The 72,089-nt window shown below is 42.8% G+C and overlaps 3 protein-coding genes and 1 long non-coding RNA gene across 4 annotated transcripts; 2 read left to right on the top strand and 2 right to left on the bottom strand.

The window, feature by feature from the left end:
• Nucleotides 1–8,228: 8,228 nt before the first annotated feature.
• On the top strand, nucleotides 8,229–18,522 carry LOC133911970 (kinesin-like protein KIN-13A). The gene is made up of 12 exons (XM_062354487.1): nucleotides 8,229–8,779; nucleotides 11,129–11,362; nucleotides 11,556–11,741; nucleotides 11,868–11,972; nucleotides 12,547–12,624; nucleotides 12,760–12,841; nucleotides 13,411–13,573; nucleotides 14,195–14,530; nucleotides 14,625–14,843; nucleotides 14,953–15,562; nucleotides 15,655–15,720; nucleotides 17,650–18,522. Exons 1-12 carry the CDS (start codon nucleotides 8,651–8,653, stop codon nucleotides 17,830–17,832), a joined length of 2,391 nt encoding a protein of 796 aa, XP_062210471.1. The 5' UTR covers nucleotides 8,229–8,650; the 3' UTR covers nucleotides 17,833–18,522.
• Nucleotides 18,523–21,286: 2,764 nt separating this feature from the next.
• On the bottom strand, nucleotides 21,287–26,908 carry LOC133911979 (ubiquitin-like-specific protease ESD4). Its single transcript, XM_062354499.1, has 9 exons — nucleotides 26,065–26,908; nucleotides 23,947–24,023; nucleotides 23,775–23,868; nucleotides 23,564–23,662; nucleotides 22,861–22,947; nucleotides 22,660–22,779; nucleotides 22,253–22,356; nucleotides 22,052–22,124; nucleotides 21,287–21,939 (listed from the first exon to the last, which is right to left on the bottom strand). The coding sequence occupies exons 1-9, from the start codon at nucleotides 26,815–26,817 to the stop codon at nucleotides 21,877–21,879; spliced, it is 1,470 nt and encodes a 489-aa protein (XP_062210483.1). The 5' UTR covers nucleotides 26,818–26,908; the 3' UTR covers nucleotides 21,287–21,876.
• A 2,949-nt stretch (nucleotides 26,909–29,857) lies between these two features.
• Nucleotides 29,858–30,740, top strand: LOC133911998 (uncharacterized). The gene is made up of 3 exons (XR_009908747.1): nucleotides 29,858–29,994; nucleotides 30,127–30,203; nucleotides 30,308–30,740. It is a non-coding gene; the product is annotated as an uncharacterized LOC133911998 (long non-coding RNA).
• Nucleotides 30,741–42,443, bottom strand: LOC133911989 (ABC transporter C family member 14-like). The gene is made up of 13 exons (XM_062354507.1): nucleotides 40,679–42,443; nucleotides 37,468–37,964; nucleotides 37,117–37,366; nucleotides 34,871–35,191; nucleotides 34,620–34,706; nucleotides 33,714–34,349; nucleotides 33,410–33,574; nucleotides 32,937–33,231; nucleotides 32,493–32,707; nucleotides 32,042–32,347; nucleotides 31,893–31,956; nucleotides 31,338–31,577; nucleotides 30,741–31,233 (listed from the first exon to the last, which is right to left on the bottom strand). The coding sequence occupies exons 1-13, from the start codon at nucleotides 42,041–42,043 to the stop codon at nucleotides 31,133–31,135; spliced, it is 4,542 nt and encodes a 1,513-aa protein (XP_062210491.1). The 5' UTR covers nucleotides 42,044–42,443; the 3' UTR covers nucleotides 30,741–31,132.
• Nucleotides 42,444–72,089: the final 29,646 nt, after the last annotated feature.

A 72,089-nucleotide genomic window follows, 5' to 3' on the forward strand; every position in this document is an offset into this window, starting at 1 on the left:
GGCATGCACATGCTCCAAACGCCGGACCATCTAGCGTGTATCGTCCACCCATACTTGTCGTTATTGCATTAAATACTCCGATGAAGCCTCTGATGTATAATCCGGACCATCAAGCGTGTATAAGTCCAATTTCTAGTGAATAGAAATCCTCTGAACTTTACTCCGACGAAGCATCCTATGTATACACCAGACCATGTGGCGTGTACAAACTTGAAGTCCATCTTCTGAAGAAAAAAAAATACTTTGGCATAGCCAACTTCACTACGTCAGATTAGCTGGCATGTACAAATGCGTTGAGATAAAAGCTTTGACGTGTACAATGCTTTAGCGCCGAACCATCCGGTATAGAGAGAATTTTCAGAACTTGTCCAATTCAAACTTCTTTAAGTCATATCTTCACTTCAACTCATTCATGGGCTTCTCTGAGCTACCTAGTGCTAGAATTTCATGAGTGTGCATCCAACCAAGTCTAGACTTAACTAGATTAAGCTACTACTCTTAGCCCCTCTTTATAGTATGGTCAAAAAATAAAAATAGAGCCTATGCTACTCTAAGAATCCTTTATCTCCTTGTGACACTTAGAACTAGAAGGTCATTAATCTTGACGTTCACAACCTTTGATCGCTCATCCAATAAAATAAGGGACCAAGATCGCCCAACATATTGTGAACTAATTCTTTAATTTCCCTTCAAAGCAAACTTGTTAGACACAATAATATGGTTATCATTAATCATCGGAACACTTATAACTTACCTAGAGGCCTAGATGCTACAACGGTATCGTCATTAAGACCTAAACAAATTAGGAGATGTGAGGAGTCGCACACCTATAAAAAGAGGTGTTGATGGATAATGTTGGCCTGATCTTCTGATAGGTAGTGATAAGTCGGTGGGTGGAGAACTCGATGTTGATGATCCAAAGGCTTTGACCCGAACAGATCGTCTCCCTTGCAATCACTACACCACAGCTCCGTTGGTTATCAACCGTGTCGCGCGGTTGACCTCGCCAAGAAGGCTCAATCCCTGCAAGCGTACCGAGAACACAAGCAAGAACGTAGAAGATGCAATCTGAAATATTGCGAATTGAATTCAAGCACTCGAAGTCGGGGTTCCACAAACACTTGCGGCGGCCTAGTCGGTCCGGAACAAGAGCGAAAATCTCACAACTGTGTGTAGATCAATATCTAAGCAAAACCCAACCCTAATTAGGGCGGCGGCTACTGTATATAAAAGACTAGGGTCGGCCAAGGACCCCTGGACGCGTCCCTAATGGACTCCAACACGTTACACGGCCCAACGGCCCAAAATATGGTGGTGCAGCACCCTGACAGATTCTGGACGTCTAATTATTTCAACAATTTCTATTGACTCAGAAAGAATTTGGATATGGGACCAGTACCGTTGGAAAGCTTATCTCCTTAGCTTTCCAACCATGTGTAGAACGTCGAAAACGGAGTCCGTGTGCGTCCTGGGCGACGATTTTAGTGCAGACTAGTCCTGGACTCCGAAACGGACTCGAATTTGATTGGACCTCCACCTTGGCTTGGGCGCCCTTGCTGTTCTTCTCCCATGTTCCTAAGTAACAATACATCACAATTATTCAGTAGCATCCCATCCTTATCAAAATATAAAGGAACACTAAGGAACGAGCTCACCTCATAATTTAGTTGACGTGCACGAGCTCGTGTCAATGGACCTATTGTTGGAGGAATACTCGGTGTGTGTGTATCCGAAAGAGTGATGTCCTCATCAGGTGTCACCAAGGAAATAACAATGGTGTTATCTATGGAGCTCTCCTAGGTGACGTCGTCTGGCCTAGAGTACTGAAGCGCCGGGTGTGCTCACCTTTGCAGGGGACACAACTGGCGCTTGATTAAGTCATGGACGACGTCTGACCCCGTCAGCCCGACCTCTCGGAGCTAGCCAACCCGCTTGGCTAAGGTCAGTAGCTCTAGGGTATCCGTGGGCGAACTCCCACAGATGTTCGTGACCTACGCCGGCACGCTTTGCACTTAGAGATTGTCTAAGGAGTTGTCCATCGCAATGTAGAACCACTGCTCCCTCCAGTCCAATCATGACGACTTGAGGCCCACCTCAATGTAGGAGCCCACTTCCAGTGGCTGGTTCGGTCATCAACCGGCAAGTGTAGAAGAACTGGAAGAGGTCATGGCACGGCTCAACCCCGATGAAGTTCTCACACAAATGTGCAAATATGCTCAACATAAGAATGGAGTTGGGGTTGAGATGAAGGTGGCAGATGTCATAGAAGGAGATGACGATGGTGAAGAATTCAGAGAATTGCAGCACGAGGCTAGCCAAGAAAAGAGACACGAACATCGCGATCTCCCCCTGGTGGGGAGTGGGCATGCTCTCCCCGGCACGATACTCGGAGGACAAGCGACGAGTGAGTTGGTCGGGGTCGTGCATCTGTCGTAACTTTGCCGCGTCACACTTGGACTTGAGGAAGGCGGGCTCACTACCAGTGCGCGCCATCGGACGACGGAGTAAGATGTTGCGGGGACAAGAACAAAGACAGAGACGAAGGGCTCTAAGCGTGAAAGATTGGAGGCTAAGGGAGGCGACGAAAGGATTTGTGGGGAATCATCGGTGCTCCAATTTTAAGGGCCGCTGCGGTATCTTAACCACCACAGGGTCTGGTCCGCTCGAAGTTCGAAAGGTCGCGCGTGGGAACCGAATTTCCATCGAGTCCGATGGCAGTTAATTTTTTCTCTCCCACGTTCTCTCTCTCTCTCTCTCTCTCTCTCTCTCTCTCTCTCTCTCTCTCTCTCTCTCTCCGGACGTTTAACCTCCCCTCATGATGTGGTTTCCTGAGTCGACCACTAAAGTGGGCTACGTCGACGACCACTCCCTAGGCGAACTCATGCCCACCTGGGGTCCAAGTGGTGTGACCAGACCCAACCACAACCACACAGCATGCAGCGACCACTGACCCCTATGGTGAACCACTCAGTCCACCACATTCATGATGGAGCTTGGGAGCTACTGTCGGTGTAATAGGTAAGGGGGTGCCCTGTCAGAGGGCCCACACCACCAAATGTCAGTTGACAGTAGATATTTTCAAGACCATGACCTCATCGTGCGGCCGGGACGATGCTCGTGTGATCAGCCCCTTGGTCGCAGAAGGAGACCCTGCGTGCTGGTCGCAGGGCAGGTTCTCACTAACCAGTCAAATCGCATTAAATGTCGTCTATGCAAATTTTTCTTTCTGCATACACCCACTTTTGATGAGCATAGTCGTGGACAGGCGAGGAGACGGGGTGACCCATCCCGTAGCATTTTAATGCTACGAAACGATCTCACAGGCGGACGTGACAGGGCATGTAGGGCGATCAAGGCAGGATGGGCACGCCCACTGTCATGATGGGCTAAGAATAGCTAGGCTTCGTCAGGGGTAGGTCTACGACATGTTGTAGTACGGTTTGTTTGTATATGCTCATTTTCCTTGGTATATAAAGGGGGAGGGAGGACACTTGAAGAGGAGTTTATGCATTCATAAGAAAATACATATGACGTAGGACTATTATCCCATAGGAAGTCTAAACTAGATAAATTTTTATGTTCTTGAGTTCATTCGATACACATCCACAAAAAACACAGATCAACGTACCTATCGTTCGATGTATTCCGAATACATTGTCAGGGATCATCCCCTGGCACATACTTATTTATTGTACCGTTTCCTTTTTGTATTTACCTTTCTTAGAATTATCATGTGTAGTTTGTAAGCTTGAAACATAGAGTGCAAAACTTTATTGTGTTACAGTATCTCGCTAGATAAACTAGGGATGGAGTCATGATTGGACGACAGGAGGGGCGGAGAAGAGACAAATTTGACTCGGTTCTAGAAGCTATTGAATTTATCCTCACAAAAATACATATTTTTCTCTTCTCTTTTATATTCTTTAGAACAAATACAGGTCTTGGCGTCTTACGATGGATCCTTGTTCAATGATTATATTAAATCATCCTTTTTATTCATACAAAAATAACACTTCGTTGCATACATTCACTGTTATTATGTATAGTAAATTAATTATATTTGACAATATCTAATGCCTAAAATATGTTAAAAAAATATATAATACTTAAAATATAGACCGTAGCTAATAATTCCTCTCTTTTTGAGCTTCACTGGTCCTTCCACCTTGCCCAGGCAACACCACCAGGGATCATTTGGCTCCGGCGGCGCAAGCTGATGAAATTAATGGTGTGTTAATTACCCTTGTGCGGTCCCACAAAGACAAAGTGCTGAAACAAAACGACAGTGCTTAGCCTTGTTAGAAACCTTGTTTTGTATTTCTTTCTGCCCCTCCTCTTTAATTAAATACATAGGGAGAGTTATTAGTAGAAATGTTTATTTTTAAATAATCTTATTTGCTAGAAAAAGCAATCTAAACTATTTTTAAATAATCTTATTTCCAGGCTACTCGGCTGCCTTTTGCTAGGCGCCACCCACGGCTCCAACCGAACAGCCCTGTAGAGAACCGAACATGGTTCAGTTGGCTTGGTACAACCGTGTTCGTCTAGTCTGTATGGGTTCGATCTCTGGGATCGCAAACTGTACGTTTCACTTAGAGTTTTTCTTTAGTAACATATGGATGAGCTTAGGTTAGATTAGAATACACAAGCATGTATGTTTAGTGTTACTACACGTTCCTATATTCTAGAAACCTCGGACCTCTTAATTCCTTCTTAGCGTGTGTATAGACGCTCAGCGTGTAGAGTGTATGGGTTGTATATGTCATCCTTATACCTCTAAAAACATGCCTATATGGTGCCATTATAGTTTACTGTGACTATCCTACTGTTGCGAACAGAGAAATTATAAAATATGAAAAAAAATCAATTTTACACCCCTACATTATTCCCAAATTCTGATTTTCAACCGCGAACTTCGAAACCTGGACATACAGCAACCCTCAACTTTTCAAACCGGACTGAGGTCAAATAAATCCTGTACTAGCGCTTGCACGGAGCAGTTTTAACTTTGACACATCAATTCAACAAATGAACGGATAGAAAAAATGTGCCCACACGTCAGTGTTCCTTTCATCTTATTTCTTTCTCCTTTCCCAAAGCACACCTCAACCGCCACCCGTGCATCTCGGCCGGCAAAGCCCACACTAATGCCCATGACATCAAGCTGGATCTATGCTGTAAAGTCATTTATTATCTCTATGTATCCGGCCCTCGAACTTCTTTTCAATCTCTTAATACAAATCGGCAGATCTCTTGTCCGGTTAAAAAAAATCATTTCTAGTATCACCGAAATTTCAAGTAAGAATGCATTTCCGTTTATAAAATCCCTATATACTCTCTCCATCCATATACGTTGTGGCGCCCTAGAGAATGTGCTATCAAACCTTTGTAACTTATGGTAAAATTTCACAATTTTTTATTATGGTTTTCACATAATAAGTAGCGGTAAGTTGTATTTCAGAAAGCATGTAAAGTCCGAAACGCTTAGAAACATAACATATTTATTTAGAAAAAAATAATGTTCCTACGAATGAAATGTCATACGTACTTTAAACACGTGTATTTTTTTTTTTAGGAAACATGTTCATTTGTGTCGACAAAATTCCCCTCGTTCCAAGAAGATCAAGGCAGCAGACCGTTGATATTGAGGTGCATATGAAGCGCCCACTGATGACCCACAATAGATGCCTCCTTTTGAGCTGCTACGGCTACCATTGGGTGCAACGCAGAGTCGTTGGGCACGGAAGATACGTGAGCCCCTCGCTTTGCTCACCTCGGCTCGGGAGACACAACGGATGGTGCACTGACGAAGTGCACTCCACGGGATCTTTTATGGCAGAGTTTAAGCAGGCCAGGTTGGTGCGGAGCAGCCATCATTGGGTAGTGTTAGCGGCAGCCCCGGAAGCTGCCGGTCTCCAACTTATCAAACCCACACGTTCGGGGAGGTCCATGTCAACCGAAGAATTGATTTGACGCAATGGGCGGGACACGGAGTTAATTTATATTAGTTTATACTTTATTGCTTTATAGGATGAGAGGTACTAGTTGTTTGTGTAAACTATTGCATTTGCGGGTTACCTAAACCCTTTTGATATCAGGTGAGAAAATGACTAATTTCTTTACCGATAATCCTATAAATTTCTCCAAGTTCACAACACTAAGTTAGGTGTTTATTTTAAGGTTCTAGTCAGTGACAAATAAATTTTTCTTCCTCTTTTAATTCACACGAGGCGTCTTATATAACTTTACGTGATGAATTTGCAATCAACAAAATACAAACAAGCAGGGAGCTTAAAGACCCAAAACTCGATCCGACCCCTCCCCCACCTGCCCGTTGTTTTGCTTTGCCATCGGGTCCCTCACCATACAAGCTGCATGTACATTAACAATAAAACCTTTTCTTCTCCTTTTTATCATTGTTGCTTTCTTTGCATTCCATCTTGCCGTGACTTCCTCGTGAGTCCCTCCACCTGTATAGCGTGTTATGGATATCAGGCTTAGCGTGGGTTTGATTCAATGGATGAATTCATTCTAGAAATGGCCATCCACTTTTTTGGTTATTTGGTTGAATGGATAGAGTGACTAAAAAAATATAATATTCACTGAGGATCCTGGAGGATCCGGATCTCTTGACTTTAGGGATACGAAGTCACGAGAGAACAGTAAATTGTGAGTAGATAGATAGTTCCCTGACGTCAATTAATGTAGCAAAAGTACTGTAGCAACAGATCCGTATCTATTTTTCTGTAGCAGTGTGTTGGTCCATCCATCCACAATCCAATGGTCTACGAAGGTTTGAAGTCACCTGATTTCACCGAGAATCCGATTCCGCTGGATGAAACGATCTGGGTAAAATGGCCGAACTAAGCCATCCAGTTAGGCTCATGTGCTCATCTATACTTGTGCTATCATGATTTTCATTAAACTCTCAATTTTATCTAAGAGTAGAAGAGTGATTAAAAAATTCTAAATATTTTTATAAGTAAACTAGAGCTCATTAGCAACTCATTTTAATTGATTTAATGCAAATATGAGCCAATATTTAATTAAATTTCTCTAAAGAAACCTACTTTTATATCTTCTAATAATTTTAAATGCCTCAAATAAATTTTCAAAAAATTGAAAAAATTCACTAATATTCTTCTCATATGATGTACTAATTTATAAAAATATTAACCCTAGATTATTTGGTAAAAAGGTAAGTTCCTTTGTAATACTCTATTTATATAATTTTATTTTTCATATAATATTCTCTTTTTAATTTAAATAAATTCAAACATGCACAAATTTATCTAAATACTTATGAAATACATATAACTATGAATAAATCATCCTATTCACTCTAATTCTACCAACCAAATAGAAAACTAATTCATCCTATCTACCATAATCTCACCATCCAAACAAAAAACTGGTTCATTCTATCCATCCCAACCAAAAAAGATTATATCATTTCATCTTAAAAACATAGATGACACTATCTCATCCAACGTCACCCTCCAAACAACACAACTTTAATCTTTGCATGGTTCCCAATATTTCCCTAGAGTGTTGCAATATGATTATCCTATTTTGTATCTAATATTTCTTGCAGCTTTCAATGGGTTGGTGTTTCATCCGATTGAGAAGCAGTTCTTGTCTTCATCCACCATGTTCTTCATCGTTAAGTTTTGATACAATTGTCAACATGATATCTAATCACGTTATCTCTTCTCTCTACTATCCTTTTGTCTAATAAAAATTTCTAAAATTTGAATAATCTATCCACTTTTTTTATCCACCATTATCCTTCGATCTCCCCCATCTCATTACCGATTATGCATATATGACTTTTAATGAAAATAAATAAGGATAATATTTTTCTCATTTTTCATATTTCATCTGAAATCAAACTATGATATTATTTCTGATGTATTTATTTGGCAGTGCTTTCATGGCGTATCCATATCTTAAATTTATACTTAATATTACCATATTCAATATTTATATTTTCGTTGCAACGTACATACACATATCTATTAATATAAACCAACTCATTGCTGAAAAAAAATCCATATGACAAAAGTATAAAACCTGCCGGCACCCCAAGCGCACGTACGCTCCTTCCCTTTTTGAAAACATTTGAATCAAGCTGCTATTTTTTTTAAATTATTCCTACCAATCACTTTTTACTTTCTACATTAAGAAATAAGAAAAGCATATCACATCTCTCTCTATATCGGAGTATTTTTCAAACTTGTGTCAGCAGCATCGACGTCACCAACAGCAGAACATCTCTCCCTCTCTGAAAGCCATTTCAGAACCACCTCCATCCGAACTCCTCCCACAACCCAATCCAATCCCTAATTCCTCTGAGCCCCGGATCCCGCACCCCCGATTCGATCCAACGCGACCGCGATCCCCCTCGAACCGATTCGCACCCCAATCCTATCGGCATTTTCCGCCGGCCGGCCGGCCGGCCTCCTCAGATCTGGGCGCCAGATCCCGCCGCCTCCCCTCCTCCTAGCACCTCGCCAGGATTCGCGCGGCGGCGCCGGACGCCAAGTTGGCGCCGCAGAAGCGGTCGCAGCGCGGCGGCGGTGGCGGTGGCGGTGGCGCCGCCGCCGCCGCTGCGCCGTCGTCCGCCGCAGGGGACTCCGGGGACGCGGTGATGGCGCGGTGGCTGCAGTCCGCGGGGCTCCAGCACCTCGCGGCGTCCTCGGCCGCGGGCGGGGTGGGGGCCGGGGACCTCCGCGGCGCCGGTGGCGGCGCCGGCATCCTCCCGAGCCTTCTTATGCAGGTGCGTCAAAGATTCCGTCTTTTGTCCATTTCCCATTGGCGTGGTCCTTTTCCGCGCCTGAAACCCTTGGTGTTTCCGCGCGTGTCGCAGTCTGCATTGTGCGATCATCAGCTTAGGCATGATATTTTTTTTTGTCTGTAATGGAATCCGTGGAGACGTGTGTCTGTAGCGATATCTTTTGGGTTCATTGTGCGTTTTGCTCGTTGTAGAAATGGCCGGAACCCAGCGACTTCTGCCGCCCCGTCCGATATATAGCTCTGTTGGAGATTAGAGTTACCAGCTGCATTGCGTGATTGATAGCACAAGCACAAAATTGTATCAGTTGCGACCCACATTGTGGGATGAAGGGTGTAAGTGTAGGAAACTTTAGTATTTTAGGGTTTCTGAGGCTGGCAAGTTGGGGTTATCCTTGTAAAATGTGAATGCTGGGTTCATGATGATCAACAGTCATGTGAGATGACATGGCCGCATGCAAGTCCTTGTCTGCTTATGAGTTGTGAAGACTGGCATTGTGAGGCATATATTTGTTGGTTAATGTATCTGCATGATTAGTTAGAAGGTACTCCATCCATTGTTTGCTTGCTTTTTATATCTTTATATTATTATGAAAGCATTTTTTAATGATAGACTAGTATATATTTCGTATCTAGCCAATCTACGTGGTTTTAAGCATATTGACGGTCCAAGTTTAGAAAGTTTGGCGACAAGGATTCTAGGACGTCAAATAGAAAACAATGGAAAGAGTAGCATCCTCTTATGTCTTGGACCGTAATTGGTGCCTTGCACAGCCTTTCCACTTTCTGTGTAGTTGCATTGAGTTTGTAACTTAACAAGAGGTGCACTGTGGAACCGTGTGCTATTGGACTAGAAAGTGAGCTTACGACTTTTCCAGCTTGCATGCTAAGTTAACTAGAGTGATAAAATATTACTGCAGATGTGGCTGCTCTTGGGGGCTATTTAATGCATCTGTGCTGGATTTCAAATGTGCTCTTCTTATAATATTAAATTGGTATCCAAATCAGTATTAAAAAAATCATATCCTTGATCCTAATTGTTGGCCACATTTCGTATGAAATAAGTTTCCATCTGTATAGTTTGTTTTACATCCAATTCATACATGAAATGCAACTCCTAACATCTTTGGCATTGTTTAACACTCCAGGAGAGAAATGAAACTTTAACAGTTTGGCCTAATGTTTTGCGAAATTGGGTCTATTTGAGTTAGTGGAATTTTTTTGTGTTTGCTATTTCTAGCACTACATGCTATAAGCCTATAATGATAGTGGAAAAGGCACTGTTCTTTTTCTTGAACTATCATAGAAAAATGAATATTGATGGTATTATTGGTTCTATGCCACTGAGAAACATGATACTCCCTCCTTCTCTTATTTGATGCTTTTGAATTTTTTGCAGCCTCCGAGATGTAAGTTTGACCACTAATTTTTTTATAGCTTTATATCAACATATAATACTACTACTACCTTTTATGAAAGCATTTCTAAAGAAAACTCTAGTAATATAATTTTCATGTAGCATATTAATTGTCAAACTTTAGAAATTTTGATAGCATGAATTCTAGGATGCCAATAAAAAAACGGAGGAAGTATTTGATGTTGCCTCTAATATTGGTGTTATTGGTTCTATGCCACTGTTTTCTAAACTTATTTGAATATGCCATTTCCAATGTTCTTTTTTTTTTTTGAAAATAACTTATATGCCCTTCCCTTCTCTTTTTTACCTTCTCTCTGCTCATCTTCTCTTTTTGTGTATATCGCAAGCTTCACTCACCATCTTAGTTTCGTGGCTTCTACTACTGCATTGACTCAATGAGCATGCCTTGGAGTTTCTCCAGGATATGCACTTCACCATGGAATTTAGCTGTAAACACTTTGTTAACTTAAAAGGGCTAGGTGCTCATTTTACCATGGTCAAAACTAATTTTACCTTTTCATAATTAAAAATATAAAGCAATTAGGAAAAAACAGTGGCAAAACCCAAAATTTACAACCAAAACCCTATTGATATCGATATCCCATAGAATTGCATAGATGATTATTTCACTTTCGATTATGGCATCCAGTTCAAAGTTAAGGACCTACGCTAGGGTGACTCAATTGACAATTATTTGAAATCTGCACTTCGTACTAGATCTATGTGTGAGGTTCCCATGTTGAGCTCATGTTTCTCATGTGGTTTGATATGTTCAAACGACATTTTGTGCTTTTATTATTGCGTATCATGAAGTTGAAGTATATGTAATTTGTTTGTTGGTAGGAGCTTTATTAATATACATTTGCTGTCACCAATTGTGTTGTAGTTTGACAATTTGCTTCCATTGTTATTTGGTAGGGATATGGGCCGCAATCAATTGAAGAAAAACAGAAGCTTTACACATTATTGAGGAGCCTGAATTTTAATGGGGAATTAGCATCCGCATCTATTTCCGAGCCCTATACTCCAACGGCACATAGCTTTGGTGGTGGGGCTCCTGTAGATGGATTTTATTCACCTGAACTTAGAGGTGAATTTGGGGCTGGCCTTTTGGATCTTCATGCAATGGATGACAGCGAGCTTCTTTCTGAGGTATTTCTTTAGATTGTACCTGCAAATTGACCTTGTATTTCCACAAAATTGTTCTTCTACTTGTCCCTTCTAGAAACTGTAGAGATGATTCAGGTGTTAAAGGTATTTAAAAACATTTTGTCCCAATCTGTTTTATAGTTGGGAATATTATCTTCATGCATGCTAATCCAGATGTGCCTTATTCTTTTGTCAGAATGTTGCGTCAGAACCATTTGAGCCTTCACCTTTTATGCCAAAGGAAATGGATGACGATGAGGATGATGTAATACCAGAAAACCAGCAAGGTCTAGCAGATAACCATAGCAGTGCATTTGCCAGTGAAAAAGAGAACACTGCGGTCAGTGCTAGAGAAAGTAATGTAGCAAAGATTAAAGTCGTGGTATGTTGATCTGTTCGAAATGCTGCCATCATCTGGTCCACTACTCTCATACACTTAAATCAGAATCCATTTACTTTATATCTTATTTCCAGTGAAAAATCTTTCTTTGTCTCATCACACTTTCAGGTAAGGAAGAGACCTCTGAACAAAAAGGAGATATCTCGAAAAGAGGATGACATCATAGACGTACACAATTCTCAGTTCTTGACTGTTCATGAACCTAAGCTGAAGGTACTGCCTGTTCATCGGTATACTTAATTATTTCCGTGTTGGTAGTTCACTGAATAGTTAATTGTTTGGTCAATACGGATTAATTGTCTTATTGGGCTTGTGGGAATAGTTCGATCAGTTTTGGATGCTAGTGATGATATTGATGTCGAACATCGGAAGAGAGAGAAAGATGCAATACATGTACTCCTTCAATGTCTTACATGATAACAACTGTACCTGTGTATGTAGGACAACTTATATGTTTGACAATATCTATATTCACCTTGGCTTTGCTTAAGAAATAACGCAATACTAAGTTATTATGATGCCAGCACACTTTAGATAATTATGAATTACGAATTGAATGAACAAGCATGTTTTGAAGTGATACAATTGGCTGTTCTGATTGCATGAAAAACGTGAAGCATTTCATGCCAAAAAACCCTCCTTTTTGTATGCTTGCTCTGCTAGTAAGGACAAAAAAAATTGTTTATAAGATGCATGAGTCAACACATGTTAGGAACATAGATGTCATTCCAAACTTTTTTAATGTTTGTTCATGTCAAATAGATTAACATGTTGTCTTCACTGAAAGGTGGATTTGACAGCTTATGTGGAAAAGCATGAATTCTGCTTTGATGCTGTCTTGGACGAGCATGTAACTAATGATGAGGTACTATTATTTTTAATTATCTTAAGTAATTATTCTCTAAAATCAATTACCTGCTGCTGCCCCCAACGGATGTTGTAGAATGTCTCCTTATTCATTTGCATTCTTTAACATTGGACTTGCTGTTTTGTTTGACAGGTGTACCGCGAGACTGTGGAGCCTATTATACCAATAATTTTCCAAAGGACGAAAGCCACATGCTTTGCATATGGCCAGACAGGTTAGATAAGCTGAACACTAGAATTTTATTTTCTTTGGAAGTAATAGTGAATTATGTCTTGGACCCCACTAATGATTATTCATGTTGGTATCTCTTTGGCGAACTCTTCAGAAATAACCTTGAGCTTACTATTCTGTTTACCATGCTTCAACTTCTCTACCGCAATTTGATTATTGGTAAACTCTGTGTTTGTCAAGCATTTTACTCTACAGGGAATACCTGCATAGGTTGAATGACTATTGAATGTGATAAAATCAAGCATTTGAGATTTGACACTAAGTATTGGAAACACTGGCAGTTTAATAGTTTAATCTGTGACTTTGATCCCTCTTCTGGGGAGCATTTTTTGGGAAAGGTGCTTAAAACCGATGCTACTTGAACTGTATCTTGCAATTATCATATGCCAAATTTTTAGGCCTTCTGTTTACTTGTCTCAGCTGGATGTTACATTGTACATGGTATTACCCTGGTGAATTACGATAAGGACCATTCTTGTATTCATAGTTTGCTACTCCTGATTTTCTTATTGGCTTTCCTTGGCAGCATGGCTAATGAATCTCCATGTGCAGGCAGTGGCAAGACCTATACAATGCAACCCCTACCTCTAAGAGCTGCACATGATATGGTTTGTCTTTTGCATCAACCTATGTACCGGAATCAACATTTCAAGTTGTGGCTCAGCTACTTTGAGATTTATGGTGGGAAGCTCTTTGATCTTCTCAGCGAAAGGAGGTTGGTTACTTCTTGAATCCTTATGTTTTATACTTTGGCATAGTAAAATTTATTGGTCAATTCCTTTTTTTTTTTTGGTCATTGGTCAGATGTTGACACTGGTTGTGCGCATATTTTTATGCATAGTTTCCAGTATAATACAAATGGGCACATTGATACTTTTTTTTCTTGTTCACTTATCTCTATGTACTTTCTTTCATGCTTTTGCCTGTTCTTTATTGTGGCACATTGATGAAATGGTGGGGTGGGGGTGGACGCCTTTTAGAATAGTGGCTCCTGGTTCGGAGTCAGTGGAATCAGGTTATATCCGGATGTGTGAAATACTTGCCTCCCTGTGTTAGGTCTAGTGGAAATGTGTAATCAACGGGTTAAGCATTTAAGTCAAGTGATGACTCATGTTAATATGTATCTTTGTTTGTAGAAATGTACATCTAGCCAGTTAAACTCAATATTCTAATACATTTGCTTTGGAAAAGTATTTGAGTGATTTGTTTTTGCGACTTTATGTTTTTACACTTTAATGGAACTGCTTTTTTCTTTTCTTTCTTTTGACTTCGTTTTGTGGGTTTTGTTTCTATATATTTAAATCAGGTTAAATTTTTGTTCTCTTATTTTTTGTAGGCAACTCTTAATGAGGGAAGATGGAAGGAAACAGGTCTGCATTGTTGGCTTACAGGAGTTCGAGGTTTCTGATGTCCAGATAGTCAAAGAATACATCGAGAAAGGAAATGCTGCAAGAAGCACAGGCACAACTGGGGCCAATGAAGAGTCATCACGATCTCATGCTATTCTGCAATTGGCTGTGAAAAAGCATATCCCAGTTACTGATACCCGGAGACAGAGAGACCGAGATGCTATTGAAGCAAAGAATACAAAGCTTGTGGGGAAAATGTCATTTATTGATCTTGCTGGAAGTGAGCGTGGTGCTGATACAACAGATAATGACAAGCAAACAAGGTATTAGTCTTTTATTATAGATCTGGACTTCTGTCTTATCGTGCTCATGCTGTATGATATTCATTTATTCCTTATGTTTTTTGTCTTGTGTCAGAATTGAGGGTGCGGAAATCAATAAGAGCCTTTTGGCTCTCAAGGAATGTATTCGGGCACTGGATAATGATCAAATACACATTCCTTTCAGAGGAAGCAAGCTAACAGAGGTGCTTCGTGACTCTTTTGTTGGTAACTCTCGAACAGTAATGATTTCTTGCATCTCACCAAGTTCAGGTTCATGTGAACACACGCTAAATACCTTAAGATACGCCGATAGGTAATGTTTCTTTAAATATCTTGAATTTGCATATGTGTTTGCTGCTTTGAATATACTATATACATCATCCAGTTGTTAATTCTTACTGATATCGCTGATCACCAAACAGGGTTAAAAGTCTTTCAAAAGGTGGCAACACAAAAAAGGAGCAGGTCGCTGCGCAGTCTGTATCATCTGGCAAGGAATCTACCTACACTTCATATCCTTTATCAGGTGAAGCTGAAGAAACTATGGAGCAGACTCTAGAAATTAAACCTGTTGATGTTTCTAGGAAGGGTGTTGGCAATTTAACTTCCAATTCTTCCATAGAACCTGATAGGAACTCCTCTAGTATGATTCCGAGTTATCCACATAGAGGAAAAGAAGAAACTAGTTCAAGATCTGGTTTGAATGATAGGGATAGGGGAGATTTGAAATCCAACCAGACTGGTTTTACCAGTAAAGCACAGTCACTTCAAGATTCAGTAAATTCACAAGAAGAGGTGAAAGTCACAAAAGTCTCACCGCCTCGGCGAAAAGCTAACAGGGATGAGAAATCTGAAAGGCAGAGCAATTACATGAAAAAAGAAAGTGGACCTGAAATAAGTCGGATTGTTCTTAAGCAGCAACAGCAACTTAAGCAGCAGCAGCAAAGACCATCTACCTGGGCATCACAGGTTTTATCCAAGCAATCCGAAAAGGAAAGTTCTGATGATAAGGAAATAAATGCAATACTTGAGGTGATTTTTTTTTTTTTTTTGTTAATTGGAATCACATGTTATTTGATCCTGAAAAGAGATGCGATATCAACTCTTTTTTTGGTGTGTCTTAGGAAGAAGAGGCGTTGATAGCAGCTCACAGAAAGGAAATCGAAAATACTATGGAGATAGTACGGGAAGTGAGTTCTGTTACCCGGTTATATTTGAATTTACATAATCTATGTCTTGTGTCTGCTAATATTCTCATCACGTGATCATGTATGTGGGCTGTACCATCTTGTTCCCTACTATTGAGTTTCTTATGATGTAAATATAGCCATCTGATTTAGTATGTTGATCATAATTTGATAACTTGGTCTTTTTTGGGTTTAGCTCTTGAGCTTTCAAATTGTGCTTGCCAGAACTATGAGTCAAAGTCGTAGTAATGCCAATTGACTAGATTCTGTCACCACTGCGCAGTCTCCTTTATGCATCGAACCAAGCTTAATATTTATCAAGAACTGTATGCCGAGTGATTGCTGTCAAGTCTGAGCAGCTCCAGCCATCTCAAACTTTGCCAGTTCTATATCTTCTGCAGAATCTAATAATAATCCATATTCTCATTCTTTCATGACATGAGAAAAGTTTTGCCGGTTCTACAATACTTTCTACTTGAATTAAATAAGTTGTAATGATAATGTTATGTTTGCATCTTTTGATTTCCATGGATGTTACATGCATATGTTTTGTGTAAATTAATTCCTTAAAGATGTAGCACATCATTTCTTGCAGTCTCTCTTGTTGTTGCACAAAAATAGTAAGACTATAAAACAACAACAAAGCCTTTGTCCTAAGCAAGTTGGGGTAGGTTAGAGATGAAACCCACATAATCCAACTAAAAAGATGATAAGAAAACAATAATGATAATAAAGATATAGTAATAAGAAAAAAAAATAATAACAGTATAAGGAGACTGATGCATAAGTTATGGTTCTAGTATGTGGATTGTTAACTTCCACGCGTTTCTATCCATAGATAATTCTTTAGGGATATTTTATTTCTTCAAGTCTCTTTATAGACTCATCCCATGTTAGGTTTGGTCAACCCCTGTCTCTTTTTACAATATCAGTGTGCCTCAATATCCTGCTATGCACGGTGACTCTGGAGGCCTCCGTTGGATATGTCCAAACCATCTTAACCGATGTTGGATAAGCTTTTCTTCAATTTGCATTACTCCTACCCTATCACATATATCATTATTTCATATGTGATCCTTACTTGTATGGTCACAAATCTATCGCAGCATATGCATCGTGCTACACTTAACTGTTGGACATGTCGCCTTTTAGTTGGCCAACATCCGGCGCCATACAACATCACGGGTCGAATCACCGTCGTATAGAACTTACTTTTCAGCTTTTATGGTACCCTATTGTCAAAGAGGATGCTAAAAGCTTGACGCCATTTTATCCATCCGGTTTTGATTCTATGACTAACATTCATCGATATCACCATCCCTCTGTAGCATCAATCTCAAGTATCGAAAGGTATCCTTCTTGGGAACTACCTCTCCATCGAGATTAACATCTTCTCCTTTATGCCTAGTAGCATCGAAATCGCACTTCATATACTTAGTTTTGGTCCTACTAAGTCTAAAATCTTTTGATTCTAAAGTATATCTTCACAACTCTAATTTCCCATTAACCTCTATCCTACTCTCGTCTACTAACACCACATCGTCAGTAAAGAGCATACACCGAGAGATATCTCTAAAGCAAATAAATAAGGGCTCAAAGTTGACCCTTGATGTAGTCCTATTTTAAGTGTTTTCGTACCACTAAATACAGTAGTAAAACTATATCTACAATTATTCCATTCATGTTAGTGTTTTCGTACCACTAAATTTATGTTGTCCAGGTGCGCCAATATATCCCGCTAACACTTTTTTGGCCAAAAACCAACTTGTAATACCCCTGATCTTTCATGATATACATGATGTAACTGTACCAGTTTTCTATGTTGATGTCAGTGTCTGATGATTTCATTAGTCAATACTCAGGACGGTCTACAACTTCGTAGTTGCATCAGCACTACAATATATTGCTTAACATCATGCCATTTTGTTGCAGGAGATGAACCTATTAGCAGAGGTCGACCAGCCAGGTAGCCTTATTGACAACTACGTGGCTCAGCTGAGCTTTCTGTTGTCACGGAAGGCTTCTGGTTTGGTGAGCCTCCAGGCGCGCTTGGCACGGTTTCAGCAGCGCCTCAAGGAACAGGAGATTCTTAACCGTAAAAATTCATCAAGATAGTTGAACCACAGAAATTAAAACCCGTTGTTTTGTCATGGATTGCGAGGAACTCTGAACAGTGATATATTGCATCATGGTCTCCGATATGATCAAATTCCGTCTTAAAAAACGAGAAGAACAGAATATCTCAACGTGACTCAGGGTGGAAAATGGTGATGTGAAGTTGATGCGGTGCAGGCATTTGGTTTTGAGGTTTCCCGATTCAGTTTGCTAATTTTTCTTTTCCTGAAAGGGGTGTTTGGGTGTATTTTCTGGTGGCGGCATAGGTTGTCAATCTTTGCCATTTTCTTTGTACGATTATAGCTGAAACTGTTGTTTGAAGTGATCAGAAGTGAAGTGTTGCGGCGCGGAAATAACCATTGTACCTTGCCTCGCCGACATAGTGTTGTATTGTATTCTTTGTTGATATTATTTCGCATCAAGAAAGAAAGGTGGCATGCGGCTAAGATCTTCAGCCGTTTTCAACCAGGACTGGATCTAATCTAAAGAAAACCTGGACTAGATCTACAGGCTTTTGATTCTTGTAGTGATCTGTGCCTATGATACAATGTAAAAGGCAATTAAGATGCCCATGTTCCTCATCCGTCGTCAAAAGCTTAGGGGATTTACTGCGGACACTGCTACTATTTGTAGTTTTGGATACGGATGCTTCAAATATGTTTACTTAATCCCATATTGAGAGTTCAATGAGTGTATTCTTGTGACCTGTGTCAAGATCGAGAAACATGCAGAGCGGTTTGGTCTCAAACCACGGGCGATAGTGTGGAGCGGTTTGGTCACAAAACCTCAGGCGACAGAGCCTTGAAGTGGACAGATGATACAAGAGTGACTGATTCAGAAGTTGCACATTTAAGTTTGCACAGCTATTGTCAGCCAGGAAACTAATTGATTTTAGCAGTTCAAGAGGAATCAAGCATTTGTTCTCCGAGCGCGCGTCTTCTTGAAATGGAAGGCTGCTCATGGATAAAAAGGGACAAAATCTAGAACTCGTAAGCTAAGATTTGAGTCACGGATCCATAGTCGAATTGTGGTGTTGAGGGTTTCCAAAAAAAGCATCATATACTATTTTGTTTTATTGTTTAACCAGAAATTAATCAATCTTTATTAATATGAGTATCAAAATCAGTTGTAAGAATTATCAGACAAATGTTGTACATGAGCACATCTTGTATAAAATATTTACAACATTAGGATCAATTTTCATTTATGCCGCAACAATTATGTAACATATATAGTTCACCAAGAAATTTTTTCCATTATATATATATATTGAGGCATGAGGCTATTGGTCATGTCCAATCTTACTATCTTATGTAATTCTGTCACTGAACAAGAAAGTACATATATTTCAATCACTGCTCAAGCAAGAGGAAAACAAAGATCGAATACGAGAAGCCGGTGCTGTTAAGTGATCATCATCTTGTTTATTGTACTATTTGGATACCTTTTATTCCATGTACAATGTAAGTATATATATATATATATATATTACTTTCTTGTCTCCTAGTTAGCTTGTCATTAAATTTTACATCGAGAATTATCACACTGATGAACGGAAAACAATGCAATTAACAAGTTGTGCTCAACTACTCGAGGCCGAAAGTACAAGGAGGTACCTTAACATTCTTACCAACACAAGTACTAATTGTATAGCCATCAACACCTCTTTAGATGAGAGCAAGCTAACAGTGATATATTGCCCTAATAAAGAATTTTGTACCCACGACCACCACTATCGATGCTTGGACACAGAAAAATTGTTGGCAATATGGATGACCATAGTATCCACTAAGTTGAGAACCTATACCAAGACAATTAACTTCTTTTAATTTCTAGTTCACTGGTTCCTTTGGACAGCATAGCCGTCTTCTCAATTCCAAGTGACAAAGCCTATCTTTAGATACACCATAACTTAGTATGCACTTGACAGATGTAACTTACCGGGGAGGCCCCACTTAGCTACCTATGTCATGCCATGATTCCTATGGCTTCTACTTGGAACTCTTATGTAATGGTGGCTTGTTATGGCTACTTGGGTTTTATGGTATGGTGGCAAGGAGGGAGACCACATCTATTTATACTTGTTCATGAGAATTGAAATTGTGTGAAGTGGCATATTTCATGTTCTTCCTCATTATTATGTTGATACTAGATTTTTTTCCTACCATGCCAAAATATTTATCTCTCGAATTTTTCTTATTTTGCCATGAAACATGGCAACATGACTCATGCATGCTCATAATTTCTCTAGAAGTTTCCAAGTATGCATTGCACTCTTTAAACAAAAATGTTACAACATAGGGATGACAATGGGTTGGGTCTAGGTGGAGCAAAACTATGCCCAACCTAAAAACCGCTAGTCTCAGTCCAACCCAAACCTGAAATAGCAAATGGACAAAAACTGGCACCCGAACCCACACCTATCGGATTTTCATTGCTTCAAGACTGATGTTCTGCTCTCTGCCTCTCTCCGTGGCCACTGACGCCATCCACTCATCGGCAGCCCCAAACCAGCGCCCTTCATCTTTGCTCTATCTCTATCTTGCCAAGCAGTAGCTAGAGCACCTATAGCTCGTTTCCTCCCTTCACTGTAGGAGAGAGAAAGAGAGGAAGGGATAGAGACAACAAGGACAAGAGCAGCGAAGGGGAGGGCGGCCCCTCGAATACCGTCAGATCCAGTTGTCGGCCGCTTGGATCTCGGTGTGATGGGAGAGGCAGAGGGATCAGTGGCTCAGATTCATTGAATCCAGCTGCCGACAATGCCGTGAGGACTCAGGAAGGTAGCCAGTGAGAGGGGCTGTCGTCCTACAGAAGCGGAGAATGACAACTAGCTATCAGTAGTGGAAGAAGGGCGATGGCCGATGGGTGTGGATGAGGGCGGAGCTTGGAGCCCTCAGATGTAGAGACATGACGCCAGTCACAAGTACGTGTTTGGATCTGGATAGTCTTGGATGAGGATAGCTTGTGAATAAATATTTGGTAGAGATACAATTAGATACTCAATAGAGAGTTCTAAATCACTATTTAATTTATTTTATTAAATTAAATAAATCTATAGTTTATTTTATTAAGTTTTAAGTTGATTCAGTGACTTACAAAATACAAAACTTACATCTTAGTGTTTGGTTTAGGTTTTCGTCAAAAGCTTGAGGAATTAACGTTTTTGTTGTTGTGATCCGTAATTTACAGTAGCTATTGAAGATACCATTCACAAGATTGGTTGCTACAACGCTTGCTGCTTGCTACAACAGAAGCTAACTTCGCAAGCAACGCATCTTTTACAGAACAGTTGCTACCGTTTCACTGGAGATGCCATGCCAGGTTTCGGTCAGGCTAACTATTATTTTTTTCATGATCTGAAAAGAAGCACCGAACGGCACATGCATTATTTAGGGTTATACCCATTACCCAGAAATTTGCTTGGTTCCAGTACCACAAAGGAAAAACAGTCGACTAACAGTCCAAACATGTTACTTTCAGGCACTTTATTGGAACAATAAGGAACATTATGGAGACATACATATCATAGAGACATAAGGCAGAGCTACCAGCACTACACAAAAACTCTCGCTGCAGCGATGCAGGTCATATAAGCCCAGCGAATTGCTCACTGGCTCACAGTCAGCTTGATACCTACAAAGGAGCTCACAAGACGCCAAAATGCGTACAAATGTAGCACACTGCTCAAGTCCACCCAACTATATAATTCAAGTTAAAACATACCTCGCTCTCTCTCAATGCCTCGTTGCCAATCTAAAGCCAGCCATAAAACCTCGTTCCACCCTTTTGTGTCCCCAAATGGCTCACTGTGGCAAAAACTTTCAGCCGCAATTGTGCTCATGCAATTAATTCTGGAGCCATAGTCGCCAGCCCTTCAATCTGTAGCTTGATCATTGCACGGTGGCCTTGAGCAACTGAAGAACTCTTGAAATCTTGCACTCAGAACTACACCTTAGGATGCCACCACCGTTTGCAAAGTACATACCCTAACCATTGATAAACATTGTAACATGGCCTCAATGACCTATGGTGCCTCTTCTTGGTTTACTCAGCCCTCAAATTCAATATTTCCTTAGCAGTCCTCCGCCGGAAGTAACGCATGTGCTTCTACAAAAGATAACCCATGTCAAATAACATTTTAGTTAATCTGGTATGTAAAATACATCTAATCTTGATTGAACAGTATATCGATTGATGGCAAACCATGAGAGTTTATTACCTGGCCAAAAATAAGGTCCATATCCCTGCTGTAGAAGTCTATGTATTTGAGCATGAACATGCCACAGTCCCATCTAGGGTGACAGAGGACACAGTATATTAGGTAAACTTTAGAGAATTCATTATTTGCACATTCCTTATTGCACAAGGCCAACAGCAACGAAAATGATAGCCATGCTAGGAACAAAGATGAGAAAAATACCCATTCTCCTGCAAAGGAAGGTTTTTGACACCTTCCTGCTTCCACGAAAGGGCATCAATCTGTTGGCCATTTTTGTCTTTCACCTCATCCACAAGATACCTGGCCTGGTAGAGAATGGAACAAACATTAGAATCACAGACTACTAAAACATTTAGAATCACCAAGTCATCGAAACACAAGCAAATATAGAAAATGCAATGTGGCTTTTCCGCCTGTACATGTGTGAAAAACAATGCAATGTGGCTTTTCCGCCTGTACATGTGGGATATGCACTACGATTAGCAGTGTGTGTGTGTGTGTTAGAGAGAGAGAGAGAGAGAGAGAGAGAATAGACACAACAGGATACTAGAGGGTCATCAACACTGGTTACCATTGTTAATCAAAAGATAGTAGAAAATACCACTTACCAAGATTCTCAAGACCTTCATGTCCATGCTGCCAAGTGAATCTAGATATTGAAACTTTTTGTCCCTTATGTTGATGACTGCTAAACACCAATGGACTTCCTTGTGTATGGGAACGAAAATCTGGACAGAAATAACAAGTCAGTTAGATGCAAAATAAAATCCCAGTAGGATACCTGAAAAGAGAATCCAAAAAACTTTTACCTTGTCACACTCAATTAGACTGTACCCTAACTTCCTTTTTGTTGTCCATCTTCTAACAGCTTTATAATCGTATCCACCAGAACTCAGCTGATAAACAGCAACAATATATTAATTGAGGTCAACTAATTTGCTCTTGTAAAAAAAAAAAATCACCGATTTTGAGTTATCACTAACGTAATACAACAAAATATGGCAATGAAAACAACAAGAAAGTTGACACTATGACTACAGAATCATTAAACTGAAACAATGCTACAATCTACAACTTAAATAGCACGTACTCAGTCTGAAACTACAAGTATCTAGTAATGTCAAAACATGGGGACAAAAGTTAACAACAAATAAGAGTGAATGGGAAATTTGATCGAGAATTGGGATAGCGGGCATGGGCACTGTTGTTGACTGTAACCCATAAGGGAGAACTGCCTCCGGTGGTGGCAGCGCACACATATGAAAGCATCTGAGCTGTTTGGGTGGATATCCTCTTATCTTAATATTAGGAAGTTTCAGGGTGGTAATCACATGCATGTGAGTGATGACAAGGCACGAGCCCTGCCAGGCACTTGCGATGACGAAGCACTGAAGTGCTGAAGACAATCAAGGTTCAAGCAGAAACTACCTGATGGTAACTCTGTAGATTCAAGCAAAGATCAGCACAAGGAAATGTGAAGCAAGTTACAATGCACTGGATATAGTAACAGACCTTCTTGTAGAAAAAGGTGTTGAAGAAATGGCATTTTAAGAACTTGCTAGGTTCTCTTAGTTCCCTCTCTTTTAGCAGATCAAGATACAAATTGATAACCTGAAAGTAGTCAGGAAAGTAAAATAAATATTGCAAGAATTATATCCTGATATTACATTATATATGCTGAACTCCAGAAAAGAGGAATGACATAGCAGAAGCAACAAAATACCTCGTCATTTAGCCAATCTTTGTCGTTCAAACACTGCAAGATCTCCCTTGTTATCACAATATTTGAAGCTTCGTGCACTGCCAACCTCTCACGTCTGGGAAAAGGAACCTTTTAGATAGTGCTAGCTAAGTAGACATTTGTGCAACTGACAAAAGCAGATAAGAAGCAAAACCTATTCCTGCCATGAAGAGCATGACGAACGACGTCTCCATCCTCATCCGTAAGAGGAACAAAAGGTTCAGGCACCTCCTGAAAGGAATGTGAATATACTAGATGACCTTCTTACGGAAGAATACATTCTATTGTTCACATATAAATATATGCCCTGGTTTAGTTTAACATGAAAATTTTCATTCATTTATATTTTTTAGTCAAAATGCAAAAAAGGTTTATATCCCAATGTAGTTTGAAGAGAAATGCTTTGAACATAGTGGCCAGAAAAATCCTTAAGTGGGGCCCTCTTATTATTTCTGTTACGTGTAAGTAAAAAAGAACAAAAAATTTACACCATGGCTAAAAGAGGTGACCAGAATTTGACATTTCAGTTTACTGATCCTTATGAAATTAAGGTTGAACAAACTAATCAGCTGCACACTGCAGCAATGAACAAGTTATAATCTACACTCCGTAAATCGTGTGTAGTACCATTATCCACAAGCCAGTACCACTGTTGGATTCTGAAAATGTTACTAATCTCTAACAATTCTTTATGCCTAATGAGCTACTTTCACAAAATAGAGATGGCCTTGTACAACATATCAAGCCAAAACCAAGCCCTCATCAACTCCCCATGTTTTGTCCAGCATAACTATGAGTAAACAAGAAAAATAACTAGATGATCACAATCTCAGAAATGCTCACACACTGACCACTGCTATGGTGTTTCATGAACTTATGGAGAGATATAGGGAACAAAAGAAGAACCCGCACATGGTATTCATTGACTTGGAGAAGGCTTACGATAAAATACCGAGAAATGTCATGTGGTGGGTCTTGGAGAAACACAAAGTACATTACCCTCATCAAGGATATATACAATAACGTTGTGACAAGTGTTCGGACAAGTGAAGGTGTCACCGATGACTTTCCTCTTAAAATAGGACTACATCAAGGGTCAGCTTTGAGCCCTTATTTATTTGTTTTGGTAATAGATGAGGTCACAAGGGACATTCAGGGAGATATCACTTGGTGTATGCTCTTTGCTGATGATGTGGTGCTAGTTGACGAGAGTAAGATAGGGGTTAATAGGAAATTAGAGTTGTGAAGATATACTTTAGAATCAAAAGATTTTGTAGGACTAAAACAGAGTATAGGAAGTGCGATTTTGGTGCTACTAGGCATAAGGGAGATGATGTTAGTCTTGGTGGAGAGGTGGTTCCCAAGAAGGATACCTTTCAATATTTAGGATCGATGCTACAGAAGGATGGTAATATCGATAAAGATGTTAGTCATAGAATCAAAGACGGATAGATGAAATGACGCTAAGCTTCTGGCATCCTCTGTGACAAGAAGGTGCAACAAAAGTTGAAAGGTAAGTTCTAAAGGGTGGTGATTCGGCCTGTGATGTTGTATGGCGCCAAATGTTGGCCAATTAAAAGGCGTCATGTCCAACAGTTAAGTGTAGCAGAGATACGTATGTTGCGTAAGTATACGTGATAGGGTAGGGGTAGCGCCAATTGAAGAAAAGTTTATCCAGCATCGGTTGAGATGGTTTGGACATATCCAACGGAGACCTCTAGAGTCAACTGTGCGTAGCGGGGATACTAAGGGGCGCTGATAATGTGAAGAGAGACAATGGTCGACCAGACCTAACATGAGAGGAGTCTGTAAAGAGATACTTGAAGAAATAAAATCGCTAAAGAACTATCTGCGGATAGAAGCACGTGGAAGTTAGCAATCAACGTGCCAAAACCATAACTTATGCATCAATCTCCTTATACCATTATTACTTTTATTTTGTTACTATTACTAGTACTGTTATTATCATTATTGATTCCATATCATCTTTTTAGTTGGATCTTGTGGGTTTCATCTTTAGGCTACCCCAACTTGTTTGGGACAAAGGCTGTTGTTGTTATGGTCATGGTCTGACCTGTAGGTCCTTAGAATAGCAAGCGCATATATGTTACACCAAAGTTGTAGTTTTGTTCAACACTCCAATTGTTTCTCAGTAAAGCTCAGTTCAATGAAGTCGAGCAAGTCAGGAACACATTTGCAGGAAGAAAAACACCTTGTTCCACGTAGTCGTCTTATCAGAAGAAAAATAAATGAGGATTGGAGCAAGCCATACCTCTTTCTTTGGTGTGATCCGCGGGAGGACCTCCGCGAGCTTCTCCAGGCCGAGGCGGCCCTCCTCGGCGAGGCGCACCTCGAACTCGAGCGTCCTGAGCCTGGCGTCCCGCTTCCGTCTGGACGCCTCGTAAAGCTCCCTGTACAGCGGCACCTTCCTCACCACCACGCTAGCCCACCCCTCCTCCTCCTTCTCCTCACCCTTCCTCTCCTCCCCATCCTCCTCGACGGCGACCACCTCGAGGGGCGCGGGCTCCGACTCCCTCGCTACATCCGTGGTGCAGGCGGGTGGGGGCGGCGCGGGGTGGGAGACTCTGTTAACGAGCTCGACGTACTGCTCGAGGCCGAGAGACCCGGGCGGCGTCGGCGGCGGTGAGGACGGGGAGGGCCAAGAGGGGGCGGCGTGGGGCCGCGCGGGGCCGAGGCCGAAGGCACGGAGGACGCGCTGTGGCCCGTGGATCGGGCGCCGGAGCGGCGGCGGAGGCGGGAGGCGGCGCCGGTGTGGGAGAGGGGAGGGGGCGGTGGTAGAGGATGAGGGGCCTGGCGCGGAGGAAGTGGAGGCGGCAGCACCGGCGGGGACGCGGGGAGGCGGAGGCGGCGGCGGCTGGGTGGTGGAGGAGGTGTTTAGGAGCGAGGGGAAGGGCGCGAGCTTGGGCCGCTTGGAGGGAGGGGGAGGGGAGGGCGGGGGGAAGGAGGGGAGCGGGTGGCGGTGGTCGGCGGAGAGGCGCTTCCGGCTGTCGGTGAGGGCGCCCATCGCCGGCGGCGGTGGAAACCCTATTCGCTTCAGATCGATGGACCGGAAAGCCCGGCGGTGTTTCGAGGAAACGGGGGGAGAGGCAGCGTTTTTTTTTCCCTCTTCGTTTTTCTCGTTTCTTTTATATTCCTAGTTCTATTCTTTGTGTCCGCCGTGCGCGTGCGCTTTACGGGCGGGAAGGAATTTGAGAGCACTCAGTGTAGGAATGTTTGTTTTTGTTATGATTATTATGGATTCTAATTTTTAAAATCAGAATAAAATTTGAGAGCACTCAGTGTAGGAATGTTTGTTTTTTTTATGATTATGAATTCTAATTTTTAAAATCAGAATAAAAAATAAACATATTGATTTTACAATTCAGTATTCATAATCTAGAGTTAAATTATGTCATAATTTAAAATCAAGAAAATATTGATTTTATCAAATTATGTTATATATTTATTCATTATTATCGTTACAAATATAATGTTTCGCTTTGCGCCTCGCCCATAGACTTCACCACCACACGGTCTAGCTCCAACAAGGTCGTGCGGGGCTCTGCTTCGGCGGCTCTACCCCGCATGACTGCCTCGAGTATTTGTCCGCCATCGCCGAGGACATCACCACTGGCGGCTGCGACACCAGCCAGCGCATGGGCCCCGTTTCCTCCTCCCCTCTTCTTTCGTGGATCCATCCTTGCCTTCTCCTTGCCCTCAAAGTTCTAACATTTTCCCGTCTCATTATGTACCTAGTCCGATCCCTTTAAAAAAGAATAGATTTTGTTATGGTGTTACAGTTGTTGCTGCAGTTTTTGTTCTCCCATAGGAGCTGAATTCTAGCTTCATTTCTTGGGGACGCCTTTCAATGAGTTGTTTCGCTTTCGATTCTTGGTTTGATGGTGTCTTACGAGGAAGCCCAGATGCAACAATGGGTTCTTGAAGCAGAGGTGAATCTTTGATCAACCATTGTTTGCCTGTTTCTTGGGTGATTGCGGTTGTCGGTGAATCAGGAATCAGAGGTCCCCGAATCTCGAGGCCAGGCCAGCAATCCGCCACGTGGCACCTTCCCGCGGGGTTCATCTCCGCGAGGTACGAAAAGACTAAGTCCCAGGAGAGGGCGCTCGGGGCCACGAGCAGTGGTCCTCGAGTACCCGGGTTCCCCGATGATCTGCGAAGACCAAGTGACCGGGAAGAGAGTGCTCGGGGTCAGGAACAGTGGCCCCTGAGCACCCAAGTCCCCCGACGACCAGAGAAGCCGAGTACCGGAAAGGGTGTGCTCGGGGCTGCGAACAGTGACCCCCGAGCACTCGAGTACCCCGATGACCCAAGGAAGGTAGTTCCGGGAGAGAATGCTCGGGGCTGCGAACAGCAGCCCCCGAGCACTCGGTTCCCCGAGGACCCGAACAGTCGATTCCGGGAGAGAGTGCGCGGGGCCGTGAACAGTGGCCCCCGCGCACTCGGTTCCCCGAGGACCAAGAAAGGGCGTTTCTGGGAGAGAGTGCTCGGGGAGGTGAACAGTATCCCCCGAGCACTCGGTTCTCCAACGGCCCAGGAAGTCCTTCGTCGGTGGCCCCCATAGGGGTCCAGCGGTGAGGTGTCAGCCTGTGAAAGGCCCGATACCGCATTTAAGAGGGCGCGTGGCATGTCACCTCCAATTGCTCCCGCCACGCTCGGTGTCAGTCTCTGCCGTATTCTAGCAGAAGGGTGTGGGGACATTTAATGCACGGGTCCCATCCCACATCATCCGGTGCGCCTCGGGATAGCATCGGAAGGCCCGAGGCGCCCCACCTGCCGCCCTGCGGTGTCAGACGTACAAGACCAAAAAGGCACGTCGGGCTGTTCTGCGGCTGCCCGGTGGGCCCTCTCCACGGCGCCCATTGCCAACGCCATCATGACGACCGAAGACCGAGCGGGGGGCGTGTTTTCAACCCCCCGTCACTTCGCGCAGAGGCCATGATGACTACCTTTCTATTTATGGCGCCTTGGAACTCGTGCCCTCTCTTTTGGGGCACGCCACCGCCGGTGAGTATTTAAAGGAGCCGGCGGGCACAGACAACCCAGAACCGGAAGACGCTCGAACTCTCAGACAGCTCTTAGAGACACTTGCTCAGAGACCGAAGAACCTCTTTGTACAAGCATAGAAGCTGAGACCACCGAAGAACAAGGAGCCCGAGGCTTTAGGATAGACAAACATTCTTGTAACCGGCAACATTCCTGAGAGACATTTTTATGGCATTTATATCATCCATACAGGAGTAGGGTATTACGCTCAGTGCGACCTGAACCTGTCTAAAAATCCCTCCACTGTATTTACTGTGTTCTGCATTAGATCATTCCACCTGTCATCGCATTTACACCCATTTATTTCTCCCGCAAACATATTCAGAATCATCCCCCCAGCCGAATCTAAAAAAGGGGTCCCTCAGGATCCCTGCGATAGGAGTTAACCCTCCGACAGCTGACGTGCTAGGTAGGGGGGTTGCATCCCTGAATTTGTTTGTTTGTTTTTTCCTGTAGAAAATCCTGTAGAAAAAATGGCTGGTGGCCATCGTCTCTGGTGCACCAGCTCTAGCTCCAGTGAGGAAATGGAGCCCCTCGCGCAGGAAGCCCTAGTGGCTGCTGCTGAAGCAGCAGCCACGGTCCGCACGCACGGCGCTCCCCTCTTAGGGAAACCATGGCGCTGGGCCCAGCAGGACCGCCGCCGCTGTCGTTAGCGCACCACCTAACCCTCAGCAGGCGGCAGAAACTCCTGTCGCCAGATCCACGTCTGGACAGTGCTGGACGCCGTTGCGGCGTAGACTTACCTTCGGCGAGACCCGCCTTCGACGAAACCAGTCCTAAAAGTACGCTCCTTGCGACGCAAGCTCTCCTCAGTGCTTGGTTTTCTCAAGCTGGCAGAATATTATCGCCCTTGTTCATCGACGGTAACCGGCAGAATATTATCGCATCGACGGTGTACCTACAGTAATCGGGCGGGGCTGGGGGCCGATACCGATGGCCTCATCGAAGCCCGCATTGCCCACCTGGGTTTGCAGCTATCCACCATTCGGGCCCAGTGGAAACTTCATCATGACCCCAACCCAAATTAGCTTGTTGATTTTCTTTTCTGACTGGCGTTCTCTCGGCTCTCGCGGCAAGAGGCGCGGCGGCACCGCCGCTGTTCGCACCTGCGCGACTTCGCCGAGACGGCCACCTCAACGTAAGTTCCAGATTCCCATATCATGATCCAATTTCATTGCTCCCGGTCACGTTCAGGCCGCGGCGCAGCAAGGATTAGTTGAGGTGCCGGCCGCTCGATCTCTCACGCAACAATGGTGATTCTCGATCTTAGGGTTTGGACATGCGGTAACTTAATCTGGTGGATGATCGACTTATCCTATCTCAGCACAATGCCGATTAAGGAAATAGGTGGTATCTATGATTTCTCTTACGCATTCAGTGTCTACTTTAGTGCTCTATGATTCTCACTAATTTGACAGGCAACAAGATAACGGAGTGTTTTTTTTGAAAAGAAAATTACAACGAGCCAGTGATAGATGCTCCCGATGGAAGGACTTCAAGCAGCGATGGAGGTGCGCCGGACATTAATCGCGCCGCTCGTCCTTTTTCTAACCGTGTCTCCTGATGAGGTAAATTCGGATGTTCTTCCTTATGACTTGACTGATAGGAAGAGAATGTTAGGATACGTTGGCCAAAAGCTACATCATGGGAGAAGGCAAATGTATTTGATTAGAAAGATCCCACAACCTGGGTTTTAAGGACTTGATCACTGCTGTATATGAAGTTTTTTAGATTTGCCACATGAATGTACTTCCGATTGTTACATTTTGAATAATTTTTGCTATCATATAATTACACAAAAATTATTGGTGACCGTTTTGATGCCATAAAGGACAGGTAAATCATAATGGATTGAATACGAACAACCCAACCCTAGTTCTCGGATTCTTCTGGAAAAGCAAATATTTCTTGCGATTTCCGTGATTTTTAATTCCATACAACTGATCTGGTCCAAATAAAATCTGCCCGAGCGATAATATTCCAGTTGAAAAATACATTTTTATATCTTTAGCTCACAGTTGTAGAAAATTTCAGCTTAAAGGGTTGAAATACATCTTGAAATCTGCTTCTTAGTATTAGTCATCTCGATGCCTTCAATCAGATCGTGGCTTCTCCTTCTCTGACCTTTCACATGACCCAGTTACCGTTCACAAAACACTTGAAGACTCGCAGTTCTATCCGAAGCTTCAATGCAGCTTGCTCGTCCACCACACCGAGAAATTTACATCCCCTATTTCCTCCCAAATCTTGAGTAAAAAATTATGCCATCTCCAAGGCTACATGTCGGATGACCGGTTTGCATACTCTTGAACCAATGCTCCGAAGAGAGATGGCCTCTCGATCAGGTTCGCAGGCCGGTCAAACTCCTTTGCTAGTCCTGGTGACAAAATGATTCAAATTTTAGATCGAAAGTAAGATGGCAGCCTGAGCTGAAATTCAGTGTCCGAATGTGGTATTATTTGTGAAATTTTAGATGGTTACCTGCATCTATAACCAGGACTCTGTCACAATCCATGACTGTTGGTATCCTGTGCGCAATGCTGATGATGGTACAGGCTGCAAAGTCTTCCCGGATGATCTTCTGAATCACAGCATCGGTTTGGGAATCCACTGAAGCAGTGGCCTCATCCATGAACAGTATTCTGCTGCGTTTCAGCATCACCCGGCCCAGGCATAGCAGTTGCCGTTGTCCAACACTCCAGTTCTCACCGTTGTCGACAACTAGGTGCAGAGAAGGCAAAGTATGATCAAATCAGTATGTAGCTGCAATGAATGTTCTAGGAAACATCTTCGGTTCAAAAGAATTAATGTTGTCAGAAAAGGGAGTATTCTACACTGAATAAACCTAGATTAGGCATTTCCAATTTATTCTTCATGCAAATAACTGAGGCAGTACTCTTAAGTCACTATTTTAAATAAAGTTTTAGAAAACCTGGATCCTTGTGAGGTAGAACAGTATGTAAAGTTGGAATAAGATAAACAAATTTCATATTATTTTCACAGCACATTAAACAAGTTAGTTAACAATTAATATACCTGAAGCATCAAGCTTTTCTGGTTTTGAAGCCACAGCATCTTTCAGCTGACAACGACCCAAAGCCTAAAAAGGAAATAAGTTTAGATTCTAACGAGATGACAGCAAAAAATGTATAGAGATACGAAGATCAGGCTTGTTGGTGAAATACCTGCCAGATTTCATCGTCAGAGTACTGCTCAAGCGGATCGATATTGCTCCGAATGGTTCCTTCAAAGAGAACCGGCTCCTGAGGGATAATACCGAACCGAGACCTAAGATCATGGAGTCCCAAAGTGCAGATGTCAACACCGTCGATTACTATCTTCCCCTCAGAAGGCTCCACTATTCTGAACAATGCTTGGATCAGCGTTGATTTCCCACTGCCAGTTCTACCGACAACTCCAATCTTCTCTCCTCCGTGTATGCTTATTGTGATGCCCTTCAACACTAGTGGAGTGTTGTGCCTGTACCTAAACTGCAGAAGCACAGAGCAAAATTCTTGTTCACTTCATGCTTTCAGTTTCAGGGCATTACTAAGGAACTACAAAAATCTGCTTCTATAGATTCAGCGTTGCACTGTATTGAATAGCTGAACTATAATGTACCAGTTGAGAATTTACCTTGAGATCAATGATATCAATGTCGCCTTTTGTTGGCCAGTTTGCAGCAGGTAGGCAGTCCTTGATCCTCCATGCGGCCTCCGATGGAATGTTTGTGAATTGCTTTATCCTCTCAACTGAGACCATTTTGTTTTCAATGAAGCAACTGATCCAGATGGCCCAGAACAACACCTGGTTGAGAGATAGACCATAGGAGAGTGATAGACCGACGTATTCTGCATGACGAGAAAGGTTTTTAGTGTTTAAAACGAAACTATTAGAACACCACAATGTTTCATACAAAAATTTGCTTTGAGAGAAAATTTTCACACAAAACTCATGATGGTCAAACTACGATACGGACTTCACATATATCGTGAACCTACCAGAATATAGGTGTCTACCTAGCTATGCATTTAGAGTAGCCGTGTAAAAATTGCAGTCAGTCAGATGGAAGAAGCGTACCTGGCTTCACCAAGCTGCTCGGCAATGTGACCATAAGCAAGGCTGTGAAGCAGAGAACAAAGCATCCGACCAGCTCGAGCCGGAAACCGAGCCACTCATTCGCGCCATTGTTGTGGAAGTCCATCCTCAGGCTGGAGTTCACCCGGTTCAGGTTCTCCTGCAAGAAGCTCTCCTCTTTTCTGAAGCACCTGATGGTCATGACACCCTGGACCGTCTCCGAGAAGTGGTGGATCACTGGAGCCTTCGTGATGGACTCGAGGCGTGTCAGCTCCCTCGACGTCGATAGATAGTAGCTCTGCGCGCGGTGAATCAGATGGCCGGAATCAAACACACTGCAAGTGCAAAAGACAACAAAGTGCAAGCATCACACACACACACACACACACACACACACACACACACACACACACAGAGAGAGAGAGAGAGAGAGAGAGAGAGCGCTCTTGCATGCCATGGTGACAGCACAAACTCACCCGGTACCAGAGGTTCAGTATCAGCAGAGGGATGATGGCGATGACCGATGGCCACGCCACCTGGCACGTGACGATCAGCACACTGATCACCGTGATGTACATGGACACGCTCAGCCAGACGAAGAACGGCAGGAAGAGATCGACGTTAGTCTGATCCGACGAAGCCTGCGGAACATCGAAACCATGTCAGAACTACATGAAAACAATCAAGCAAAACCAAAAAAAAAGACGATTTTTCTGAGCTAATAGACAAGTCTTTTGCAAGACGCGCGAGAATGGCTCAAGAATGCTGCAACGTACGTACCCTGCTGAGGATCCTGCCGGACGGCGTGGTGTCGAAGAACGACATGGGCGCGTGCAGGATGCTGTTGAGGATCTGCTTGAAGAACCGGTCCGCGGTCTGGAGGCCGATGAACGCCACGAGGAAGGACCGCGCCGAGACGAGCACCACCGAGCCGGCGGCGAGGCCAGCGTACACGTTGATGAACAGAGACGGCCGGAATGAGGCGGCGTTCTCCTCGGAGGTCTCGTCGGCGAGCCAGAGGTCGCTGGCCACCACCGTGCCCTGCCACGCCGTGGACACGGCGAGCACCAGAAGTGGGCCCCACCACCCCCATGCCTCCGTCATGTACTGCTTGTACACGGCGAGGCTGACGTGCCCGCTCGCGCGCTCCTCATCCTTGATCAGACGAGCCGATGCCTTCTCGGCCTTGGGTGCCACGATGGAGGAGGACGAGGGCGAGTCGCCGTTGGACGCCTTGCCGCCGTGCTTGTTGGAAGGCTGCCGGGAGACGGGCAGCTCTCGGTCGCTCTCCGGCGCCACGCTCTCCACGAGCTCCATGGAGCTGTCGTGCGCCGCGACCAGCGCCGCGAAGTCGGTACCGGCCCGGAGGAGCTCATCGTACTTGCCGGATTGCGCGATCATGCCGTCCTTCATTACCTGGAAGAATTTGCGGTGGTTTCAGAAACAATTCAGAGAAGGTCATGAGCAAGAGAATGCAGAAATTTTTGTATAGCTTGTTTACAGTTTGAATTTCACAAGAATCCTGAAATGTAGAGTCGGTAGTAGTTGAATGTTAATCGGCAAGTAGTGTCCTAAAATTTGAATAGCCTTAATGTTTTTAAAAGGTATATGTATCTCTTTCCACCTCAACTATATTGTTTAGGCCATTCTTCTACTACAGAACCTGAGTTAACGCAATGCACTTACATATATGATATCGGCATTGTGCAAGAAATCGACTTGGTGAGTCACAAGCACTATGGTCTTGTTCTTCAGAGCACCTCTCACACATTCCTGCAGAAACACAAGGAGCAGTGAATTCAGTCTGTTGCTAATTCATTCAGCTAGGAATCTGCATCACTCAAAATGAGCCCTATAAGATCAAGTTATACAACGGCAATTGTTAACGTACTGGAAAATAAAGCCTAGATTCCACTGCAATGTCACCATGCGAGTACCTTGAAGATCTCAGAGCCGGTGTGTGCATCGACTGCGCTGAAGACATCGTCGAGGAGGTAGATATCGCAGTCCTGGTAGACGGCACGGGCGAGCTGGATGCGCTGCTTCTGCCCGCCGCTGAGGTTGATCCCGCGTTCCCCGATCTCCGTCTGGTCTCCGAACTCCATCATCTCCAGGTCCTTCTCCAGGCAGCACACCCTGATCACCTCCTTGTACCTCTCCCTGTGCATGGGCTGCCCGAACAGGATGTTCTCCTCGATGGTGCCGTTCTGAATCCATGCCGTCTGCGCGACATATGCTGTGCTGCCACACACCTTCACCTGCAGCAGATGGAGGTATGATCCATCAATGTCGGTGCATCCATGTAAGAAAGTTATTTTTTTAGATAATGAAAATGTAAGAAAAGCTATAAGAGGATTATTTTTTTCCTCTGAAAACATGAGAATTATTCTCTTGGAGATTGAACCCAAAGATTATTTTCTGCAGCTTAGTGATCGAGCGTCCCAGTGTGTACATGTTGCCAATATAGGCCTTTTCACAGTCCAACACACACTGTTACAGTAATTTTGATCAGACCACATGAGTGGTCAGGAAAAGGCACTGGAAAGGCTTTTGAGGTCAAACTTCATCAGGTAAAGAAAACCAAAACGAACATTATTGCATTTCTAGGCATCTGGTGAAAGAACAGCGATTCCTTGATGACAATTTCTTTCTTTCTGAAGATGCGTTCCAGCCACAGGTGTTGCTAAAATCTTCATCGCGTCGCTGGAAAGTTGATGGCACTGAAAAGTAGATGCAGTGCAGGCTTTCGGACCAACGTACCAGCCCCGACCACGAGAAGCAAGGCCTAGCCTGAATTCCTTTTTGGGCACATCATTTTTACTTAGATTCTGGAGATAAAAGGTAACCATCCAGTCACCTGAGATATCGGTCTTGTACAATTATTATTTGATCCCTGAAACATGGCACGTTGCAAACTGTACCAGTCACCTGAGATCACCGAAGGTTCGCTTGCAAACAGAACAAACATAAACACCAGTGCTCAGGACAAAACATTTGGTTGGAGCTTTCCAGCAGAGATCTAGGACGGAGCATTTTTCTAGATGGGACGGCCGGTGGCTGATGTGGCATTAGACTATTAGATCTCTGAACGATGGAGTCTTTGTTGATCCATTATATCAGATTCTAGTAGCCACTTGAGACAATCTTAGCATTATTTTACACTATTTTTGAGGAAAAAATATTTTAGTTCATGCTTGGTAGATATAAACCTAGGTACCATGCATTTCCGCTATTAATTCTAAGCTACCCGTTTGAATAACAATCTCTAATTCAAGAAATATAACTGCTGAAACCTGACACGCAAATTATTTATGCTGAAACCGAAAACATTCATAGGTCTGGGGTATATGCGTTCATAAGGTCCAACACCTCACCAGGTCATACGCATGCTTGTGAATTGTGCGGGTATATATACTAGTACGAGCATATATATATATATATATATATATATATATATATATATATATATATATATATATATATATATATATATATATATATATATATAGAAGTATAACACACGTGTAAAAGTGGTATATGAGAGGTGGGAGTACATACACCCAGGAGTATGTAAAAGTAGTATATGAGAATAGGTGTCCTGTATATATATATATATATATAGGAAAACTAGTATGTACTCCTGGGTGTATGTACTCCCACCTCTCATATACCACTTTTACACGTGTGTTATACTTTTTTATCACTATATATATGTATATATATATAACACTAACAAAGTTATCTCTTCTGCTTTCTTGAAGTCCTGTCATGGGACGTACGTAATCCAAGAAATTGAAACACTGAAAACACCAGGCCCCTTGAACTAGGTAGACCATTAAATTCTAGCTATAACAGCGAATCATTGTGTCAATCGCTTGCTTTATTAGTTGCAACGTGGTGCGTACGTTGTTCGTTACTTTATTCGAAGCAGGTGGAGTGTCATTTTGCTGTCTTCTACGGACAGAATCAATGCATCATATGATGATATAACGGGCGAAAGCAACGGTTTATTAATTGACCAGAAAGCTAGCTTGAGACAAATAATTCTTGGGATTTTCAGAAGAACTTGCGCGGCAGGTGATGCTCAAATTATTGGAGTATGATCATACTCTTCATACGTCTAGCGCGGCAGGTAAGTTTTGTCGGGATCGAAGTGTATGTATATGCAATTATGCATGCGCACCTTGCCGGATATCTTGCGCATCTCGCCGAGGACGCAGCCGAGCAGCGACGACTTACCGGACCCGACCATGCCGACCACGGCGGCCAGCGCGCCGGTCCGGATCTCGAGGTCGATCCCGCGCAGCACCTCCCCCTCGTCGTCCCACGTGAACACGCCGTCCTTCACCTGCACGGCCATCCCATCGCACCCCGACGCCGCGGCGGGCTCCCTCTCCACCGCGCCCTCGTCCAGCTCCGCGCTCGTCATGTACCTATATATATATATATAACAAGGAAAGTAGTGGACATTTCAATCGATCTTTCAATGTAAATGTGCATGCATGCAAATTTAAATGATCAACGAGAGGCTTACGAGTCGAGTCGCTGGAGCGAGATCATGGCCTGTGACGCCTGGATCATGGCCTGGGGGAAGTTCCTCATGGGCTCCTGCAGGATCTTGAAGAAGGACGTGGCGGTGAAGACGAGCCCGGCGTCGAGGCGCACGCCACAGAGGACGCAGGTGGCGAAGACGAGGGCGGAGACGACGACGGGCGCGCTCCAGAGCGCGACGACGTTGCCCGAGATGGAGTACATGAAGCGGGAGAGCCATCCGAACTCGAGGCGGCGGAAGCGGCCGATGCGCGCGTTGAAGTGCTCCTCCCACGCCTGGAACTTGATCACGCGCATGTAGTTGAGCATCTCGTTGGTCGCCTTCATGCGCCGGTCGCGCTCCTGCATCAGCGAGAACTGGTACCGGTTGTTGCGGCGGGAGCCGAGGAGGACGAACACCATCACGCCGGCTACGCCGACGAGCGCCGACGTCACCGGCGGACCGAGGTATGTGTACAGCAGGGCCAGCGCCACGCCCACCTGCAGAATTATATTAAGCAACATCGATCAGCATCTATCGATCATCAACTACGACGACGGCCGGCGATAAGGGTACTCGATCATTAGCGGTCAATCAGCACTAGTGAGTGCCATAGAAAAGCATGCATACGACGGCATGCATGCGGCAAAAAGCAAAAATAAGGTACACGTGAGCCACGGTCAAACTGCAAAGGTAACCGTGCATGCACGCATGTACTCATGTGATCCAGAGAGAATGATAATTTATTCCATAATAAAAGATAAAAACAAGCCAAACAACCCAGACCAAGTTGAATAAGGCTCCATTTACTACACGTATCTGTTCACTAGAAAAGTTACTGCATTGAAATGAGACCTTTTTTTTTTTTTAAAAGAGACCTAAGATTAACATATCCATTTGACATCACCATCGTACAATTGGAAAACCAATGGCATTAATATCGAAAACACATCGCATTGCTCATAGAATATAAACACTACAATCGATCTAAGAACTGGAACCATAGTAAACCACTAAAACAAGTGAACTTTGAATACTAATTAGATAGCTCATAAGTGATTAATTATAAAAACGAAAAAACACAAGAATTAATTATTAGTACAAGTGGATCGTGCATGTTCCTCGAAGACCCACCCCTGTAATACTTTCTGTGAAGTCCATGTCGAAGTCAAATCGACATGAGAATCCGGGTGTAAAGATACTGTACGTTCTTCCAAAAACAAATATGAAAGACATCTGTACTGTTTGTGGTACAAATACTCCTACCAGAAAGCAAGGTTTTGTCGAGCTCCAGGTACGGCAAACAAACTCTTTCGATGAACCAAAAAAGAAACTTCTACTTAGAGAAGAAGACGAGAGGAGGCAGCTGATGAACAAGCCAACCACTAGTAGACCAAAGACAAAAAAAGAAAGAAAAGGTGCGGCACCTTTACGTCGCTGAGATAAGGACGGTGGGGCCAGCATGTCACACTAATGAAGTACTCAGTCAACTGACCATTGCACACCAACCAGTATAAAATACTCGATCGGAACACAAGTTGGGACACGCGCACAATATATATATGTATATAGGATCCGGTCGTGAACGGCTGGATACCAACTCCGATCGAGAATCAGCAGTTACTGTCTGCGCGATCTGTTTAGCTCACTCTCGCTGGAATCTTACATAGAAAATACAATGCATTTGCTTTCTCCAATATGGTACTTCGATTATATATAAAAATATATTATTTAAATTTAAAATAGTTATATATTATAAATTTTTTTAATTATAAATCTAGTAATAGGTACCTTATGCCGTCAATCTATACGATTTTTAGCTATAGAACATTAAAACTAAAAAGATTTAATTTAGGATAAAATTAAATTGACTTTTATTTAGAACCAGAGGTTGTATGATTTATGAGGGAAGGATAAGCAGTTGCTGCTAGGGCACAGTTGTCCCAGCATCCTGGGCAACTGGACATAGGTAAGTGAAGCCAGGAGCCGCGACTATCGTGGCATCAACACCAACCACATTTGGCATCTCCACTACTCCCGTATGTAGTAGCACTGTGTTCATCTGTAGTAGTAACTTTTCTTTTAAGGTAATGCACAGTACTAGTCCTGTGTACAAATGGCTCGAGAAAAGCAGGAGATATAGGGATGATCGGTTGTCCCTATAATTTGGTGGATATCTATAATCTTCAGAAATGTATTTGATTATTTATATATATTGTTTTAGTTTAATTTTGTGGATGTAAATATTCACCTACAACTTGGCTCGACGGATATAGCCGCTACATCCATTTATGCAGGTAGATCAAATTATCAGTGTCATAAAATTATTTTCATACGAGCAACCAATAAAAATCTTAGCTCTTGTATTCGTTCATATGACCTTAGATTCGATCAGTTAAACAGAAACTCAACTCAACCTGTCTAAACATATATAACCAATCACACACTTTTTTTTTTTAACAAATATGACTCCATTTAACCTGCTTTCTCTCAGACTATATATACGATTCATATAGACAACAACACATACGGGCAAACCCATCACACTTGTAACGGTTGCAAACGTAACGTCGGTGGCTAGCTAGTCCTATGATTCACATGGTTGACCTGCAATCGAAGCAGCGCTCGTACTGCCAGAAACTAAGAGCAAATTCAATGGTTATAGATAATACTAGTTTCTATTATTGTAGATGTGAAAAGGAAAAAATAAGTGAAGTGAAGATAAGAGTTAATTGTTAGCTCTTATTCTACTGATGTGAAGGAAATTTTTGAAGAGTTAGCTCTTGCTAACGATAAATTTTGAAAGATAGCTCTGAGCATTATGAGGTACGAGGAAGTAAAAATAGTGAAATCCATATAAATTTTAAGAAATATACTTAAAAAAATAAAAATATTAGCTAGCTATAAATCTATAACTATTGAAGATGCTCTAGAGACGAAACTTTAATTTCGTCGCTGAGTCAGGGTGGTGGGTGGCAGAGAGAAAGCATGCATATGGATTTTGATGGGGTAGATGAAGACACAGAAGAAGACGACAGCGAACTCATTTGTAGCTGCATGCCACAAGCAGACAGGTCCCTCCCTCCGCGCCGCAGAGCAAGTAGCAGTAGCTTTGAATTTGATGGCTCGGTCCGTCGGTGGTCAGAGAGAAACCGGCAGGCACGGCGCTCCAAGGCATCACGGAGGAGGGCGGGAAGGGAGCGTGCGAGCGTACCTGGAGGGGCATGAGCCACAGGTAGTGGATCTGGAGCATCATGTCCGAGAGCTGCTGCGCGTCCACGGCCATGTAGTTGACGATCATGCCCAGCCCGTGCTTCTGCCGTGCCGAGCACGACAGCCGCAGCCCCTTGCGGTACAGCGCTACGATCAGCGCGCCCCGGATCTGCATCCCCAGCTTCTGGCAGTGGAAGTTGTACTGGTGGCTGCACAGCGCCTCCGCGCACTTCGCCGCGAGCAGCGTCGCCACCAGCCGCACCCCTTCCCCGAGAGGCCGGGGCTCGCCGTCGGCCCCCGCCGACGTGAAGTCCACGAAGCTCTGGATCAGCGTCGGGCCCACGTACATGACGGTGAGCCGGAGCACCGCCAGAGACGCGTTCAGGAGGAGCAGCGGCCAGAAGCAGCGGAGCAGGGTGCGGCGGACCGGGTTCTCGTCCTTGGTAGCCCCGGAGGAGGGCCAGTGGGAGGCGAAGAGCTCGTGCATGCGCTCGGGACGGTGCGGCGGGGCGAGGGTGGGGACGTCCGAGAGCTCCAGGGCGGCGCGGTGGCCGCGCTGCACCAGCGGGTTCATCCACGCCCACGTCGCGCGCGACGCCCACGACGCCGTCGCGTAGGGGGTCACGTTCCTGTCCGCCTTGCTGGGGTCGGCCTCCTCGTCTCCTAGGCCGGCCGCTGCGGCGACGACAGTGATGCCCGTCGCGCCGGAGACGGCGAGGAGAGGGAGCGGCAGGGACAGGACGAGCGCGGCGAGCGCGAGCGCGTCGTCGGGGAGCGCGGTGGTCCCGGACGCGATGCGGGCGACGGCCGAGGCGGCGAGGAGCGCGATGAGAGCGGGCGCGGCGAGCCAGTAGAGCCGCAGCGTGAGAGGGTGCGCCGTCGCTCGGAACCGCCTCTCGTGCGCCACTAACGCCGCGGCGGCCAGGTGCGCCCCGAACTGCAGCGCCAGGAACACCGCCTCCAGGACCTCACCTTCTCCGCTCCGTGACACGACGGAGAGGACGAGCAGCACCGCGTAGAACGTCGCGAGGACCGCGGACGCCGCCAGCGCGACGACGAACACGGCCCCGACCCGCACCGTCGCTTCCCCTCTCTCTAGCAGCGGCTTGTCGGCGCCACCGTTGAGCGCGCCTCCATATCTCCGCTTCTCCCGCCAACGCGCGACGACCTTGCCCGCTGCGAGGCAGAGCAGCGTGAGCAGGAACGCTGCGGACGCCGCGGAGAGCAGCACGCGCTGCGAGCACGTGGAGAGGAACAGGAAGCCGGCCCACTCGGCGAGCCCCGCGTCGGGCGCGGACGGGAGGTCGCAGGCCTCCGTGGTGAGCCACCACGGCGGCGACGACGCGAGGGCCATGCGGGTTCCCATCAACGGTGGCGTGGCATCCAGAGACGGAGGAGGTTGTGGTGCGCGCGCGCGGCTGTGTCACTGTGTGTGTGTGGCTTGGTTGCGTGCGGGGGTCGGGTCCTCACGAGAGGAGGGGAGGAGGAGAGGAGGAGAAGCAGAGGAGAGGAGGGGACGATGGAGTTTCTTGTTCTGTTGCGGCGAGCGCGAAGGGGTCTATGGCCAATAGTGGCTGGCTCATCTGTGGAGCTGGCCGACTCGTTCTTTTCTTGTCCCTGCCGTGCCGTGCAAGTGCAACCGCAGCCGGCGAACGGCGAAGTCAAGGTGACGTGTGTCGCCGTCTGCCTTCAATCCCTCCGGCGAGATTTGTATGGAATTTCCTATGCGCGCATGCTCCTTTTCTGTGTTCTATCGTTCGACCACAGACCCACGTGGTAGCTCACCTCACTATAGATATATATAGGCCAATTACTCTTGAGAGTTGCAGGCTCAGTTATACGGAAATATCTCTCGTGAGTCGTGACCGACACACATCTTCGTTGCACCACATCCATCTTCAGAAGCCAGCTTCAACGGACGGCTGAAATCTCAGTACTTGCTTCTAATCACGCTGCTCTGTTGGCAATACAGAAGCATAATCAGTACTCTGGTAGTTCTAGTATCCGCGAGGCATCAACATCTCAGTTCGATACCCTCTCTGATTCCAAATATAAATCTATTAAGATATCATACAACAATTTTATCACCTATCAACTGTAGGTAGATTTAAGTACCCATCTTACTCTCCTAGTTAATACGGTGTTAGACTTGTCAATGGCTCGTGGCCTCCTGGGAGACCGAGCTGACTGAGCAAAATTGTCCCTCAAGAAACAAGAGGAGCCCATCATGGTCTTTCCCTGCCTTGCGTGCCACCCTCTCCTTAGACCATTCTCAATGGATTTCTTCCGCGGATGGATTTATTGAAGAGATTTTATTCCATTCATCGTTTCAATGATCTCTTTACGATTCCCGTTACGAAAGTATTTTTAAGGTTATTTTCTCTAGAATAAAATTATCTATTTTTCCTTCACGAGTTCTTTCACAGAAAAGTTGTTGGAGATACGAGAAAAATAAAGTAAACAAGAACAGAGAAGAGAATCAGAAAAAAATAAAATAAAGAGAATATGATTAGAGACCATCTTATTCCCATCACTGTCGTCGACAAGAGTTTCCGCGCTGACCGTAGCGGAACGAGATCCAAACATATACTCCATTCGATTACAAATGTAGGTCGTTTTAGACTTGTGCATAGGGATTAAGAAAGTAGATTAAATGGCCTTGTTGTCTTTTGTTTATTCTGTATTGAAAAAGATAACTCATTTATTTGTGAGAGTGGTAGTATTTATTAAATAAGGGTAAGATGGGAACAAAAGAGAAACAAATGCATAGAAGTTCAAAAATAACTTATATTTAGAGAATAATTGAAGAGACTAAAACGAACTATATTTGTAAATAGAGGGAGTAATTGGGATCGAGTACGTAAATGGCGTGCGGATGCTCCGTGAGGTCACGGATTTAATTTGATCATCACCATAATTAATTCTAGATGAGTACTTGTCTGCACATAGATACGTAGTTGTAATTTTTATACAACTAATGGAAATTTGCAGTGACCGGTGTCACAAAGGTATGGATATTGAAAAATGATGCTACAGCTTTTCGCTAGATCTGGAAGACTTTTGACATCGATCTTGTTCGTTCAGATCTATCCAAGATGAACGTGCTGAACACTTAACTGTATACTTAAGGATGATGTGTTCCTCCTTGTACCTGTACTTGCAGGGATTAAAAAACTCACTCTTCACTCAGTTTCTTATCAATAATAAGATTATATAGGAGAGTTTGTTGTGTCTAAACAACGGAAAATAATATCTTAAGCCCCACATATATATCATATAAGCAAAAGTAGTTGTGCTGTGCACATGCACATGCAGTTGCTTAAGATATCCTGTTTTAGCTGCTAGGTCTATTTCTTAATTCAATGTACTTCTGGATTAGTAGATTTGTTTTGCTAAAATTGGAAAAGGATGTTAAGGTTATGAATTTATAATCATAGAATTGACTCAATCATCATATTATAAGTTCATTCCGTACCGAACAAGACCATGCACATCAATACTATCTACTAACGGTGGCGGAATCGGCGAGCTCTCAGGATCCTTATACTGCATCTACTGTAGCAGTGGGTACTGTATATGCACATGTATACATACATATGTACGTATATACATATGTATATATAATTTTCTTTTTTCGAAAAATTCTAGAAAAGTGTCGAAATGAATATTAGTTACATTAATAAATCGGCTAAAAAAATCTAAATGCAAAAAAATATATCTAAAACTCAAAAAAATATGAAGCAAATTTTTTTAGGTTAGTATTACTTTCACCTACATGTTAAAACTATGTGCATGCATAAAAGTACTATTGCTTTCTCTATAATTAATTGAATGTGTTTAACATTAATAATTTCATAAATAAATATTGAAATGTACAAAATTTGTGAACTTAATTTTTTTTAGTCTTCTTTTGTCGTGCTCTACACAACAAAATAAAAACGGGCGCAATGTAGGCGCGCCAATCAGACTAGTTCTTATTACGAGAATAGAAATCCCTACGTCCTTACATTCTATTTAGGAATAGGAATGGGTGTAATTAGACCTGCTTTATACACACACACACACACCTCTTTGGGCTTCTAATGAATCGATAAATTGGATTGCACATCTTTCTTATTTCGATACATATAAGGTGTCCTACGGATAATGCAAATCGAAGCTATTTGATGTCTAACTCAGGCCTATTCGAATGAAATACTCCAAGACTCCACCTTTTTTTAATATATATTCCATATATCACATTCAATAGATATCATATTCATAGAATACTATTCACTTTCAAGAAGCCTTGGTGGTGAAATGTTAGACATGCACGACTCAAAATATCGTGCTAAAGTGCATGGAGGTTCAAGTTCTTTTCAAGGCATAATATGAATAATGCTCATTGTAGAAGTATTCCGAAAATCCACACCTAGTGCTCTCCTTCATCTTCTGTGGTCCTTAACCATCTCCCTGAGAAAAGTAGATAGTAAAACCCAAAATAGACTAATTATAGCCTGATGATCCTAACACCACTACAAAAACACCAATCTGTGACCCTCTATCACTGTCGGTTCCTTAAAACCTGGTAGTGATAATGTACCATTGTTGATTCGTGTTAAGAACTGACATTGATAGTTCATCAAAAAGAACTGACAGTGAAAAACATTATTAGTGTTGGGGTTCATGCCATTAACCTGATGAGGATATGGCTCCTTCGGATACAAGCAACACTGCTAATAATCCTCAAATCATATAAGGGTCAATTACAAAAGCATGTGCGCAATAATTAACCACCAGATGAACTCGTTACTTGCTGTTGATGCCTTCTTGGATGGATTACTAGTAAATTCTTGTGATATTTTATTGCTTAGAAATATGAAAGAGGCATCACAAGCTCACCTAGACGTAATCACTCGAGTGCCAGTAGACTCGAATAACAAGTCAAGCTCAAATCGGACTCCAAATTTGGTTCAGAGTCTCAGAACATCACATTAGTAAAACATGCATAACTTTCATATACGGACTCCAATTGAGGCGTTCTTAGACTTGCTAGAAAGTTTATGACGAGTCCTTTCCAATGAATCTGTGCTCAACCAAATATTCCTTATAGTTTAGTCATAGTCAAATGAATAAGGTACTACATCACCATTTTGGACCTTACCGGGTCATGTAATAATGTCGGGATCAGAGTCCAGGTAGCGTACATCTCTCTCCATGGCTGCACAACCCTAGATCGACTTCCTCATGTCCCCCTATATATACATAGTAGATATCATAGTTTAGGCTTGAATTTTACTTAGATTATTCTGTTTTAGATAGTTTCACCATATATCAGTTTGTAGAATCCCAAATTCGAGCACTTCATTAATAATCAGAAATATTCAGATTGCATCTACTTGTTCTTGCTTGTGTTCTCAATTCATTTGCAGGAAAACCCTTCTTAGCAAGGTCAATCGCATTTTAGCACAGTTGATAACAATAGAATAGTGGTGTAGTGGTTGTAAGGGTTCTCGACCTGTTCTGGTCGGAGCCTTTGGATCATCAACGTTAAAACTCCACTAAATAGACTTATCATATTACCTTCGGAAGATTGGGCAAACTCACATCAACTGGTATCAGAGCTTCGGTTGCCCGTTAGGTAATCTCAGTTATCTTCTTTGTTTCATCGTGTTCCATTACCTAGAGTCCAGAAAATTACCCCACAAAAAAAAAAGAATCTATATCTTAGTTTTTTCGCTGTCCAAACCACTTGGTGCCCTTCACAATTTTGTTTTCAGATTTCACGTTGCTGAGTTTGAGTCCATCGTCGGTGTCTTTGCTGCTGGTCGAGTCATCATGTTCTAGTTTCTAGTGTCGAATCTTTGCTGATTTAGTCGTTGAGTATCCCGACCTGGCCTTATTTTCTATAGCCGAGATTGTGCCTCTATTCGAGTTAACCATCAACTCGTGTTCGACCACTAGCCGAGTCGACCATCTACTCGGGTTCGACCACTCGTCGTTTCAACCATCTATTCGTGTTCGATCACTAGTCGTTTTGACCACCTCCTCGGATTCGACCACCCAGTCGGATTCGACTATCCACTTGATTTTACCTCCACAACCTAGTCGGAGTCTATCTATTTCTGGTTGCTCTCGGACATCCCCAAGCACCCTTCGTATCGAGCATTGTCTGACAAAGTTCGAGTAGCAGATCCTTAGCCAAAACAGAGCAAGCCAAAGTTTAGAGAGAGAGAGAGAATATCTTTTTATTACCTTTATACCCTTACTCTCTGGAAAAATTTGTGACCCATATACCTCACTGGTCCTAGAAAAGGTAGTAGAGGAGTTTTAAGTTCATGTCACATTTGCAAAAAAAAAAAATCAGAAAAAAGAAAGAAAGAAGCAAAGAGTGTCAAAAAAGGAGAGTAAAAAAAGGAGAGAAAATTCAGGTTTGTATTGCGAAGTTTATTCCATTGCGCTTGTGTCTATTATTGTCTTCGATTTATTTGAGCTAGTTCTAGCGTTCGGACCGGCAACTATGACGAGTGCTGTGGACTTTTATTCAGCTTTGCTAATCTGATTTCAATTATTGCTACTTCTTGCTACTAAATATTTCCTGTCTAAGCTCCACATTCTCTCGATTAGAACAATTCTCCCTTTTGCAATAGTCTCACTCGCACCCGATAAGATATCACAAATCAGCCACCGGTTGTGCCACCTATTGTGATTAGTAAGAACACTTGCAAGAGTGTGGTAAGACGCTTGAGAGTGTGCGATTCCACTTCAATCTCCATCATCTAGTAGTCGATAAGGATAATATATTTTTGTTATCTCTTGTTTGCTACTAATCATGGCAGGTGAAGCATCGGATGCGAAAGAGTGTGTTTTGAGGGAAGAACTCGCAATGTTGTTGGATGATCATCGATAAACTATTAATGATGACATTGATAAGAAGCTTACGGGAACAAATCCATATTGCAACAACTCAACAATAGCTTTGCAATGCTCAATACGCGCTTTGATCGGTTGGTCACTCAACCCCCAAACAACGGCTGTATGGACCTTCATGGGACAGCCCATGAACATGGCGAGTTTGTTGCCGATGATGAAATTTTGAGGCAAAAATAAGATGCCTTTGATGCACGATAATAGGAATGATTAAATTTGAACCGTCAAGGTATGAGAGGTAATAATTTTTAGCAAAATAATCTACGTGTTAATGATGATCTATTTACTAAGGTTAAGTTTACTATTCCATCTTTTGTGGGTGCTTATGATACTGAAAAGTATTTAGATTGGGAGATGATGGTTGAACAAAAGTTTAATGCTCATTTAGTACGTGAAGTGCATAGGATTAGGTAAATCACTAGTGAATTTAAAGAATTTGTAATTATCTGGTAGAATAGAGTATGCATCGATGGGTTATGTCACATCTCAAATTCCATAATCTCATGATTAAGCTTAATCATGTGTCATTAACGTCATAATTAAATTGGAGGGGAATTATTTTGGCACATTAGAGCAATTCGTTTAAAATCATTTGGATAAGAGAAAGAAAATTAGGAGGGAAAAGAATAGAAATTGTATTAGAAAATACCTCCCTTCTCTAACATGTAGGCCCCACCATCCCAACCACTCAAGTGGACAGCCCCACCTGCTCTCTCTCTCTCTCCTCCCTCACTCCCCACGCCCCCACCCTGCAGTTGCAGCTACAGCTCACCCCCTCCCTCTCACTCCCCTCTCAAGCCCTCTCACTCCCCTCTCAAGCTCTCTCACTCTCCCTTGGATTTCTCTCTCTAGAAGTAAGGCCAAGGTATGCATGTGGTACCATTGCATTCTCTAGATCATGAGCTACTCATCTATCCAATTCATTTTAGTTTTCGTGGAAGAATCGAGTAGTTCTTGAAGTTCTTGAGCTTTTTAGAGCGAAAATAGAGTTTTGGGCAAATATGAGCTCTAGAGTCGTGTTGCTAGTTGATGAGTAAGTTCCAAGACCCTTGGACTATCCCTAACATGTTCCCATTAGGCTTGAAAAAGATCGCAACTTGAATCGACCCAAAAATCCATTCGAGAGCAGTTTTCTAGGCTGACCCGGATATTCCGGCCTCACCCGGATACTCCGGGTTCAGTAGAAATCGTCCGTCGAATTGTGTTCAAAATGGTTAGGGTTTAGAGTGCAAGATGTGTTTAGAATCCTATGGATAGGGCATATACATGTTTGTGTAGCACAGATTTGTAAAGTGAGTCAAATCACCGAGGGGAAAAGATGTGGAAGAACCCAAGTCTGTATCACCCGGATAATCTGGGTAAACATCCCGGATAGTCCGGACCAGCCTGGAGGTTCCGGGTTAAGTTAGAATAGTGGCTAACCGAGAGTCTTCACTGGAGTATGGCCCGGAGGCTCCGGAACCCGGATATTATGGATTCACCTGGATACTCCGGGTCAGTCTAGCAAAAGGCTGTAACAGAGCGTCTCTTCCGAGGTTCACCTGGAGGGTCCGAACCAACCCAGATACTCCGGATGGCTATTATTTTTCCAAATTTTGTTTAGATCATTTAGTATTGCATTGATTCGTATGTCTTATACTTCTAGCATGTTGTTGAGCATTGTGGCATACCTTGTTGCATTCATTCATGCTCATCATTACACGCGTTCTTGTTTAGTGAACAAGGAGCCAGAGCGGGAGTCGACCCTGATCGAAGACGACTCCAATCTTTCGAATTTCTATGAGTGTTGCGTGGGTAACTATAGACAGCCACTTGAGCAGCAAGGCAAGCAACTAAGAATATTGCACCTTTATTCAATTGAATGAAGTCTAAAATTGATAAACTATGCTTATGTATGTTGCATGTGTCGAGTTGAGATCAGGTACAAGTGGGTAGATCCTATGTTGAATGCTTTACTTCTACCTTGAATTGTTGTTTATCCTCTCCTTGTCGCCTTGAGTATGTTGTTGGTGTCTAGATTACAAGTTAAATCGAAATGCTTAGCAATGCATAGGTCATTCAGGAGAAGTCGAGCGGTGAATTGTCTCATCATTCGCGAGCATAGGTGTTATTTACTTTCGCAATGATAACAATATTGGATATGGATGATGATGGTTGGATGAGTGGTGAGTATGAGACGAGATGTGGGCGGTGCTAGGGGTGTTATCTGCTCCGGAGGAAAGTCCTGGGGCAGACCGGGAGAGGATCCCGGACACTGTAGACCACTTACGTCGTTTAAACACCGATCGTCGGTGTAGTCGGCTTTGGCACTTACCTTACTCACCACATGCCGATCTAATAGTAAGGCGAGCCAAATACCTCTGTAGCTCTAATCATTTGGGTGTGAACATCGACGGTGTGAGCGGGTGGGCTTGTAAGAGTTGCTAGTTTGCTCCGAGAGTAGTTCTAGTACCTCCGCGCCGAACGGTGCATGATCCAAATGGTTGGAGCTTATTGGGAAATGTTGACACGAGTACCCCTTGTATGGATCTGTATGGTCATGCAAGCCGTATGGTCCTTAAGTCGTGTGCGTCCAGGAGTATCCCCTGCAGGGTGTAAAAATATTTCAAAATACCGCGCTCTCGGTCATGAGCATGCTTCTGTCCATCTGCATCAGTCATAGAGTTTTCGCTTGTAGTTGATGGTTAGATATGTTGGAGATGGTTGAGTTGGTCTTTGTTACATGTATGTTCTTATGGTTCCAGTTATTTATGTTCAATTGGTTATAGCAGGATAGATTTATATTGTTGGTTAAGTTAGTTGCTCACACATATGTATCTAGGTTGCTTACTACTTATGTTTAACTTAACCATGTGGTTTTTCCTTGCTAATGGCTCAATGCATAATCCTTGGAGTCGAGCTATGCATATGTGCTCTATATGATTTAAGTCTTGCGATTACCTTTGTACTCATGCCTACGTTTTCAGGTGCTGCTGGTGAGGAAGAACCGGTGTTTGGCTACTTCGTGCCTGCCGATCAGGGTGGCGGGCAAGAGTAGTGCATCCTACTCTCGGAGGTCATGCTTTTGGGGTAGAGACTAAGGGCATGTGGCTCCACTCTCTTTTGGTGTATAGGTTTATGTTTCCGCTGTGTAGTTGTTGTTATCTTTTGATGTAAACTGTCGAAATGGTTGCATGCTAAAGACTTATAATGTAAATATTAATTACTTGCTCTTTCTTAAGCTATGTTGTGATGCTATTTGTTGGAAGGCATGTGTTCCGATCTTGGGCACAAAACACGTGCCAGGACTACCGGGATGATATCTGTTTAATCATCGAGGTTGTGATTATGAATAATGATCCTTCTGGTGATTAATTAGAATATTATTTGGATGGTTTCCCGCAGGTTAGCACCTACTACATGTAATGTTTAAAGGTTGATATGCGTAACGAATTTGTTCCACCCTTTTTTAAACATGATTCACGTAAGAAATTGCAGTGCTTAAATCAAGACGATAGATTCATAGAAGAATATTATCAGAAGCTAAAAATTAGTATGTTACGTTGTGATATTATTGAGGATATAGAGGTTGCAATTGTATGCTTTTACGGAGGATTAAGATGTGAAATTCAGGACATAGCTGATTATAAAGACTATAATAATGTTCCTAGATTGTTTCAACTTACATGTTTGGCAGAGAAAGAATTATAGGGACAACAACAAAGACCCATGAACAATTTTGGAAGCATGACTACTTCACAATCAATGTTGGGACAAGTCAAAACAGCCTCACTTCAGCTACACAATCTGCACCCCCTTCTCGAGTAGGGCACATTCACATTCAGCAGCACCTCCGACACCATCACATGTTTCAGAGGTAAGTAAATCTTCTAATGTGCAGGCTCCAGCCAAGAGCTCTTCTTTGGTTGCTTCTACAGGCCGTTCGATTGGAATTGCATGCCACTTGTGCAAGAGAATGAGCCACGTCATAAAAGATTGTCCAAGTCAGCGAGTGTACATTGCAATCGAAGACGGTAGGTATATAAGTGCTAATAATATCGATGATGAATATGCTCTTGTAGCTAACCATGCAGGAGATGAGGACGAACATGAGACAAAAATCAATCACATGGAAGAATTGAGTGCCACTGCCACGGAAAATTATAGGATCATTATTGTACATCGAGTGTTAAGCACTCAAATGGACCAAGCGGAACAGCTACAATACTATAATTTATTTCAGATGTTCCTCATAGTCAAGGATTACTGCGTTCGAGACATTATTGATGGAGGAACCTGTAACAACTTGGTAAGTTCAGATTTGATCAAGAATCTTGAATTTCTGACAAGGACACATCTTCATCTTTACCACATTCAGTAGTTCAACAATAGCGGTAAGGTGAAGGTAATGCAAATAGCTAGGGTGCATTTTTCTATTGGGTCATACCATGATTGTGCTAATTTCGATATAGTTCCTATGCAAGCATGCTCACTCTTGTTAGGTTGACTATGGAAATTTGATGCTGATGCAACACATCATGGTAGGAGTAATAAGTACACTCTTATGCATAAAGGGAAAGAAAATAACCTTTCTACCTTTAACCCCTCATAAAATTGTGAAATGTGAACAAGAGGTCACTGAAAATAAGAAGAGCGAGCACCTGAATTTGAAAATCAGCAAGTAGCGAAAAATATTTTTCCACAAAAGGACAAAACAACAACACATTCTAAGTCCGAATGAATTAAGTTGAAAGGTTGTGTTATGCTTGCCACTAAATCTGACCTTACTGGAATTTATGATAACGAGCTGTCATGCTATACTTTGATATGTAAAGATGCTCTAGTTTCACTCGAGCATATATCTAGCTCTTTGCCTTTTGCTGTTGGTAACCTTTTGCAAGAGTTTGTGGATATATTTCCAGCTGAGGTACCACCGGGATTACCACCTATTCGAGGAATAGAATATTAAATTGATTTGATTCGGGAGCAATCTTGCCAAACCGTGCTGCATATAGGACCAACCCGGAAGAGACTAAGAAATTTCAGTGATAAGTCCAAGACCTTTTGGATCACAGGTACATACGAGAAAGTCTTAGTCCTTGTGCTGTTCTCGTTCTTTTGGTTCCTAAGAGAGACGGTAGTTGGCGTATGTGTGTTGATTGTAGGGCCATCAATATATTACCATAAGATATCGTTATCCTATCATTAGGTTAGATGACATGCTTGATGAGTTGAGTGGACCTATAATTTTCACTAAACTTGACTTATGAAGTGGGTATCAACAGATTAGAATGAAACTTGGAGATAAATGGAAAACCACATTTAAAACTAAGTTTGGTTTGTATGAGTGATTAGTAATGCCTTTTGGATTAACTAATGCACCTATTACTTTCATGTGTTTGATGAACAAAGTTTTACATTCTTTCATTGGAAGATTTGTGGTGATTTATTTTGATGATACCTTGATTTACAACAAGTCACATGAACTACACTTTGATCACTTACGTGATGTTTTTAATACTTCGAGAGATGCACGTTTGTCCGGTAACCTCAAAAAGTGCATCTTTTGCACGGATCGAATATCTTTTCTTGGCTATGTTGTTACTCCACAGGGAATAGAAGTGGATGAAGAAAAAATTGAAGCCATAAAGAGTTGGCTGACCCCTGAGACTGTCACACAGGTGAGAAGTTTTCATGGTTTTATGGGTTTCTATCGGCGATTTGTGAGAGGTTTTAACATTATTGTTGCTCCATTGAATGAGCTGAGAAAGAAAGTAGTGGTTTTCAAATAGGGACCTGTACAATAAAAAGCATTCAAGTTGTTGAAAGAGAAGCTAACTCATGCTCCATTGCTCCAACTCCCAGATTTCGATTAAGACTTTTGAACTAGAGTGTGTTGTTAGTGGGATTGGAATTAGAGGTGTGCTAATTCAAGAAGGTAAACCTGATACTTATTTCAGCAAGAAATTAAGTGGACCAAATTTGAATTATTCTACCTATGATAAAAAAATGTATGCTTTAGTTCGTGTGCTTGAACTTAGAAACATTACCTATGGCCCAAAAAATTTGTTATACATTCTGATCATGAATCGCTGATATATATTAGAAGTCAGGCTAAACTGAATAAATGACATGCTAAATGAGTAAAATTTATCGAGTCTTTTCCACATGTCATAAAGTATAAGTAAGAGAAGGACAATGTGATTGCTGATGCGCTTTTTAAGCGTTATACCATGTTATCTCAACTAGATCATAAGATTTTTTTTGGTTTAGAGACCATTAATGACTCATATGCTACTGATTTAGACTTTAAAGAAGTGCTTGAACATTGTGAAGAAGGGAAAACATGGAATACATATGTGATGAATGACTGTTTGCTCTACCGTGCTAACAAGTTATGCATTCCAGTTAGCTCCGTTCGTCTTTTGTTGTTGCAGGAGGTACATGAAGGAGGATTGATGTCACATTTTGGAGCAAATAAGACTGAAGATGTGCTGGCCATCCACTTCTTTTGGCTAAAGATGAGACACGATGTCGAATGCTATGTGTCATGTTGTACTACTTGCAATAAAGCTAAGTCTTATTTAAATCCATATGATCTTTACATGTCTCTTTCTGTTCCTAGTGTACCATGAGAGGATATTTTGATGGATTTTGTGTTAGGTTTACCTAGAACAAAGAGGGGGAGGGATATCATATTTGTAGTTGTGGATCGATTTCTAAAATGGCATATTTTATACATTGTCACAAGAGCAATGATGCTACAAACATAGATGATTTATTTTTCAGGAAAATTGTTCTAATACATGGGGTGCCTAATACTATCATCTCTGATCTTGATGCAAAGTTTTTGAGCCACTTTTGGAGATTCCTTTGGAATAAATTGGGACAAAGCTGTTGTTCTCTACTACATATCATCCCCAAACTGATGGACAAATAGAGGTCATCAACCGCACATTATCAACCATACTGCGGGCTATCTTAAAGGAGAATTTGAAGATATGAGAAGAATGTTTACCGCATATTGAATTTGCTTACAACAAGTCGGTACACTCCACCACCAAGGTAAGTCCATTTCAGGTTATGTATGGACTTAATCCCTGTGCTCCTACTGATTTACTGCCTTTGCCTACTTCTGAAAGACTTAATTTAGATGCTAAGGAGCGTGCTAAATTTATTCTTAAGTTGCATGAAATAACTAAAGAGAATATAGAGCACATGACTAAAAAAGTATATGATTGCTGGAAGTAAAGGTAGGAAAGAAGTAAAATTTGAACTAGGTGATTTAGTTTGGCTGCATTTGAGAAATGACATGTTTTCAGAATTAAGAAAATAAAATTGATGTCTAGAGCTAATGGTCCATTTAAGATAATTGAGAAAATAAATGACAATGCATACATATTGGACCTACTGTCAATTTTGAGGTTAGTCCGAGGCCATATTTGGGAGAAGAAGATGAACTCGAGTCGAGGACGACTCCAATTTAAGAGGGGGAGGATGATGAGGATATGACTTATTCGGATACAAGTAACATTGCTAATAATCCTCAAATCATACAAGGGCCAATTATAAGAGCACATGCGCGATAATTAAACTACCAGGTGAACTCGTTCTTTGTTGTTCATGCCTTCTTGGATGGATTACTACTAAATTCTTGTGATGTTTTATTACTTAGGAATATAGGAGAGGCATCAGAAGCTCACCTGGACGCAATCACTCGAGTGCTAGTCGACTCTAACAACAAGTTGAGCTCAAGTCGGACTCCAAATTCGATTCGGAGTCTCAGAACAACACGTCAGTAAAACGGGCATAACTCTAGCTACAGAGTCCAATTGAGGCATTATTGGACTTGCTGGAAAGCTTATGATGAGTCCTTTTCTAATGGATCTATGCTCAACCAAATATTCCTTATAGTTTAGTCAAAGTCGAAGGAATAATGTGCTGTGTCACCGTTTTGGACCTTGTCAGGTCATATAATCATGTCGGGATTGAAGTCCAAGTTGTGTACGCCTCTCTCCATGGTTGCACATCCCTAGGTAGACTTCCTCACACCCCCTATATATACACAATAGCCGTCATAGTTTAGTCTTAGATTTTGCTTAGATTATTCTATTTTAGACAGTTTCACCGTATATCAGTTTGTAGAACCCCAAACTCGCGCACTTTATTGGTAATCAATAATATTCAGATTGCATCTACCTGTTCTTACTTGTGTTCTCGATTTGTTGCAGAAAAATCATTCTTGGTGAGGTTAATCGCGTCTTGGCATGGTTGATAACCACGGAGTAGTGGTGTAATAGTTGCAAGGGTTTTTGATCTGTTCTGGTCGGAGTCTTTGTTTCATCAACGTTGAAACTCCACCAAATCGACTTATCATATTACATTCAGAAGATCGAGCAAACTCACATCATAACCAGTACTGATACTATCAATTTCGGTTCATAACATGAGTGGAGTTATGAACTGGAAAATCCGGTACATTCCGTTTTGTTTCCCATCCTAGTCTTTTGTGACACTTCCGGTTTACTTATTTTGTTAGGTCTCGACTTCTCCGCTATGATCTCCCTAGTAGTTCATATAGGAGCTATTGCTGTTTCATTCCTATTTGTGGTTATGATGTTCAATATTCAAATAGCGGAGATTCACGAGGAAGTATTGCGCTATTTACCGGTGAGTGGTATTATTGGTAGTGATAATTGTTTGTAGCTCATTTCAAAAATTTATATATTTTTTATGTAGAGTCGGATAGAGACAATTTTTATATAAAAATTATAGCTCTTGATGAAATATACAATTTTATAGTTGATAACTTTTTTATTTGAAGACATCTAGATACCCAAATATGATCAACAACCATTTTGGCACCTGTAACTTATCGGGCTTGACTCCTTTCGTTGTGGTTTACTCATGGAAGTACCTATAATTCCTAAACTATATGAAAAAATTATAAAATTAGTAATATCATGGTGAAATGATAATATATGTAATGCTTAACCACTAAAGAATGATTAACATATTGTATATGCAATGATCTTTTCTGACTTTCATGTGGGACAATTCAATTCCAAGTTGGACGAAATATGGAATCATACAAAATATAACTGAGGCAAACGATCATCTTCAACAGTAGTAATTACATGGTGAAATAATAATATATGCAACACTTAAGTTGGTTAATGTTGAAATAACAATACATGCAATTCTTAAGTTGGTTAAGTGTCGGTTTGCATGCTTTTAGTTAGGTATTCAAAAATTCATAAAATACACATACGGAGTAGGATGAAAAAAGATTTATATAAAAATTGTAGCTCTCAACGAGATCTACAACTTTGTAATTGATATATATTTTTCATTCGAAGTCATTTTGTTGCTTAAATAATCGTCAAAACATTCGGAGAACAATGGTCAAAAGAAAAAAAAATATCTTATTGCTTTCAGCAATTAATGACATGTGAGATGGTACGGAGGCTTCACATAAGGTGAGAGGTCACATGTTTTCGAACCGGTAGTGATACTTGGTGACTATCACTGCTGATTGTGTAGTGCTAGTTAAAAAACCGGTAGTGACACTAATTATAAATAAGTACTAAAGGCCTTTTCTATAGTATTATAAAACCCCCCTCGAAGAAGATAATAAAGAACCCAAAGCATAAGGTATCCAACAACAAATGTGGTTTTAGATTCCAAAAGATATTGCTTAAAAGAAATAGATGTACCCAACGTCTATTTCTCTCATGTAAAGCCTTTTTTTAATACGATAAGAAAAATGACTACAAATTCCCCTTTTTATTTGTGAATCCCTTTTTTTTAATCCTTTAGGCGCACGCCCACAAGTAGAGATAAGAAAATTGATCAAACGATCCCAATACTGTAAAATAGAAACTTCCTAGATCTAGAGAAGCTTATATTAAAGGGCTTCAACAAGGGTTTTTATTCGTTCTTCGAACAAAAAGATAAATATTTGATAGATTCAAATCGTAATTACAAAGGTAATAACTACTATAGCAGATCAAATTATGATCTTCATCAACTTAGATTTGGTTCTCTCATGAAAACCGCGAGTTGCAGAGATGAGAACCATACAAAACAAGATCTGAATAAGCTGAGAAAACAGAAACCGAAGAAGAGTTTCATCTTTTGTCATTCTTTGCTCTTTTTCACTCAAGGATTTGTTCCAATTTCTCAAACAAAAGTTCTATCCATCTGTACCGTACTACACAGGGTGCTGGAGATCGAACTAACAGGCCATGTATCATTTCTGATTCCGATCCATGGTATGCATGTACACATACAATTCAGCTTGAAGAATTTTTTAAGAAAGAAAGCCTCTAATCAATTCGCTTATATGAAGATATATCCATCTTGGAGAGGTTAACCACCGCGCTATTTTAGTCACGCTCATGAGTAGTGTGCATCATTCTATTTCTTGTCAACTAGATCGAGCTTGCATCATTATGATGTGAAAGTTTGCCATACCGGATCCTACGAGGGGTCAACATCTATACTTATATAAAATTGATGACTTGTGACCTAAACAATATTAATTATATATATTACCCGATCAAACGATTCACAATCAAAGTTGCCCCATCTCCTCTTATCTCAATTGTTTGAAAACTTCCAATCAATTTGAAATCTTACAATTAATATACATTATCAGTATTAAAAAATATTAATACACCATTATTTTTTTTCATCTATGCCCATTAACTAGAATCAATTTATATTTTCTATAATAATTAGATATAGAATACAATAATTATATACGAATTTTTGATATCTACCATTCATGCCTCGCATGGTTGCATCTAACTTCGAGCCTGCTTTGCCATGCTATGCGCCAGAGGTTAGCTTGGCCTCCAGCCCTTTAGTTTCTGTGCTATTTCTTTTCCCTACGTAAAGATGAGTATGCTCCCAGTATCTTAAATTGAGAAGTTTTAGGGATACATCCTCAGCTTTTTATTTTTCAATTTTTTTCTTGTAATTTTTTTGTCCCTCGTCATAATATTATTTATTTTAAATGTGTGTAACACGTGTGTGATTGCTAGTATCACAAGAAACGCAGTTAAATCCCTATAGGAGTGGGGGAAATGATATCTTGTGTTTCAATCAGGGCATGCATGGCAAATATCGGGGGCCTGGTTTGACTATATACATTATTCATGTGTTACAACAATTTATACTCTCCATTCTTAGTACAAATATGTCCAATTTGATATAGGCAGTTTGAAAAAACGTCCCATACAGAATTTTCAAACTGTTTGTATAAAGAATTCTGCAGTGCCAATCTGTTGTTTAACCGTAGAATTAGCCCATGTCTTCTTGAATTAATTAGGAGCTCAGGTATGAGATATTCCCTTATTTTAGTGACACGGTTATATTGCAAAACTTCGAATATTATGCGCTGCGAGCTAATGGAAGAGCTGGTATGCGTGTAGCGAATAATAATTATATTTTCACGCCGACCAACAATTTCTAGCGGTGAGGAGAAAATTGTGCCCCAGCAAAGTAAAATGACGCAAACATGTCATGATTCTGACATATGGGTCTAACTGCCCATGCTTGGGTAGTTAGAAGTGCCAATCGCACTAATTTCAAGCAGAGAGAGTGTATGTTAGATTTTCCGTTTAATGGGTTGATTGCAGAAAAAATGTTAGCATGGAGATTTTGCACAAATTTTAGGTAGAGTGAATTTATCGGTTGTAAATGTTGTCATGCATTATTGCAAAAAATAAATGCAATGTTGATCTATTTAATTAATCAATAGCGAATACTAAAAAAAAACAATTGGTTAGGAATTAAGATGCCCGCATGGTAGTACAATGGTCATCTCAATGTACAGTATGTAATATATTTATGATTTGTTCATCAAAACTATAACAGGTGAACTAAAATTTGTTGTTGACGCGATATTAGGAAATTATTGAGCAATGTCCCGGCGAAGAAACCTTTGGAAATGATGGAACAATGTCACTAAAATTTGGAGATTGATGGCGGGAAGAAGAAAACTCCGATTTACTTCGAGATATAATAATTCCTTTTCTTTTGCTTTTTTTTTGCATGGAGATGTAGATATTTGTATGCATCCTAATTGATAGGGGGAAACGGAGAGATTACACATGTGCACTAGCAAAAAAGAGTAGGAGAGCGAACGGACATGGAGTCTGAATGGCTGTTCGGCTGCGTCCGCCGGGGTTTGAGCTCCGTGCGTCGCACGCCCCATAAAAAAAGCTCCAACGAAGCCTCCGGAAAGGGCTCCGGTTTAAAAAAAAGAGGAGACGTAGGTCCGGTCGACGTCAAATTACACATCTTGCCCTGGAACTCGATCGTGCGGTGCAGATAAGTCTTTGATCGAGCACTGGGTCGGTCGATTTGCTAGCTGCACCAACGATTCAACTAATTTGATCGATAACTGCTAGCTCTTGCTGAATTGGAGTAATGTTCTTATCAGCTTGCTAGCTAGTCGTTCGGAATAATCAGTGAGTAGGGCTCTACGATGAGCGTCTTTCTCAGTGCTCATGTCTTGCTAATCAGCTTCACATCGTGTCATTTGCAGCAACTGCAGTTACCTAATATATATAGCTTGTTCGGCAAAGGAGGGGATTAGGTCCAATCCCCTCTGAAATAAAGTAACTAAGACATAAATAAGAACTAGAAGAATTAGAAAGTGTTTAATCTTAGCAAATTTTGTAGCTTGATGATGAGCTTCTTCGTAGTAACCGCCACGAAATGAAGCTCGGGTCATCATGATGAAATGCAGTAAAATAAACCTTATTATTGGCTCAAAATTCTACATAAAGTCAAGATGGCAGACCTCCATACGACAAAGAGCAGCAGCACTACTACAAATTTCAGAACACCAAATCCAGAAGGCCAATGGTGGTTGACCTAGCTAGGCTTAATCATTATCGTTTGGAAGCTTGCAATTTTTACTTTTCCCTACGCCCCGAAACTTGGAGAATATTTTACACGCTAAGGACAGGAAAGGAGTTCCATTCAAAGAGAAGACATAATCAAGGAATATATGGACAAGGCAGCTTGGATAGAGAGATGGCTAGCTAGTATATGGAGAAAGTGAAAGAGAAACTAGCTAGTATATGGAGAAAGTGAGAGAGAAACTAGCTAGTATATGGGAAAGGATTTATAGTTTCTTACTTGTTTTGGGAGAAAAAATGGCGAATGCCGAAGAAACCGCTTGCTGTATCTGTGCTGATCTCCAATGGCACATGGTAGACCAAACAGGGACTAACGGCAGACACACACATGGCCAGAAACAAATAAAATTATAGCAGCAACAACTGGCGTCAACGGTTAAATTGAGCTGAAACTTCTAATTTCATATTCATGATCATGATAGCGCTAGATGATGAGTATGTATGGACAGTGATGATGAGTATGTATGGACAGTACCGTCAGATCTCGATGACGGTCACTAGCTATAGCGATAGCGTACTAAACAACAATCATCAGATTCGTTTGCGATGAAGAGCAGGGGTCAAGTCTTGAAAGGCGATGCATGATGGTGTCAGCAGTGACGATTTCGCGAGGGCGTACGTACTACGTAGTATCACAAGTCCACAAGGCACCAGACGAGACGGCGATGAACGCAGAGTATTTGGACTTCACCACATCAAGCTGAATGGGCACACGATTGCGGATGTTGATGAGTTGAATGGTGGCAGCTGGTAAGGTGATCGGGTCAGCAGAAACAAAGGGGTTGGAAGAGGTAGAGGTTGAACTGGACGCCATCGGCAGGGGAAGCAGCGGAAGAGGAGGATATAAGGCGATGTTGATGAGTAAGAACTTTTATACTGTGTAAGAACTGTAAATTTTTTTAAGAGAGTGATAGTTGGTGAGGATATGTGTTTTTTTCCCGTATCATGTGTATAGAGCTTTTATCTTAAGACTATTTTTTTAAGGTAAGCTCGTGTGTTCTTATGATACTTTCTTTTTTCTTTATTTAGAGTAATATACCGATTAGACTCTCGTAGATATTCTTCTTTACATATATGTTGTCAATAGAGTAATGAACATCTAATTTTTTCTAATACTTTAGCTCGAATAGTATTGATTTCTTGTTTCATATTTCTTTTTGTTCATCATCTTTGGAGGATTGTTTTTGCTTGCCAAGGATAATAATGATATTCTTAATCTGATTGTGGACATCTTTCCTACTGAAATGTCTCGGAGATAACCCTTTGTCACTTGTGCCATCGAACTGCTTGTCCATGTTTCAGTGCGACTGTTTCCTGGGAAAGAAACATCGATACCGTATGTACACTATTTTTTGAGTTGTTCAACCTCAAATTGCACGTGTCATCTAAGCAATGGGGGCAAGCTTCACCTTTTTTTTTCTCTGACATGACAAGTTACGAAGTGTAGACAGATCATTGATAGTGACGAACAACATGACGTGCAAGGTAAAATACTCTTGCTTGTACTGATCCTAAACCTCGACGCCTTTCGACCAGAATTTCTTAAGATCATCGACTAAAGGACCGAGGTACACATCGATATCATTGCGAGGTTGTTTCGGTCTTGATATCAAGATCGACAACATAATGTATTTCCGCTTGTTACAAAGCCAGGGTGGAAGGTTGTAGATCAACAATACAACATACCAGGTGCTATGTGAGGTACTCATGTTACCGAATGGATTTATGCCATCTGTACTCATAGCAAATCTAATATTTCTCGATTCTTCAGTGAACCAACCAAATATGGAATCAACGATTCGCCACTGAGCAGAATCCATTGGGTACCGTATCATTATGTTGTTCTTACGACACTCCTTATGTCAACGCACCAATTGAGTCTCCTTTTCATTAGCAAACAAACACTTCAGATAGGGAATTACAGAAAAATACCACACCACCTTCCTAGGAGGCCTTTTACTTTTCTTGCCTTCATCCCCATCACCACCGTCATATTTATGCTTATATTGATGGGTTTCACATATGGGGCATTGATCCAACTTTGCATACTCTCCACGAAATAAGATACAATCATGCTTATATGCATGTATTTTTCTATTTCACTCATAAAGGATAAATTATCTTCTCCGTATCGTAGATGCCCTCGGGCACAAAGTTCCCCTCCGGTAGCATGTCCCTTAGCAGATCCAGCAATACTTTGAAACTTTTGTCAGTTCAACCATGGGTTGCCTTCAGCTGTAGAAGCTTTAGGTTCTCAAATATCCACGTGTACTTCTACTTATAGTTGGGATAAAGTGGCATCTTAGAATCCTACAAAAATTCCTAGAATTTAGCAAACTCACTATTATTATACTGATCGTGCCTATCGACATCCCGCACCATCTGGTCCACATTCTGAAGCGCCCCGGGTTATTTCCTGTGCTTAAAACCATTATTATACCAGTCCCTGGATCAGTCGCTGGTAAATAAAAATCTTACAGCAGGTAATATCAATGCCATACAACTCGAGGGGTGGTGAGCATAATCCACCATCCTAATACAATCACTAAGCCCAAGTGCATTATTATAAGGGTCCATGACAACAGAGTACACAACAGAGGCAACATGGAGAACACGCCACCCCACAGGCAACTCAGGTGCAGACGCGACCAACCTACTCGTCTTCCTCACCGTCTGCCTCGGTGAAGTTCGGATCATCCTCAGAAAGCACAAGCAAGGGTGAGTACAAAAGTACTCAACAAGTCTCAACTCTTGTCCTACAGCAGGGGTACGAATACATGCTTAAGAGGATGACAAAGATAAGCTATAAGGTTGAATTTTACAAAAAGCTAAGTTGTACACATGCATGGTTCAATTTATGTAAAGCGGTTTATGAAAACAATATTAGTAATAAAATATGGTTCTCCAAATTTTATTGTTGCTGGACACCCTGTCCACGGCAACCCACGGCACACAGCCAGACCTATATTCCAAAACAGGGCATACCTTGCCCACTCACTCACAAGGAGAACACACGCAACCCAGCTAGTTGCTGCTACCGAACCATAGTTCGTCCATGACCGAGGACACGGCTATTCGAATAGTTTTACCTCTATAGGGTTATACACTTTACCCACAAGTTGAGTTCGACAACATTCCACTGTCGTGAAAGTGCGACCCAACAAAGCCATTTCCCACCATAGCATCATCACCTTAACCACCTACAGGAGCTAACCAGGGGTTCATGACCTTTAGCCAGGCCTCCAATCAGGTAGCCAAACCTAAACCGCCTACACCTGCTCCATGTTTCTCCGCTGCACACCTGCCTCCAGACGATAGTAGACTAGCTGAGGTGATTTAGACTAAGCCCTGGCCCTACATGGTCGAGTGGTTGTACTGTATAGACTAGGTAGGATGTCACATGAACTCGGTCCTTAAACGAGCCAAGGCAAGCATGTCCTCATGGAGCCTGCCACACGGGCAGCACTCCTCCCGAAGCTTGTCTCACCGACAGTGCTCCGACTCCTTAGGCATTCCCGAAGGAACCCTGATTTGCCTCAACTCTAACCCCAATTCAGGAATTAACCTTATCACCCGACCATAACCCACACAACACCAACACCAAGTTTTACACATTTGAAAAGCTAGATATGAATAAGCATGAAGTAACAGTAAAGATTATCAATCCTAAGCACACTAGTACAAGGTAATCGCCTAGGCTACGGCGAGATCCTAGGTTTACCAAGATTAAGCATACAAGATAATACAAATGGCTGGCTAAGACTACATTAGGTTATAACTTGATCAACAGTTTAAAATATGATAACCAGTAACACTGCATGCATTATATCGGAGTGAAACGGCTGCTACGGGTTGTGTTGATAAAACTGGGTTCAATATGGTCAAAGGGACACGGATTGAGACTTGCCTTCGTTGAAGTTCTCGAGGGGGTCCTGCTCGAACTCCTGAGTTCCTGGCACCTCCTCCTTCTCCTCAATGAACTCTCTGGCGTCTAGTCGCAACAAACAAACAAGACAATACACAAATAAATACAAATAATTTTTTAATAATTATGAAAATGGTATGGATAGATAGTGCTCGAATTTAGAAGAATATTGGTGGAAGAATCATCGAAATCGGAGTTAAAACGGAGGAATTATGGGCTTTGGAAGTTTATCGGTGGAATAAAAGAAAAAGGGGGAATATTCTTGGGATATTCCACTGAAATTCGGTTTTCTGGAAAAAAATGAAAGAGTACTATGTATGGTGGGCTGTATATGGCGTTGGGCTTGGCTAGTGGGCCGGCCTTCTGGGCCGAAGCGGCCCACGGCGACCTGGTGGGGGCGAATGGCCGGTAGACAGCGTTAAGGCACCGGGCCCACCTGTCAGGTTAAGACTGAGAGAGAGGGGTGACGGGGAAGACGGCGGGGAGACGTTGGCTCGGAGGGGTGGCGCGGGATGGCGGCGGGGAGACTTCCGCGGCGGAGCACCGCCGAAAAGCTTGCCAGAAGACCTTTCCGGCTGCTGTTCTCGATGGCGAATGTACCGGAAGATAGTGGGAGGTGTGGGAAATCCATTTTTGTGATGAACCAAGCGATGGGAGGGATAGGATGGGCTGGCGTCTGGTGGCTATAGCGGCTGCTCAAGGAGCTCGATGTGGAGCTCGGTGAGGACCGGTGAGGCGGAGAGGGGTGTATAAGAGGGTGGAGGTGCTCGGTGCGGTGCTCGACGGCCAAGAATGGCAGTGGTTGGGGCTTGGTCGAGGGAGATTGACAGTGGGGGTGAGCTCGGCTCAGTGGCAGAGAGAAGGAGGGGTAGTGAGAGGGAGGGGAAGAAGCGAAACTTGCCTAGCTTAGCTTGGAGGGAGGCGGTGAAGGGTCGTGAGGCTCGGGCGGGGCTATTTGTAGGTGAGGGAGGACCGAGAGCTCGGGCGGCAAGGACGGCGGTGAGGACGTGCTCGCCGAGCTCGGTACAAGCGGCGTAATTACGACAGCATGCGAGCTCGGTACAAGCGGCGTAATTACGGCCGCATGCGAGAGAATAGCACGGCGGTCGTGCGAGCCTCTGCACGGGCATACTGGGTGGGTGAAGGAGAAAGGGGCCGGGGGCACGCGGTCGACAACGTGGTGTCCGGTGACTGGCTTTCCGTGCTCGGTCATTGTTGGTACAGCGGGAAGGTGACAAGCTAGGCAGTGGAAGGGACAAGAGGATGGCACGGTGGTGAGGCATGCGCACCGTGCGGCAGAGGGGGGGGGGTCACAAGTGTTCGGTGGCCGAGTGAGCTCCACGCACACGCGTGCGCGTACCGCGTGGGCACGACGTTGTCTCGGGGAGGAAGAAGGGGGTATGCGGGCTGGGCTGGAGGTGCGCAGGAGAAGGAGAGATGGAAGGGAGCTGGATGGGCCAGAGGGGAGAGGAGAGGTGTTTGGTCTAGGGGGAGAAAGGAGGACCGGGCCGGAAGGGAGAAAAGGACCGGGTCGGCCAAAAGAGATGGGAAGGAGGGAGAAGAAGTGGGGGAAGGGAAAAATTGAGCCCAAATAAGGGGAGTTTTGGAATTTTGGGAGAAGATTTATAAATGGTTTTCAAAAGATTTGAAAGATTCATTTGAATGCATTCTGAAATTTGATTTGGCCAAACTGGGATGTTACAAACCTACCCCACTTAGAGAGAATCTTGTCCTCAAGATTCGAGAACTTTTTTGAACAGAAACGGAAACTCTTTTTGTAAGGCATCTTCTTATTCCCACGTAGCTTCTGCTTCAGTATGCCTACTCCACTGTACTCAGCATAGTCGAACTGTGGATCCTCTGGTCTGGTGAGAGACAACATACAAGATTTTTACTGGAACTTCTCGGTATCTCAGTTCATCATGTAGGTCTAGGGTTTCTACTGGGACATGCTCTTCTGGCACTCTCAAACATTTGCTTAGTTGGGAGACATGGAAGACATCATGAACATTTGCTAGCTTGGTGGTAACTGTATCTTGTAGGCTACTGCTCCAACTTTTCTAAGTACTTCATATGGTCCAATATACCAGGGAGCCAACTTTCCAAAAACTCGAAACCTACGAGTTCCCCGTATTGGTGAGACCTTAAGATATACATACTCTCCAATACGGAAGTCTAGATCTCTTCTTCTTTTGTCTGAATAGCTCTTCTGACGTGACTGAGCTGCCTTCAACATTTCCCTGATTTCAGCTACTCGGTCTTCTGCTTCTTTGATGAGCGCCGGCCCAAGCAGGGTATGTTCTCCGACTTCTGACCACATTAAGGGTGTTTTGCATTTTCTGGCATAGAGGGCCTCAAAAGGAGATATCTTTAGATTGGCCTGATAACTGTTGTTGTAGGAAAACTCTGCATATGCTAGGCTTGCTTCCCAGTCCTTTCCATAGGTTAGGGCACAAGCTCTCAACATATCTTCAAGGATCTGATTGACTCTTTCTGTTTGGCCATCTGTCTGAGGGTGATAAGTGGTACTAAAGTCTAGCTTGGTTCCCAAAGCTATGTGCAAACTCTTCCAGAATCTTGAGGTAAACTGGGTACCTCGGTTGGACACAATTCTGCTAGGAACTCCATGCAGCTTCACTATGTTGTCGATATATAGTTGAGTTAACTTGTCTCCACCATAATTGGTTCGTACAGGTATAAAGTGAGCCACCTTGGTGAGACGATCCACTATTACCCATACTGAGGTGTTTCCCTTCTTGGTCTTAGGGAGACCAACTATGAAGTCCATACCTATCTCATCCCATTTCCATACTGGAATAGGTAGGGGTTGAAGTAGGCCAACTGGTTTCTGGTGCTCCGCTTTGACTCTCTGGCAAGTGTCGCACTGGGCAACAAACTTGGCTATATCTGCTTTCATTCCATTCCACCAATACCTTTCCTTCAGGTCTAGGTACATTTTGGTGGCACCTGGGTGGATGTAATATGCTGAGTTATGCGCCTCATCTAGTATTACTTCACAGAAATTCCCTTCTTGAGGAACACAAAGTCTATCTTTATGCCATAAGACTCCCTTTTCGTCAACTCTGAAATTCGGAGCCTTGCCTTCACCAGTGTGCTTACATATCTTCATAAACTCTTGATCCTTGTGTTGGTCTTGCTTAACTTGGTCTTCTAGGGTAGGTTGTACACTCAAGTTATGGAGATAAGCTTGAGGTACTATCTGTAAGTTTAGCTTCTGATTTTTTGATTGCAGTGGAGCACTTCGGGCTTCCAGGTGATGGCAGTAGGCCTTTCGGCTTAGGGCATATGCCACTACATTAGCTTTGCCTGGATGATAAAGTATTTCCAGATCATAGTCCTTAATCAACTCTAACCATCTTGTTTGCCTTAAGTTCAAGTCAGGTTGGGTAAAGATATACTTTAGACTCTTATGGTCTGTATAGATCTCACACTTGTTCCCAATTAGATAGTGCCTCCAGATCTTGAGGGCATGCACAACTGCTACTAACTCCAGGTCATGGGTTGGGTAGTTCTGCTCATGGGGTTTGAGCTACCAAGAGGCATAAGCCACTACCCTACCATTCTGCATTAAAACACACCCTAGGCCTTGCCTTGATGCATCACAGTATACTACAAAGTCTTGATGGATGTTGGGCAAGACAAGCACTGGTGCGGTTATCAACCTTTCCTTCAACTCTTGGAAACTTTTCTCACAAGATGTTGTCCATTCAAACTTCTTTTCTTTCTTGAGCAGTTCTGTCATTGGCCTTGCTATCTTGGAGAATCCTTCAATGAACCGGCGGTAATAGCCCGCCAATCCAAGAAAACTTCTGATCTCGTATACATTAGTTGGTTGAGACCAGTTGGCAACTGCTTCTACCTTCTCGGGATCCACAACAACTCCTTCTGCTATCAGGATATGGCCAAGGAAGGCAACCCTCTCTAGCCAAAATTCACATTTACTGAACTTGGCATACAACTTATGAGCTCTGAGCTTTTTTAGAACTACTCTCAGATGCTGTTCGTGCTCTTGGGCACTCTTAGAGTAGATCAAAATGTCGTCAATGAAGACTACGACAAACTGATCTAACTCTTCCATGAACACCTTGTTCATGAGGTTCATGAAATATGTAGGGGTATTGGTTAAACCAAAGGGCATAACTGTGAACTCATACTATCCATAACGGGCCACAAAGGCCGTTTTTGGGATATCTCCTGCTCTTATCTTCATCTGGTAGTAACATGATCTTAGGTCGATCTTGGAGAAAAATTTGGCTCCTTTCAACTGATCAAAGAGGTCATCAGTCCTTGGTAAAGGATACTTTTTTTATGGTCACTTCATTTAGAGACCTGTAGTCCACACACAACCTCATACTTCCATCTTTGTTCTTGACGAAGAGAACTGGTGATCCCCAGGGGGATGAACTGGGTTTGATGTATTCTTTCCGCTGTAGTTCCCTTAGTTGTTCATTCAACTCGACTAGTTCTCCGGCGGTCATACGGTAGGGTCTCTTAGCTATGGGGGCCATTCCAGGGATGAGGTCAATGATGAACTCCACGTCCCGGTCTGGTGGTATTCCTGGTAACTCTTCTGGGAAGACGTCCGTATATTCATTTACTACCGGCACCTCTTCAAGGGTCTTGGCCTCCAAGCTATACACTATGGGATTTGGTTTACACCCAAGTGTATGACAATTTACTTGCGTCCCTTCATGGTTGGTCAGGGTCACTATCCTAGCTGCACATGCTATGGTGCCATTATGCTGAGTTAGCCAATCCATTACAAGGATTACATCTATCCCCTTGGGTTTAAGTACTACTAGGTCTGCTACGAATACTACCCCACTTAGAGTGATCCTTACCTGGGAGCATCCCAACTAACACCTAATGTCTACTCCAGGTGATCTAGTTACTAAGGGTTTTTTAAGTAGTACTGTAGGTAGATCATGCTTTTTCACAAAACTTGATGATATAAAAGAGTGCAATGCTCCAGAATCAAACATTATTATTGCAAGAATTGATTCAACTAGGAACTTACCAAGCACCACTCCTGGTACATCCTGGGCTTCCTGAGAGTGGATGTGGTTGACACGTGCACACCCGAAGGATTGCTGTGACTTTGCTTGCTGGTTGGGAGCATGAGGGGCTACACGGTTGGCCCCATGCATTACAGGTCGGGGTCCATTTACTGTGTTGGACTGAACAGATACTGCTTGCTTGGCCTTGCGGGGCTAGTTGGCGATGAAATGTCTGGTATCACCACAGTTGAAACAGGCTTTATTGTTGAACACTTGACTGCCACTGTTCTGCGGGGTTCTGGTGTTGCTCTGACTGCGGTATGAAAGGTTGGGCTGCTGTGAAGATGAGGCCTGAGTCCTGTACTGCATGGTGGACTGTGTCTTTTGGCCAGAGTAAGCTGGGCGCTTGAACCTTTGGGTCCTGTCCTATAGCTGAGCTCTGAGAGCGGCAAACTTGCGCTTCTTATCTTGGTTTAGTTCAGTGTTGGCTTCTTCTGTTAGGATGGTCATGTTCATGAGAGTGTTGAAGTCTGGATATATGTGAGGCGTGAGTTGCGCTTTCAAAGTACTCTCTAAACCCTTCTTGAACCGAGTTTGCTTCTTTTTGTCAGTGGAAACTTCTTCGGGTGCATAGCGAGATAGCTCAACAAACTTCCTGATGTACTCATTAACAGATATATTTCCCTGCTTTAGATTCTGAAACTCATCTGCCTTTAGTTCCATAGTCCCTTCTGGTACATGGTACTGGCGGAACTCTTCAACAAACTCTTCCCAAGTGATGGCTGCTGCATCATCCACAGCCTCACAATAGTTCTCCCACCACGCCAAGGCTGTACCGAACAGCTGATGGGAAGCCAGAAGAACTCTGTCTCTGCTCATACAGTTGATTGCATTAAGCTTCCTTTGTATGATCCTTAACTAGTCATCTGCATCCATAGGATTGTTTGAGCCTGCAAAGATTGGCGGCTTAATCCTCACAAATTCTGCCATCTTATTTGGGAGTCCTTGTGATTGCTGACGGGGCTGATTTAGTCCCTCAGCTAAGGCTACTAGTAAGCGGGTTTGTTGGGCCATAACTGCCACTAAGTCATTGATTGGAGGATTTGGCAGACTTTGACTCTGTTGATTTGCACCCTGATTTTCTGATTCACTTTCATCATGGCAGCCTAGTCATGGCAGCGTACAACACCTTGGGAAAACCGGGAGTGTCTGAGCAATACTCGGTTACCTAGCCTAGCTCTTCCATCTACAGAGAGGGGGGGGGGGGTCAGCGTTGGTTAAAGAGCTTTTTCAAAGGAAGGGAAGGGAAAAGAGAACTTTTTGTAACTTAGTTTTTACAAAAATAACACGTCCATGCATATGGTCTCATCCTATAGCCAAGTATGGCTCTAATACCACCTGAAGCGCCCCGGGTTATCCCCGGTGCTTAAAACCATTATTATACCTGTCCCTGGATCAGTCGCTGGTAAATAAAAATCTTACAACAGGTAATATCAATGCCATACAACTCAAGGGGTGGTGAGCATAATCCACCATCCTAATAAAACATACATCACTAAGCCCAAGTGCATTATTATAAGGGTCCATGACAACAGAGTACACAGCAGAGGCAGCATGGAGAACACGCCACCCCACATGCAACTCTGGTGTAGACGCGACCAACCTACTTGTCTTCCTCATCGTCTGCCTCGGTGAAGTTGGGATCGTACTCTAAAAGCACAAGTAAGGGTGAGTACAAAAGTACTCAACAAGTCTCAACTCTTGTCCTACGACAGGGGTACAAATACATGCTTAAGAGGATGACAAAGATAAGTTGTAAGGTTGAATTTTACAGAAAGCTAAGTTGTACACATGCATGGTTCAATTTATGTAAAGCGGTTTATGAAAACAATATCAGTAATAAAATATGGTTGTCCAAATTTTATTGTTGCTGGACACCCCGTCCACGGCAACCCATGACACACGGCCGAACCTATATTCCAAAACAGGGCATACCTTGCCCACTCACTCACAAGGAGAACACACGCAACCCAGCTAGTTGCTGCGATCGAACCATAGTTCGTCAATGACCGAGGACACGACTATTCGAATAGTTTTACCTCTGTAGAGTTGTACACTTTACCCACAAGCTGAGTTCGATAACATTCCAGTGCTGTGAAAGTGTGACCCAATAAAGCCATTACCCACCACAGCATCATCACCTTAACCGCCTACGGGAGCTAACCAGGGGTTCATGACCTTTAGCCAGGCCTCCAACCTGGTCGTCAAGCCTGTACCGCATGCACCTGCTCCATGGTTCCCCGCTGCACACCTGCCTCTAGACGATAGTAGACTAGCTAGGGGGATTTAGACTAAGCCCTGGCCATACAGGGTCGAGTGGTTGTACTTTATAGACTAGGTAGGATGTCACATCAACTCGGTCCTTAAACGAGCCAAGGCAAGCATGTCCTCATGGAGCCTGCCACACGGGCAGCACTCCTCCCGAAGCCTATCTCACCGACAGCGCTCCGACTCCCTAAGCATTCCTGAAGGAACCTTGATTTGCCTCAGCTCTAACCCCAACTCAGGAATTAACCTTTTCACCCGACCATAACCCACACAACACCAACACCAAGTTTTATACCTTTGAAAAGCTAGATATGAACA

The sequence above is a fragment of the Phragmites australis genome, chromosome 1 (genome assembly GCF_958298935.1).
Source record: "Phragmites australis chromosome 1, lpPhrAust1.1, whole genome shotgun sequence".
Lineage (NCBI taxonomy): Eukaryota > Viridiplantae > Streptophyta > Magnoliopsida > Poales > Poaceae > Phragmites > Phragmites australis.

Coding starts and splice junctions, on each gene's coding strand:
- LOC133911979 (XM_062354499.1), bottom strand. CDS start 26,817: ATGGGCGCCCTCACCGACAGCCGGAAGCGCCTCTCCGCCGACCACCGC. Junction 22,780..22,860: donor GTCTAATTGAGTGTGACAAG/GTAAAAGTTTTT, acceptor ATTTCTGTCCAG/ATTTTCGTTCCCATACACAA. Junction 22,125..22,252: donor CTTCCTTTGCAGGAGAATGG/GTATTTTTCTCA, acceptor CTGTCACCCTAG/ATGGGACTGTGGCATGTTCA.
- LOC133911970 (XM_062354487.1), top strand. CDS start 8,651: ATGGCGCGGTGGCTGCAGTCCGCGGGGCTCCAGCACCTCGCGGCGTCC. Junction 12,842..13,410: donor CTTTGCATATGGCCAGACAG/GTTAGATAAGCT, acceptor CTCCATGTGCAG/GCAGTGGCAAGACCTATACA. Junction 14,844..14,952: donor ACCTTAAGATACGCCGATAG/GTAATGTTTCTT, acceptor ATCACCAAACAG/GGTTAAAAGTCTTTCAAAAG.
- LOC133911989 (XM_062354507.1), bottom strand. CDS start 42,043: ATGGGAACCCGCATGGCCCTCGCGTCGTCGCCGCCGTGGTGGCTCACC. Junction 33,575..33,713: donor CCGGCAGGATCCTCAGCAGG/GTACGTACGTTG, acceptor GATGTTCCGCAG/GCTTCGTCGGATCAGACTAA. Junction 33,232..33,409: donor TACTGAACCTCTGGTACCGG/GTGAGTTTGTGC, acceptor CACCGCGCGCAG/AGCTACTATCTATCGACGTC.